Here is a 72,089-nt window from a genome sequence, read left to right on the forward strand (position 1 = left end):
AGTAGAGTCCTTTCTCTCTTTTGTGGAGTGTAAAGTTTTATGGTTAGCGGGGACATCTCTCATCCTCCTTTCCCATATGTGTATTTTCTAAGCAATTATCAGCTTTCCAGTATAGTGATTTGCACGACTTTATTCGCAGTTAATCAAATTGTTTGGAAAAATTCGGCAACGTCAATGAGTTTGAATTTCAAAAGATCTGCTCCTCTCTGCTTCTGAGTTGAATCGTTTTACAGTATTTGCTTAAGACCCATAGTAGTCAAACAGTTAAATTCTCTATTTCCACATAAAATATAGACATTTTAAGTCAACTGACTCTAAAATCTGCATTGCAGATCAGCGAATAAAATGTAAAAGCAAATCTCACCTAAATATGTAAATCTATAGAGAAATCAAAGAATAACCAATAACTTGCAGAAAATACTAAACTGTATCTGTCATAAAGGTTTAATAGGAAATGTTCTCACCCCAGGACTCTAAATATGTGGAAAATGGGAATCCAAAACCTGCTTAACAGTTTCCATATCATGGAATTGTAGAGGGCTTTGCCCATTTAACATCCTCCCCTCCATATTTCTCCTCTTGCATAAGAGTAAGACAATCCACTTTGCCTTGCAGATGGAGGGAAAAGGGTCCCTCCAGGGGGAGGTCTATCAGCCCAAAGAGAGCATATTAATAGTGGTTATGATATAGGGGTTAAAGGGGTTGTCCACTACTCAGACATCACCTCTCAATTTCTATAAAATAAAAACCGCCTATACTCACCTCTGGTGCTGGTACAGTTACAGTGAGATCAGCGTCGGCTGTCCTGGGGCTTGCATGATGTTGTTATGTCATGCGAGCCTTGAAGCCAATCAGCAGCTGCTAATAAGTCACATCTGGAAGAAGTTTCGCCAGAAATGCTACTTCAGTCAGGGAGTAGCATTCCTCGCATAAAAAAATCCAGCATTTTTGTTCAATTTAATGAGTGGGTGCCCCATCTCACCCATGCACCTCCCTAGGTCTATCCAGATTTGTTGCTTCAATCTGGCATAAACCCTTTGTTGAAGAGACCCCATAGTTTTGACATGTCTTAATATTGCATAGCAGTAATTTTAAATTTTATACATTTCATAATAATAAACATATTTTTTAGAGAGAACCCATACGTCCAATAAAAAGTACGATCTCTTTACATCCAAATGCCTTCCTGGGTTTTTTTTTCTATCAATGCTTGTCTATTATGGTAGTATCTATCTACCTCGTAAAGCAAATAGATCAAATAGATGAAGCTGCGACTCAAGGAGAAGTCATTATTATGGGGGACTTCAACCCTGAAATAGATTGGGGAACAGAAACCTGAAGTTCCAGCAAAGGTAATCGGTTTTTGACAACTATGAGAGACAATTACCTTTCACAACTGGTTCAGGACCCAACAAGAAGGGGGGCACTGCTAGACCTAATATTAACCAACAGGCCAGACTGCATATCAAATATAAGGGTTGGGGGTCACTTGGGGAATAGTGATCACAAAATAATAAGTTTTCATGTATCCTTTAACAAGATGTGTAGTAGGGGCGTTACAAGGACACTAAACTTCAGGAGGGCAAATTTCCAACGGATGAGAGAGGATCTTGGTGCAATTAACTGGGACGATATCCTGAGACATAAAAATACACAAAGAAAATGGGAGATGTTTATTAGCATCCTGGATAGGACCTGTGCACAGTATATACCGTATGGGAATAAACATACTAGAAATAGGAGGAAACCAATATGGCTAAATAGAGCTGTAAGGGGCGCAATAAGTGACACAAAGAAAGCATTTAGAGAATTAAAGGAAGTAAGTAGTGAGGAGGCATTAAATAAATACAGAAAATTAAATGAATTCTGTAAAAAGCAAATCAAGGCAGCAAAGATTGAGACAGAGAGACTCATTGCCAGAGAGAGCAAAAATAATCCCAAAATATTCTTTAACTACATAAATAGTAAGAAACTAAAAAATGATAGTGTTGGCCCCCTTAACCCCTTCATGACCTTGCCGTTTTTTGCAATTCTGACCAGTGTCCCTTTATGAGGTAATAACTCAGGAACGCTTCAACGGATCCTAGCGATTCTGAGAATGTTTTTTCGTGACATATTGGGCTTCATGTTAGTGGTAAATTTAGGTCGATAATTTCTGAGTTTATTTGTGAAAAAAACGGAAATTTGGCAAAAATTTTGAAAATTTCGCAATTTTCACATTTTGAATTTTTATTCTGTTAAACCAGAGAGTTATGTGACACAAAATTGTTAATAAATAACATTTCCCACATGTCTACTTTACATCAGCACAATTTTGGAAACAAATTTTTTTTTTGCTAGGAAGTTATAAGGGTTAAAATTTGACCAGTGATTTCTCATTTTTACAACAAAATTTACAAAACCATTTTTTTTAGGGACCACCTCACATTTGAAGTCAGTTTGAGGGTTCTATATGGCTGAAAATACCCAAAAGTGACACCATTCTAAAAACTGCACCCCTCAAGGTGCTCAAAACCACATTCAAGAAGTTTATTAACCCTTCAGGTGTTTCACAGCAGCAGAAGCAACATGGAAGTAAAAAATGAACATTTAACTTTTTAGTCACAAAAATAAATGATCTTTTAGCAACAATTTTTTATTTTCCCAAGGGTAAAAGGAGAAACTGGACCACGAACGTTGTTGTCCAATTTGTCCTGAGTACGCTGGTACCTCATATGTGGGGGTAAACCACTGTTTCGGCGCACGGCAGGGCTCGGAAGGGAAGGAGCGCCATTTGACTTTTTGAATGAAAAATTGGCTCCAATCTTTAGCGGACACCATGTCGCGTTTGGAGAGCCCCCGTGTGCCTAAACATTGGAGCTCCCCCACAAGTGACCACATTTTGGAAACTAGACCCCCCAAGGAACTTATCTAGAAGCATAGTGAGCACTTTAAACCCCCAGGTGCTTCACAAATTGATCCGTAAAAATGAAAAAGTACTTTTTTTTCACAAAAAAATTATTTTAGCCTCAATTTTTTCATTTTCACATGGGCAAAAGGATAAAATGGATCCTAAATTTTGTTGGGCAATTTCTCCTGAGTACACCGATACCTCACATGTGGGGGTAAACCACTGTTTGGGCACATGGTAAGGCTCGGAAGGGAAGGAGCGCCATTTGACTTTTTGAATGAAAAATTATCTCCATCGTTAGCGGACACCATGTCGCGTTTGGAAAGCCCCTGTGTGCCTAAACATTGGAGCTCCTCCACAAGTGACCCCATTTTGGAAACTAGACCCCCCAAGGAACTCATCTAGAGGCATAGTGAGCACTTTAAACCCCCAGGTGCTTCACAAATTGATCCGCAAAAATGAAAAAGTACTTTTTTTTCACACAAAATTTCTTTTAGCCTCAATTCTTTCATTTTCACATCGGCAACAGGATAAAATGGATCCTAAAATTTGTTGGGCAATTTCTCCTGAGTATGCCGATACCTCATATGTGGGGGTAAACCACTGTTTGGGTGCACGGCAAGGCTCGGAAGGGGAGGCGTGCCATTTGACTTTTTGAATGGAAAATTAGCTCCAATCGTTAGCGGACACCATGTCGCGTTTGGAGAGCCCCTGTGTGCCTAAACATTGGAGCTCCCCTACAAGTGACCCCATTTTGGAAACTAGACCCTTCAAGGAACTTATCTAGATGCATAGTGAGCACTTATAACCCCCAGGTGCTTCACAGAAGTTTATAACGCAGAGCCGTGAAAATAAAAAAATAATTTTTCTTTCCTCAAAAATGATTTTTAGCCCAGAATTTTTTATTTTCCCAAGGGTAATAGGAGAAATTGGACCCCAAATGTTGTTGTCCAGTTTGTCCTGAGTACGATGATACCCCATATGTGGGGGTAAACCACTGTTTGGGCGCACGGCAGGGCTCGGAAGGGAAGGCACGCCATTTGGCTTTTTGAATGGAAAATTAGCTCCAATCATTAGCGGACACCATGTCGCGTTTGGAGAGCCCCTGTGTGCCTAAACATTGGAGCTCCCGCACAAGTGACCCCATTTTGGAAACTAGACCTCCCAAGGAACTAATCTAGATGTGTGGTGAGCACTTTGAACCCCCAAGTGCTTCACAGAAGTTTATAACGCAGAGCCATGAAAATAAAAAATAATTTTTCTTTTCTCAAAAATGATTTTTTAGCCCACAATTTTTTATTTTCCCAAAGGTAATAGGAGAAATTGGACCCCAAAAGTTGTTGTCCAGTTTCTCCTGAGTACGCTGATACCCCATATGTGGGGGTAAACCACTGTTTTGGCACACGTCGGGGTTCGGAAGGGAAGTAGTGACGTTTTGAAATGCAGACTTTGATGGAATGCTCTGCGGGCATCAGGTTGCGTTTGCAGAGTCCCTGATGTGCCTAAACAGTAGGAACTCCCCACAAGTGACTCCAATTTGGAAACTAGACCCCCAAGGGAACTTATCTAGATGTGTGGTGAGCACTTTGAACCCCCAAGTGCTTCACAGAAGTTTATAACGCAGAGCCGTGAAAATAATAAATGTGTTTCCTTTCCTCAAAAATATTTTTTTAGCCCAGAATTTTTTATTTTTGCAAGAGTAACAGGAGAAATTGGACACCAAAAGTTGTTGTCCAGTTTCTCCTGAGTACGCTGATACCCCATATGTGGGGGTAAACCACTGTTTGGGCACATGCCGGGGCTCGGAAGGGAAGTAGTGACGTTTTGGAATGCAGACTTTGATGGAATGGTCTGCGGGCATCATGTTACGTTTGCAGAGCCCCTGATATGCCTAAACAGTAGAAACCCCCCACAAGTGACCCCATTTTGGAAACTAGACCCCCCAAGGAACTTATCTAGATGTGTGGTGAGCACGTTCAACCCCCAAGTGCTTCACAGAAGTTTACAACGCAGAGCCGTGAAAATAAAAAATCATTTTTCTTTCCTCAAAAAAGATGTTTTAGCAAGCAATTTTTTATTTTCACAAGGGTAACAGGAGAATTTGGACTCCAATATTTGTTGCCCAGTTTGTTGTGAGTACGCTGATACCCCATATGTGGGGGTAAACCACTGTTTAGGCACACGTCAGGGCTCGGAAGGGAAGTAGTGACATTTGAAATGCAGACTTTGATGGAATGGTCTGCGGGTGTCACATTGCATTTGCAGAGCCCCTGATGTGCCTAAACAGTAGAAACACCCCACAAGTGACCCCATTTTGGAAACTAGACCCCCGAAGGAACTTATCTAGATGTGTGGTGAGCACTTTCAACCCCCAGGTGCTTCACAGAAGTTTATAACGCAGAGCCGTGAAAATAAAAAATAATTGTTCTTTCCTCAAAAATTATGTTTTAGCAAGTAATTTTTTATTTTTGCAAGGGTAACAGGAGAAATTGGACCCCAACAGTTGTTGCCCAGTTTGTCCTGAGTACACTGGTACCCCAAATGTGGGGGTAAACCACTGTTTGGGCGCACGTCGGGGCTTGGAAGGGCGGGAGCACCATTTGACTTTTTGAACGCAAGATTGGCTGGAATCAATGGTGGCGCCATGTTGCGTTTGGAGACCCCTGATGTGCCTAAACAGTGGAAACCCCTCAATTCTAACTTCAACACTAACCCCAACACACCCCTAATCCTAATCCCAACTGTAGCCATAACCCTAATCACAACCCTAACCCCAACACAACCGTAACCCTAATTCCAACCCTAATCCTAACCCTAATCCCAACCGTAACCCTAATCCCAACCCTAACCACAACTGTAACCCCAACACACCCCTAACCCTGTCCGTAACCCTAACCACAAGCCTAATCTTAACCCTATTTCAAACCCTAGCCCTAATTCCAACCCTAACTCTAATTCCAACCCTAACCCTAAGGCTATGTGCCCACGTTGCGGATTCGTGTGAGATTTTTCCGCACGATTTTTGAAAAATCTGCAGGTAAAAGGCACTGCGTTTTGCCTGCAGATTTACAGCAGATTTCCAGTGTTTTTTTGTGCGGATTTCACCTGCCGATTCCTATTGAGGAACAGGTGTAAAACACTGCGGAATCCGCACAAAGAATTGACATGCTGCGGAAAATACAATGCAGCATTTCTGCACGGAATTTTCCGCACCATGGGCACAGCGGATTTGGTTTTCCTTAGGTGTACATGGTACTGTAAACCTGATGGAAAACTGCTTCGAATTCGCAGCGGCCAATCCGCTGCGGATCCGCGGCCAATCCGCTGCCAATCCGCTGCGGATCCGCGGCCAATCCGCTGCCAATCCGCTGCAGATCCGCGGCCAATCCGCTGCGGATCCGCGGCCAATCCGCTGCCAATCCGCTGCAGATCCGCTGCCGATCCGCTGCGGATCCGCGGACGATCCACTGCGGATCCGCGGCCGATCCGCTGCGGATCCGCGGACGATCCGCTGGGGATCCGCGGCCGATCCGCGGCCGATCCGCTGCGGATCCGCGGCCGATCCGCTGCGGATCCGCTCTGTGTGCACATGCCATAACCCTACCCCTAACCCTAACCCTACCCGTAACCCTAACCCTACCCCTAACCCTACCCCTAGTTCTAACCCTAGTTCTAACCCTAACCCTAGTGGAAAAAGAAAAAAAAATATTTTCTTTATTTTATTATTGTCCCTACCTATGGGGGTGATAAAGGGGGGAGTTTATTTATAATTTTTTTATTTTGATCGCTGTGGTAGAACCTACCACAGCGATCAAAATGTACTTGTAATGAATCTGCCAGCCTGCAGATTCGGCGGGCGCACTGAGCATGCGCCCGCCATCTTGGAAGATGGCGGCGCCCAGGGAGAAGACGGACCGACTTCGGCAGGATCGGTAAGTATGAGGGGGTGGTGGGGGGGTGGATCGGAGCACAGGGGGGGGGATCGGAGGACGGGGGGAGCGGACAGGAGCACGGGGGAGCGGACAGGAGCACGGGGGAGCGAACAGGGGGACGGAGGGGGGTACCGGACAGAACGGAGGACTGGGGAGGAGATCGGGGGTGGCGGGGGGGGCCAGAACATGATTTCCAGCCATGGCAGATGCTATTGCAGCATCGGCCATGGCTGGATTGCAATATTTCACCATTTTCATAGGTGAAATATTGCAAATTGCTCTGATTGTCTGTTGCACTTTCAACAGCCAATCAGAGCGATCGTAGCCACGTGGGGGCAAAGCCACCCCCCCTAGGCTGAAGTTCAACTCCCCCTCTCCCTGCAGATCGGGTAAAATAGGAATTAACCCTTTCACCCGATCTGCAGGGATGTGATCATTCCATGACGCCGCATAGGCGTCATGGGTCGGGAAGGGGTTTAAAATAGTCTGGGTGAAATGGTGGATGAGGATGAGGAAAAAGCCAATATGCTAAATGACTTTTTTTCATCAGTATTTACACAAGAAAATCCCATGGCAGACAAAATGATCAGTGATAACAAAAATTCCTCATTAAGTGTCACCTGCTTAACCCAGCAGGAAGTACGGCGGCGTCTAAAAATCACTAAAATTTACAAATCTCCGGGCCCAGATGGGATACACCCCCGAGTACTGCAGGAATTAAGTACAGTCATTGATAGACCATTATTTTTAATCTTTAAAGACTCCATAATATCAGGGTCTGTACCACAGGACTGGCGTATAGCAAATGTGGTGCCAATATTCAAAAAGGTGACAAAAACTGAGCTCGGTAATTATAGGCCAGTAAGCTTAACCTTTACTGTGGTTAAAATCCTGGAGGGCTTTCTAAGGGATGCTGTGCTGGAGTTTCTGAAGAGGAATAACCTCATGACCCAGTATCAGCACGGGTTTACTAGGGACCGGTCCTGTCAGACTAATTTGATCAGCTTCTATGAAGAGGTAAGTTCTGGACTGGACTAAGGGAACGCAGTAGATGTAGTTTATATGGACTTTTCAAAAGCTTTTGATACGGTGCCACACAAAAGGTTGATACATAAAATGAGAATAATGGGGATAGGGGAAAATATATGTAAGTGGGTTAAGAGCTGGCTGAGGGATAGGAAACAAAGAGTGGTTATTAATGGAGCACACTCGGACTGGGTCGCGGTTAGCAGTGGGGTACCACAGAGGTCAGTATTGGGCCCTCTTCTTTTTAACATATTTATTAATGACCTTGTAGGGGGCATTCAGAGCAGAATTTCAATATTTGCAGATGACACTAAACTCTGCAGGGTAATCAATACAGAGGAGGACAATTTTATATTACAGGATGATTTATGTAAACTAGAAGCTTGGGCTGATAAATGGCAAATGAGCTTTAATGGGCATAAATGTAAGGTCATGCACTTGGGTAGAAGTAATAAGATGAATAACTATGTGCTTAATTCTAAAACTCTGGGCAAAACCGTCAATGAAAAAGACCTGGGTGTATGGATGGATGACAAACTCATATTCAGTGGCCAGTGTCAGGCAGCTGCTACAAAGGCAAATAAGATAATGGGATGTATTAAAAGAGGCATAGATGCACATGAGAACATAATTTTACCTCTATTCAAGTCAATAGTTCGACCACACTTAGAATACTGTGTACAGTTCTGGTCTCCGGTGTATAAGAAAGATATAGCTGAACTGGAGCGGGTGCAGAGAAGAGCGACCAAGGTTATTAGAGGACTGGGGGGTCTGCAATACCAAGATAGGTTATTACACTTGAGGCTATTTAGTTTGGAAAAACGAAGACTAAGGGGTGATCTTATTTTAATGTATAAATATATGAGGGGACAGTACAAAGAGCTTTCTGATGATCTTTTTAATCATAGACCTGAGACAGGGACAAGGAGGCATCCTCTACGTCTGGAGGAAAGAAGGTTTAAGCATAATAACAGACGCGGGTTCTTTACTGTAAGAGCAGTGAGACTATGGAACTCTCTGCCATATGATGTTGTAATGAGTGAGTCATTACTTAAAATTAAGAGGGGACTGGATACCTTTCTGGAAAAGTATAATGTTACAGGGTATATATACTAGATTCCTTGATAGGGCGTTGATCCAGGGAACTAGTCTGACTGCCGTATATGGAGTCGGGAAGGAATTTTTTTCACCAATATGGAGCTTACTGTTTGCCACATGGTTTTTTTTGTCTTCCTCTGGATCAACATGTTAGGGCATGTTAGGTTAGGCTATGGGTTGAACTAGATGGACTTAAAGTCTTCCTTCAACCTTAATAACTATGTTACTATGTTACTATCTATCTATCTATCTATCTATCTATCTATCTATCTATCTATCTATCTATCTATCCCATAGCTATCTATCTATCTATCTATCTATCTATCTATCTATCTATCTATCTGTCTATCTATCTATATCTATCATACCTACAATATCTACCTATTATCTATTTATCTACTATCTATTATCAAACATTTAATTAGTAGTTATACTTTATACCAGTTTGATGTTTGTGTCCAAAACTCTAATTTTGATTATTATCGTTGGAACATTTTTAAAATTCTGTAGAAATTAATTTAGCAGCTCCTCATTCAAAGGTTAAAGACTACGCACTGTCTGAAAAATGACATTAAAATTTTAGTATTGCTTTTTAAATGTCAAAAGAAGATGAATGAAGGATGCCACCAACATCCGTCTTTAGTGGGTGTGGGGAAAACTGTCACCGAGTTTCAGAATTATGATCCCAGAAACCAGTTACGGCTCATAGCTTAGCAATTTAACACCTACATTGCTATATGGGATTGGAACATCTCCTTATGCAATGCTGAAGAAAGTAGTGTCTAAGTGTAGTTTGTGAAAAAAACAAAAACAAAACAAAGTTCTCAAATACATACCTGCCAAAAATTGCTTCTGGAAAATCCAACGGAAAGTGGATCACAAACCTAATACAGTGTAGTCATACAAAGATGAAAACAAACCACATAGGTTCCTGTACACTCAACTGTTTTTGGAAAAGTCAAGGAGCATGCAACTGAGTATATATGCTTGTGGTGGAGTCTGGAAAAATAGTTACCGTATTCAGGCAGGTTATTTAATGGGTATAGCCACTTTGGCTGTGTCATGGGAAACCATTTCTCCTTTCCTGAAGGGCCAGATATAGTACCTTCTAGGCACAGGAACATAGATTATTATAGGGTTTTCTGCAAAATAGGACACATGGGACATTCCCATAGCCCTGAACTGATCTACGCATCTTATTTATTCAAAAGGAGGATCAATGGTACAAAGCAGAGAGAAGCATTTCCTATGGAGATGTTGGAGTATGCTTACCCTTTCTTATGCGAAATATATTTTAAAGATGTCTGTGATTGTGAAGATTGTGTTCTTATTTGGGTTTCTTGGAGGATTAAATTACTTTTCATGGCAAGAACAGGACAACATGCAGTGCAATACTTGCTGCAAAGGAAATGTTAACATCATAGGAGCCCCAATATGCCTCATTATTAGTCATTGGGATCTGTCCATTTGGTGTATCCAACTCAGCTTCATGACTATACTTATTAATAGAAGCCATAATGCCAGCGGGAAAGCCTTGTGATTGTCATCTGTCAGCATGTAACCGTTCACAATAAATTATTAAAATAATCTGTATTTCTTTATCATTGAGCTTGTAACAATGTTGGCTAATTTTTGGGTAAGTTGACCAAAGAAACAAGTTGACAACCAACCCTTGCCATATCGAGACCAAACTGCTGCTGACAACAGTTTTGTAAAAGGTCCCTTTTACCTTTAGAAATAAGATTGTGGTCTTTGAGAAAAATGATGATGACCAATATTGCCCAGTAAAGAGTTATTTGCCTACAAACACAATGTTACTTATCCTGGTAAAACTGGTGAGCATGTCAGGTGTCGCTAGCTTTAAAACAGAAGAATTTCGAGTATATACTGTATAATGAATCTAAATAATATTTCTTCTAATAGAACAGTATTTCACACCATAAAGTGGCCACCCAGACGTTAATGACCCCGTTGATGTTATTAGGAACTTCGTCCATTTCAGTTTTTTGTGGGTGTCGTTACTGAAGCTTTAAATCTGACTTCATGTTTCCTATATTCATAAGCTTTAGTTTGGTCTATGGATGGTAAATGAAGATTTACTGAGCACTAACATTCTGTGAAATTTGGGGTGAAATATTAAAAGCTCTGCCTATTTTCATTGTGATGGCCTCTTCTATTTGATTGCAGATTGTTTCATTGTTATCGTTGAATGTTCATTTTGTCTCCTTCACTGGACAACACCCTTATATGCTAGTGTAATATGAAGAGGATAATAATGATGGTTATCTGGCTATTTCCTAGCAGTACATTGGTAAAGAGCAGAAACAATAATTACAGTAATAGTGCATACATATCCCTAGTAACACATATTTTCTGCACGGAAAAGTATATTAGGCAGTTGAATGAGACCTCCTTCTGTTCTACTCACGGCAGAAAATATTTGCTGGAAAGACTCCTGTGGGTGGGTGCATATAGGAATAGATTGGTTGCTGTTTGCAAGCAGCAGGAATTGCTAATGATAAGGGTATCAGCATTTTACCATTGTGGCCATAATATCTGAATGTACAATATTTCCTTTTTTAAATACTTAGTTACATTAACCCAATGAATACTGCAAAAGTGAATGCATGATTCAAGGAGATCTATACTCAAAATATACTGGACACATTGTGGATACTGGATGAGCTTTTTCAATAACGCTCTTCTTCAGGCATGCTTACCTGTAGTTTGGCATATTGCATACTTTACCAATGATATCCTATATGTCTATACACATACAACTATTTTTTATACTACTTTGTATAAATTAGTAGCACAAAATGCTTTATTAAGAATAATATATAACAATATATATTTAGTGTGTGTGAGAGGACAGGGCTAAAGCAATCATAAGCAGCATGGAGAGGCAATTTATTGTACAGCAGATAGAACTTCTACACGGTGCAGTGCGTTTTGTTACCTAGTTCATATGGTATATTGACACACTGTATGTGCTGCAAACAACCTTACCAGCAATATCTAACTAGAAATGCTCCAGAGATGCCTAAGAACAGTACCAAACTGCAATGTACTTTTCCTGGGACGCTGCTGTGTGGTCACTTCTCAGCAGCAGGAGCCACCAGACTTCTGCCGTACTGCGCGTGGTTGCACCGTCAATTATTTGTAATTAGCCAATCTGAGCGCTAATCAGATGCACATGACTGTAACAATTAGTTTAACGAACTTATTTCTGTGCCGTGTATTAAGTGTTGCTAATTAGCCGTGACCCAGCTATCTTTATTTGTAAGGGAATCTGTCAGTCAGTTCATGCTGCTCACGCCACAATCAGCATGAATCAGAGCCTGGCTGCATGATTACAGTCAGGTATTTTTTTCTCTGAATTGCTCAGAAAGTATAGTTTGATGAGCCGGCCGGGGACCATGGCCAGAAATGAGATGAGTCAGGCTAGACTAGTCCCAACACAATGTGATTGACAGGTCTGTAGTTAAGTTCACACATGGGAGAGACCTGCCAATCACCTGGAGCAGTGCAGGGAGAAGATGGCTGTGGGTAGTGCCCAACTAGTGTTATCTCTCCCTATAGTCTACTGCCAGGTCTTCAACTATCTTGATTCATATACATGGCTCCAATCATACAACCAGGCGTTGGTTCATGCTCTCAATGGTTCAAAATGGGATGTTCTCCAGCACCAAAGTAAAATAATAAAAAATGTAGCCTTTAATCATATAAAATAAAAAAGTAGCTATATTTAAGATTTTTTGTACCCAAAATGCGTAAGCATTATAGGTTTTCTTTTTTAATATGTGCATATTCTCCCAATTTTTATCTTACATGATTAAAGGCTAAGTATTAATTATTTCCCTTTGGTGCTGGGGAACATCCCCTTTTGGACCAATAAGAGCTATTTGACCTGGACATGCGACCAGTGCATACTCCGTGCACCACACCCAGACCACAGACTGTCAGCGCTGGAAGTCTCCTGTGATACTTATCTCCACTACATAAATGGTGAGCTGAACTGACACTTTTTCTATTTTCTGCTGCCTGCTGCCTGTGGTTTGGGCAGCATGATAGATTGACAGGTTCTCTTTATGATAAACGTGAAAGTAAAGATTCATGTTTCTTGAAAACCATGGGTGCCAGGCCATCTAAAACACCCCCTTTAACTGAGGTCGTTAACCTCATAGGTTTCACATCACTAAGGTCAGCCCTGAGAGTATCTAACAACACGGTCAATAAAACAGTATTCTTACCATAGCTTTAATGCATATGGACAAATTTGGGGATTCTTTAACCTCTTCAGTGCCAGGTTCCTTAGCATAAAAATTCCAACCCTCCAAAATCCCATTTTGTTTTCTGCTAGAGACTGATACCAATGTATTTTTACCTTTGTACGCACTATAATATTTCATTTGCACTTAGACCTAGAGAATTTATTTCAGCAGCTTGAAGCTATCAAAATGACACAACCTTCTAAAATTCTGTGTTTAGCCAGGATTCAGATTCTTGTTACTTTTCTTTCTATTTTTTTTTCTAAACAAAGGGCTATTTTCCCAGCTAGTGGACAATATCTGTCTGTTCTTATTAAGTGATATATGTTTCTTGCTTTCTCTCTCACTGTGTTCTTCTTAGCCTAGTATCCTAAAGTCCAAGTAAGCGCAGGGCTCAGGCAGGGTGTTCCAGATGGGTTACCAAAATAGGATGTAGGAGTGAGAGGATTTGGCTTCTTGAATGAGCCAAATGAGGTTTTTAGGGAGCAAAGTTCGTTGGTTGTGCCCGAAAGGCGTAGAAGTCAAATCGTGTTCAGAGCTCCCACGTCTTAACACAGCAGGAGAAGAATCGTCCTGTCTTTTCAGCTGTAACATGTACAAGAAGCAGCATGCCTGGAAGACACTTGAGTGTGATAACAGCTATACGGCAAACAGGATATACTTAAAGGCATTGAAAAGCTGAACGCAGCTCTGTGTGTTCATCTTCCGTCCTCCAGATTCAGAGTGACAACTCCTTATTCCCTTCATGTTATGGATAACCTGAGAATAAAATCACTCTGAAACCAACAAACACTATCTAGTAATAAACTGGCATTCTAGATTGTATGAGGAATATTATATGATTGCTTATTTTGTAATATTAATAACATTTTATCTTTAAAATCACATAAAAATCACATATAAAAGCCTATGCTCTATGTTACAACAGCAAGAAATTCTACAGAGAATTTTTTCACATACCAGTATTTGGTTTACACAAACATAAACATTGTTTTGAGAAAGCATCACCGTTCATTTTATGAATATATATAGTCTTTATAAGTTAAATAACCATTCAATGTCTGCATGTACAGTATCTTAGCGCTTAGTGTGCTGCTATTTTCCTTTGTATCTATTTATTTACCGTATCTATTATCTATCTATCTATATTATCTATATATGTATTATTTATCTACCCGTATTTTTCGGCATATAAGACGCACCGGACCATAAGACGCACCCCAAATTTGGGGTGAAAATTGCAGAAAAAAAGATTTTTTATAAGATGGGGGTCCGTCTTATTGTCCGAATTTACAGTATCTTACCTGTGGGCTGATGGTGGCAGAGCAGGGTCACAGGAGGCATGGTGTCGGCAGAGGTGGGGTGAGGCGGTACGGCGTGCACCTGAGCAGGGTCCCTTCCTGCTTAGGTGGGCGACGCCACGGCCTGGTGTCCATGGGAGGGTGGCAGCAGTGGTTACCGGCAGAGGTGTTGGGATGAGGAGGCACAGTGAGAGGTATGGCGTGAGAGGGGTCCCTTTCCCCGGTGAGGTGATGCAGCAGCCCGGTAATGCAGCAGAGCCGGGTGAATCCTGTTGTTACCGTGGTGGCAGAGGTGTGGAGACGAGGAGGCGCAGTGAGCGGGGTCCCTTTCCCTGGTGAGGTGATGCAGCAGCCCCGGTAATGCAGCAGAGCCGGGTGAATCCTGTTGTTACCGTGGTGGCAGAGGTGTGGAGATGAGGAGGCGCAGTGAGCGGGGTCCCTTTCCCCGGTGAGGTGATGCAGCAGCCGGTAATGCAGCAGAGCCGGGTGAATCCTGTTGTTACCGTGGTGGCAGAGGTGTGGAGACGAGGAGGCGCAGTGAGCGGGGTCCCTTTCCCTGGTGAGGTGATGCAGCAGCCCCGGTAATGCAGCAGAGCCGGGTGAATCCTGTTGTTACCGTGGTGGCAGAGGTGTGGAGATGAGGAGGTGCAGTGAGCGGGGTCCCTTTCCCCGGTGAGGTGATGCAGCAGCCCCGGTAAGGCAGCAGGGCCGGGTGAATCCTGTTGTTATCGGTGCGCGCGGCCATCTTCCTGAGGCCGCGCGTTCGCAGATGGAGCTCTGCTGCCCGGGGCTTCAGGAAAATGGCCGCCGCGATCCCCATCTGCGCACGCGCGGCATCCCGCGGCCATTTTCCTGAAGCCCCGGGCAGCAGAGCTCCATCTGCGAACGCGCGGCCTCAGGAAGATGGCCGCGCGCACCGATAACAACAGGATTCACCCGGCTCTGCTGCATTACCGGGGCTGCTGCATCACCTCACCAGGGAAAGGGACCCCGCTCACTGCGCCTCCTCATCTCCACACCTCTGCCGCCACACCTCTGCCGCCGCACCTCTGCCGCCACGGTCCACGGTAAGCCTGTATTGCGAATATAAGACGCACCCCCCATTTTCCCCCCTTTTTTTGGGGGGAAAAAGTGCGTCTTATATGCCAAAAAATACGGTATATTTTCTAGCTATGTATTATCTATCTATCAATTTATCTTTTATCTACCTATCTTATCTAGCTATTATCTATCTATCTATACAAAGAAACCTGACCAGCACCTCCCAAGTGTGAATAGGTGCAAGCTGCACTCTGTGAATGCCAAGATATATAGTGCCAATGGAAGTAACAACTTCCAACCGCATTGTCCCTCAGCAAGATGTATTTACAAAAAAGCAAAGGTTTTTAGCTCATAACTTGGCCAATTCAAACCTACAATTTGAATGGTCAAGTAGAATTGGTTGATAACTTTACAAACCACTCCTATATTGCAGCCTGCTGGCATATTTTGCTTTCTGTACATGTACCTACCTTTCTTGTATTTCTCTGGTTTCATATCACTGACGCCATTAAGCGCCGTGACACATATCTCCCTGCTATTACTTTACCATTGACTTTGTCACATATCCCCCCCTCTTCCCAAAGCCAGGGGTTTTGGCACCTTCACTCGCTAAACAGGGGAGTCTGGACAGGGCATCTGCGTTCCCATGCTACTTTCCTGGCCTATTCTCGACATGAAATGTGAAATCTTGGAGGCCTAAGAACCATCTAGATACCCGAGCATTTTTACCCTTCTTTTCCCTCAACCACCTCAGAGAGTCATGGTCAGATACCAGCTTAAAGCTATTGCCTAGCTAGTAGTACCTCAGGGTATCTACGGCCCATTTTATGGCCAAGAACTCTTTCTCAATGATGGCATAATTTCTCTCGCATGAAGAGAGCTTCCGGCTCAGATACAGGATGGTATGCTCTTCCCCATTCACTATCTAATACAGCATGGCTCCCAAGCCGACTTCTGATGCATCCGTCTGGAACACAAACTCTTTTCTGAAGTCTGGTGCGACCAGACACAGAGCCTGCTTCAGCTTTTGGAAAGCCATCTCAGACTCAGCAGACCATTTAATCAATGACGATCTTGGGCCTTGAAGGAGGTCCGTCAAAAGTGCGGCAATCATGGCGAATCTTGGGATAAACCACGGTAGTAACCCAAAATTCCAAGAAACGCCTTCACTTGCTTCTTGGAAAGCAGTTGTGTCCATTTTTGGATTGCCTCAATCTTGTTTATCTTGTTTATCGGAGACTTAGCCTAGTGTTATGACCCCAATGGCGAGGGTCTCAGAGGAACGTGGAAGTCTGCAGAATACAAAAATCCAGCTCATAGGGCAGTGGTAGCTGGGTTGACCATATATCTACTCCTAACGCCAACACTAGAAGTAGCCGGGGATCATTCCTACGTTGATTCTAGATGACACGCTCCAGCCGGAGAATCTAGCTACCCCTAGTAGAGGAAAACAAAAGACCTTTCTTGCCTCCAGAGAAGGGGACCCCAAAGCTGGATAGAAGCACCCCACAAATAATAACGGTGAGGTAAGAGGAAATGACAAACACAGAAATGAACCAGGTTTAGCACAGAGAGGCCCGCTTACTGATAGCAGAATAAAGAAAGGTAACTTATATGGTCAACAAAAACCCTATCAAAATCCACACTGGAAATTCAAGAACCCCCGAACCGTCTAACGGTCCGGGGGGAGAACACCAGCCCCCTAGAGCTTCCAGCAAAGGTCAGGATGTATATTTGGAACAAGCTGGACAAAAATACAAAACCAAAACAAAATAGCAAAAAGCAAAAAGCGGACTTAGCTGATATAACTGGAACCAGGATCAGTAGACAAGAGCACAGCAGACTAGCTCTGATAACTACGTTGCCAGGCATTGAACTGAAGGTCCAGGGAGCTTAAATAGCAACACCCTTAACTAACGACCCAGGTGCGGATAAAAGGAATGACAGAAAAACCAGAGTCAAAAAACTAGTAACCACTAGAGGGAGCAAAAAGTAAATTCACAACAGTACCCCCCCCTTAGTGAGGGGTCACCGAACCCTCACCACGACCACCAGGGCGATCAGGATGAGCGGCATGAAAGGCACGAACTAAATCGGCCGCATGAACATCAGAGGCGACCACCCAGGAATTATCCTCCTGACCATAGCCCTTCCACTTGACCAGGTACTGAAGCCTCCGCCTGGAGAGGCGAGAATCCAAGATCTTCTCCACCACGTACTCCAACTCGCCCTCAACCAACACCGGAGCAGGAGGCTCAGCAGAAGGAACTATAGGCACAATGTACCGCCGCAACAAGGACCTATGAAATACATTGTGAATAGCAAACGACACAGGAAGATCCAGACGAAAAGATACAGGATTAAGGATTTCCAATATCTTGTAAGGCCCAATAAAACGAGGTTTAAATTTGGGAGAGGAGACCTTCATAGGAACAAAGCGGGAAGAAAGCCATACCAAATCCCCAACGCGTAGTCGGGGACCCACACCGCGGCGGCGGTTGGCAAAGCGCTGAGCCCTCTCCTGTGACAACTTCAAGTTGTCCACCACATGATTCCAGATCCGCTGCAACCTATCCACCACAGAATCCACCCCAGGACAGTCAGAAGGCTCCACATGACCCGAAGAAAAGCGAGGATGGAAACCAGAGTTGCAGAAAAAAGGCGAAACCAAGGTGGCGGAACTAGCCCGATTATTAAGGGCAAACTCAGCCAACGGCAAGAATGTCACCCAATCGTCCTGATCAGCAGAGACAAAACACCTCAAATAAGCCTCCAAAGTCTGATTGGTTCGCTCCGTCTGTCCATTAGTCTGAGGATGGAAAGCAGACGAAAACGACAAATCAATGCCCATCCTACTACAAAAGGATCGCCAGAATCTGGAAACGAACTGGGATCCTCTGTCTGACACAATATTCTCAGGGATGCCGTGCAAACGAACCACGTTCTGGAAAAACACAGGAACCAGATCGGAAGAGGAAGGCAGCTTAGGCAAAGGAACCAAATGGACCATCTTTGAGAAGCGATCACATATCACCCAGATAACGGACATGCCCTGGGATAGCGGAAGATCAGAAATGAAATCCATGGAGATATGTGTCCAAGGTCTCTTCGGGACAGGCAAGGGCAAGAGCAAACCGCTGGCACGAGAACAGCAAGGCTTAGCTCGAGCACAAGTCCCACAGGACTGCACAAATGACCGCACATCCCTTGACAAGGAAGGCCACCAAAAGGACCTGGCCACCAGATCTCTGGTGCCAAAAATTCCCGGGTGACCTGCCAACACCGAGGAATGAACCTCGGAAATGACTCTGCTGGTCCACTTATCCGGGACAAACAGTCTGTCAGGTGGACAAGACTCAGGCCTATCAGCCTGAAATCTCTGCAACACACGTCGCAGATCCGGAGAAATAGCTGACAAGATAACTCCATCTTTAAGAATACCAACAGGATCAGCGACTCCAGGAGCATCAGGCACAAAGCTCCTAGAAAGAGCATCGGCCTTCACATTCTTTGAACCTGGTAAATACGAGACAACAAAATCAAAGCGGGAGAAAAACAATGACCAGCGGGCCTGTCTCGGATTAAGGCGTTTAGCAGACTCGAGATACATCAGATTTTTGTGATCAGTCAAGACCACCACACGATGCTTAGCACCCTCGAGCCAATGACGCCACTCCTCAAATGCCCTGCACACGAGTAGCCAGCTGGTCCACACTTCTAATCAAGGTCTGGACATTCATGTCTGCAGCAAGCATAGCCACTCTGAGGTAAAGGGGAAGAAGAAAAAAAAAAAAAAAAAAAACTCAGAATCTTCTTTCTTATAATCCCTCTTCTGCAATGCATTAAACATTTAATACTGGCCTGGCAAACTGTTATGACCCCAATGGCGAGGGTCTCAGAGGAACGTGGAAGTCTGCAGAATACAAAAATCCAGCTCATAGGGCAGTGGTAGCTGGGTTGACCATATATCTACTCCTAACGCCAACACTAGAAGTAGCCGGGGATCATTCCTACGTTGATTCTAGATGACACGCTCCAGCCGGAGAATCTAGCTACCCCTAGTAGAGGAAAACAAAAGACCTTTCTTGCCTCCAGAGAAGGGGACCCCAAAGCTGGATAGAAGCCCCCCACAAATAATAACGGTGAGGTAAGAGGAAATGACAAACACAGAAATGAACCAGGTTTAGCACAGAGAGGCCCGCTTACTGATAGCAGAATAAAGAAAGGTAACTTATATGGTCAACAAAAACCCTATCAAAATCCACACTGGAAATTCAAGAACCCCCGAACCGTCTAACGGTCCGGGGGGAGAACACCAGCCCCCTAGAGCTTCCAGCAAAGGTCAGGATGTATATTTGGAACAAGCTGGACAAAAATACAAAACCAAAACAAAATAGCAAAAAGCAAAAAGCGGACTTAGCTGATATAACTGGAACCAGGATCAGTAGACAAGAGCACAGCAGACTAGCTCTGATAACTACGTTGCCAGGCATTGAACTGAAGGTCCAGGGAGCTTAAATAGCAACACCCTTAACTAACGACCCAGGTGCGGATAAAAGGAATGACAGAAAAACCAGAGTCAAAAAACTAGTAACCACTAGAGGGAGCAAAAAGTAAATTCACAACAGCCTAGGTATTTGGCCTCTTCCTTCCCTATGGCACTTTTTTGGGTTTATGGTGAACCCCACATTGCTCAACACATCCAGGACTGTCTGCACATTTGTTAGATGACTACCCCAGTCAGAGCTGAAGACCACAATGTCATCTAGGTAGGCGGCGATATACTTCTTATGCAGAGCCAGGACTCAATCCATAGCCCTCTGGAAGGTTGCTGGAGCCCCCTGCAGTCCGAAGGGTATTCTGGTGTATTGAAAACACCCATCAGGCATCGAGAAGGCTGTCTTCTCCTTAGCACTCTGGACATGGGGATCTGCCAGTAGCCCTTCGTTAGGTCGATGGTTGTGATATACCTCGCGGTTCCCAGTGTCTCAATGAGTTCATCCACCCAGGGCATTGGATATACACTACCTTTCAAAGTTTAGGGTCAGTTAGAAATCTCCTTATTTTTGAAAGAAAAGCACAGTTTTTTTCCAATGAAGCTAACATTAAATGATTCAGAAACACGCTCTATACAATGTTAATGTGGTAGATCACAACCATCACTCCAATGTTCTTATGGTAATTTGTGTTTGCTAACTGTGTAAGAAGGCTAATGGATGGTTAGAATACCCTTGAAAGCCCTTGTGCAAGTATGTTAGCACAGCTGAAAATAGTTTGGCTGATTATAGAACCTATAAACCTGACCTTCCTTTAAGCTAGTTGAGAATCTGGAGCATTAAATTTATTGGTTCCATTAAACTCTCAAAATGGCCAGAAAAAAGAACTTTCATGTGAAACTCAACAGTCTATTCTTGTTATTAGAAATGAAGGATATTCCACGTGAGAAATTGCCAAGAAACTGAATATTTCCTACAACGGTGTACTACTCCCTTCAGAGGAGAGCACAAACAGGCTCTAACCAGAGTAGAAAGAGAAGTGGGAGGCCCCGCTGCACAACTGAGCAACAAGACAAGTACATTAGAGCAGAGGTGTCAAACTGCATTCCTCGAGGGCCGCCAACAGGTCATGTTTTCAGGATTTCCTTGTATTGCACAGGTGATAATTTAATCACCTGCACAGAATGATTCCAGCACCTTGTGGAATGCTAAGGAAATCCTGAAAACATGACCTGTTGGCGGCCCTCGAGGAATGCAGTTTGACACCTCTGCATTAGAGTCTGTAGTTTGAGAAATCGACGCCTCACAGGTCCTCAACTGGCAGCTTCATTAAATAGTACATGCAAAACGCCAGTGTCAACGTCTACAGTGAAGAGACAACTCCGGGATGCTGGCCTTCAGAGCAGAGTGGCAAAGAAAAAGTCATATCTGAGACTTGATAATAAAAGGAATAGATTAATATGGCAAAAGAACGCAGACATTGGACAGAGGAAGATTGGAAAAAAGTGTTATGGAAAGACGAATCCACGTTTGAGGTGTTTGGATCACACAGAAGAACATTTGTGAGACGCAGAACAACTGAAAAGATGCTGGAAGAGTGCTTGACATCATCTGTCAAGCATGGTGGAGGTAATGTGCTGATTTGGGTTTTCTTTGTTGCTGGTAAAGTGGGAGATTTGTACAAGGTAAAAGGGATTTTTAATAAGGAAGGCTATCGCTCTATCACCCTGTGGACAGATGTTGATTGGAGCCAATTTCATCCTACAACAGGACAAAGACCCAAAGCAGAGCTCCAAATAATGCAAGAAATATTTAGGGAAGAAGCAGGCAGCTGGTATTCTATCTATAATGGAGTGGCCAGCGCAGTCACCAGATCTCAACCCCATTGAGAAGTTGTGGGAGCAGCTTGACTGTATGGTACGCAAAAAGTGCCCATCAAGCCAAACCAACTTGTGGGAGGGACTTTATTAAGCATGGGGTGAAATTTCTCCAGATTACCTCAGCAAATTAACTGCTAGAATGCCAAAGGTCTGCAATGCTGTTATTGCTGCAAAGGGAGCATTCTTTGACGAAAGCAAAGTTTGAAGGAGAAAATTATTATTTCAAATAAAAATCTTTTTTTCGAACTTTGGCCATGTCTGGACTAGATTTTCAATTCATTTGGCAACTTATTTGATTAATAAAAGAATGAGGTTTCATGGAGAACACAAAATTGTCTGGGTGACCCTAAACTTTTGAACGGTAGTGTACATCACATTTGGAGACCTCATTGTTGTGATTCGGTTATTTGGCTCCCCCAGTGGTCGCTTGTGGTACTGGTGTCTTGTGAGCTTTTCACCTGTTTCTATCAGGATGTGGGAGTTTCCTATTTAGCCTTGTTCCTCAGTCATTCCAATGCCGGCGATCAATGTAACCAGAGTCTTTCTGTTGCACGTACCTGCTCCCAGTCTGCTGACTAGCTAAGTTGGACATTTCTGTCCTTAGTCTATTTTTGTATGTTTTGTCCAGTTTGCAGTTATGTGATTCTCTGCAGCTGGAAGCTCTTGTGGGCTGAAATTGCCACTCCGGTGCCATGAGTTGGCACGTGAGTTTAAGGTAATTTCAGGATGGTTTTTGATAGGGTTTTGTAGCTGACTGCGAAGTCCACTATTGTATCCTTTTGCTATCTAGTTAGTGGGCCTCGCTGTGCTAAATCTGTTTTCATACTATGTTTGTCTTTTCACCTTAATTCACCGTTATTATATGTGGGGGCTACTATCTCCTGTGGGGAATTTTCCTCTGGAGGCAAGCCAGGACTGTGTTTCATCTATTAGGGGTAGTTAGTCCTCCGGCTGGTGCGAGACGTCTAGCGAAAACGTAGGCACGTTCCCTGGCTACTATTAGTTGTGTGTATAGGTTTAGCATCGCGGTCAGCTCTAGTTTCCATCACCCGAGAGCTTGTCCGTTTTTCTATGTTTCTGATGTTCCCCTGCCATTGGGAACCATAACACCTCATTCAGCTTGTGGCAATCATTGCAAAACCACCACTCACCGTTGGGCTTTGGCACGAGAACGATGGGACTTGACCATCCACTTTTCGACTCAATCACCCCGAGGTCTAACATCTTCTTCACCTCATTTGCCATTACATCACGGCATGCCTCGGGAATTCTATAGGGTCTGAGGCTCACCCTTACATGTGGCTCTGTCAACACATCATGCTCAACCACCTGCGTATGTCCTGGCAACTCTGAGAAGTCACGGTTCTGCTGCAATAGTTCCCGACACTGTTGTCTTTGGGCCGGTGTTAGAGACTCTGCAATGGTGATATCATCCACTGTGGCTTTGAGACTGGCTCCCAGGCAAGGGGTTTCCAGCGACTCCCTATCTCGCCTTGACTTGAGCAAGTCTACATGGTATATTTGGTGTGGCTTCCTTTGGCCTGGCTAGTGTACCTTGTAATTCACCTCACTCAGTTTTTCCACCACTTCATATGGGCCTTGCCACCTGGCTAGGAACTTGCTTTCCACTGTGGGGATAAGCATTAGCACGCGGTCCCGGGGTTGGAACTGCCTGACTCTTGCTGAGCAGTTATACACCCTTGCCTGTGCCTCCTGTGCTTGGAGAAGATGCTCCTTCATGATGAGTATCACTTTCTCCATCCTTTCCTGTAACTGAGCGACATGCTCTATGACGCTCTGGTGTGGCGTGATCTTGGCTTCCCAGGTTTCCTTGGCGATGTCCAGGAGCCCTCGCGGATGTAGACCATATAGGATGTTGAACGGCAGCAGAGGTTTGTGGAACTTCTCTGATTGAGAAGAGCAGAAACAGAAGCAGATAGTCCTAGTCTCGACAGTCTTTCTCAATGACTTTCTGGAGCATCACCTTCAAGGTCTTATTGATGCGCTCTACTGTATTAGGCCATCTGTCTGGGGATGGTAGACTGAGGTTCGCAGCTGTGCAATCAGAAGGACCTTACACAACTCCCTCATTACCTTACTCATAAAAGGGGTACCGTGGTCTGTCAAAATCTCCTTTGGCAGACCAGTCCATGCAAAAATATGAACAAGTTCCCGGGTGATACTCTTGGCCGAGGAGAATCACGCGACATGATTGTGGCCCATCTCCAGGCTGATGGTCCACATTGCAAGTGGAATAAACATAATATGAGCAGTGCCTGCCTAGGCTACAATCCATCTGCTCATAAGACAAAGGACAGTGGGTCGTTATGTGTCCAGGACCGTGACACTGACAGCAGATCAAGTCTTTACCAGCAGTGTTTTGCAACCCCTCATCGGCTCCTTGGAACCTCAGACTTCCCCCTGTGCTGGCTTTGCTACCTCTCTTTTGGGACTCTGGCTCCCTCTGAGTACCCCAGTATGGAGATGCACCCCCCCACTTACTTAGGGAACTCTCGACCACCTGGCACCTTTCTACGAAGCCCACCAGGTCATCCTCATTCCTGGGGTCCCCCTGGGCAAGCCATGACTGTACAGGCCTTGGTAGGGAGTAGATAAATCTGTCCATTACAACCCACTCCACCATTTGGGCTGGGGTGGAGGACTCTTGCTGCAACCATTTCTGCACCAGAAGCAGCAAGTTGAACATTTGGGAGCGAGGAGGTTTAACACTGCAATAGGCCCAGTGATGAACCATTTGTGCTCGGACAGACATAGTCACCCCTGAGCGTGCCAGTAACTCAGTTTTTAGTTAGGCATATTCCCGGGCATCTTGTAAGGCCAGGTCATAATAAACCTTCTGGGGCTTGCCATTTAGATAGAGGGTCAGCACCTCCACCCACTGGTCTGGCAGCAGTCTCTCTCGCTCCGCTACCCTCTCAAAAACAGTCAGAAATGCCTCTTTATAATCACCCGGGGTCATTTTCTGCATCGTTCATCTTACCACCTTCCGGACGTCATCACCTGGACTTGTGGGCTGGGTTTCTGGTCTCCCATGAACTGCCTTGGTAAGCAACTTGATCTGCTGCTGCTGTAGTCTGAACTAGTCCTGATGCTGTTGCTGCTGCTGCTGTTGCATCTGCTGGGTAAGCAACTTACTCGTCTCTTCATATGCCAGCTGTTGCTGCTGCTGCACACTCACCATATGCTTGAAAAAGTCCTCCATTTTGCCTGACGTCATCCGCTGGCTTGTGGACTCCTTTACCCAGAACATGCGATTTGACCACGGCTGCTGTTGTGAACTCCGTTTTCAGGCTCCCTCTTGTGGTCACAGATGGTATTGTGTGACTTTGGTTTTTTTGCTCCCCCTGGTGGTTTGGTTTATTATCCTGCGGGTCTGCTGGATCAGCTGCCTCGTTATTCACCAGGGAGGCTCCTATTTAGCTCTGCTTCACTTCCACTTGTTGCCGGCTGTCAATGTATTCAGTGCTATTCTGATTACTCCTGATTATCTCGTTTTCTGCCTCTTCAGGATAAGCTAAGTTCTGTTTGAATATTTTTTGCTCATCTGCCTGCAATATGATTTCTGTGTATGATGAGTCTAGTCCAGCTTGCTAATATGTGATTTATTTTTGCTGGTAAGCTCTGGGGTACGGAGTTGCTTCCCCCGCACCGTTAGTTGGTGTGGGGGCTCGAGCAATCTCTGCGTGGATATTTTGAATAGGATTTTTAGGTAACGTTCCACGGCTGCCTATAGTTGTTTGCGGATAGGATCAGGTTGCGGTCAATCTAGTTACCACTTCCCCAGAGCTAGTAGTCTGTTCAGTTACTTAGCTAGTCCGACCTGCGATCCTTGCCACTAGGATCATAACAGTACAGCCGGCCTATAAAGTGTTAATTGCATGGCAGAAGCAGGAGAAAAGAAGCTTGGAGATATTTTTTTTTTTTGCTGCCGTGTGTCTAGCTGCTGTGTGTCTGGCTTCTCTCCTCCTCTTAATCTTGGTGTGGCTCTGAGTTCAGCTGCTGATATGGATATCCAGAGTTTAGCCTCCAGTGTGGATCATCTTGCTGCAAGGGTACAAAGTATTCAGGATTTTGTTGTGCACAGTCCTATGTCAGAGCCTAGAATACCTATTCCGGAGTTGTTTTCTGGAGATAGATCTAGGTTCCTGAATTTTAAGAACAATTGCAAGTTGTTTCTTTCTTTGAAACCTCGTTCCTCTGGGGATTCTGTTCAGCAAGTTAAGATTATTATTTCTTTCTTGCGTGGCGATCCTCAAGATTGGGCTTTCGCATTGGCTCCAGGGGATCCTGCATTGCTCAGTGTGGATGCGTTTTTTCTGGCCCTTGGATTGCTCTATGAGGAACCTAATCTGGAGAACCAGGCTGAAAAAGCGTTGTTGGCCCTCTCTCAGGGGCAAGATGATGCAGAGGTGTACTGCCAGAAATTTCGGAAATGGTCGGTGCTTACTCAATGGAATGAGTGTGCCCTGGCTGCAAATTTCAGAAAAGGTCTTTCTGAAGCCATTAAGAATGTCATGGTGGGGTTCCCTACGCCTACAGGTCTTAATGAGTCAATGACTCTGGCCATTCAGATTGATCGGCGTTTGCGGGAGCGCAAACCTGCGCACCATTTGGCGGTGTCTTCTGAACAGACACCTGAGTCTATGCAATGTGATAGAATTCTGACCAGAAGTGAACGGCAAAATTATAGACGGCAAAATGGGTTGTGCTTTTACTGTGGTGACTCAGCTCATGTTATCTCAGCATGCTCTAAGCACACAAAAAAGATTGATAAATCTGTCACCATCGGTACTTTACAGCCTAAGTTTATTTTGTCTTTTACCCTGATTTGTTCCCTGTCATCTTACCCGGTTATGGCTTTTGTGGATTCAGGTGCTGCCCTGAGTCTGATGGATTTGTCATTTGCCAGGCGCTGTGGTTTTGTTTTGGAGCCTTTAAAATTCCCTATTCCACTAAGGGGAATTGATACTACACCATTGGCTACGAATAAACCTCAGTACTGGACACAAGTGACCATGTGCATGACTCCTGTTCATCAGGAGGTGATTCGCTTTCTTGTATTGCATAATTTGCATAATGTTGTCGTGTTGGGCCTGCCATGGTTGCAGACTCATAATCCAGTCCTGGATTGGAAAGCAATGTCTGTGTCAAGTTGGGGTTGTCAGGGAATTCATGGCGACGCTCCTGTGGTGTCAATTGCTTCATCCACTCCTTCTGAGGTCCCTGCATTTTTGTCAGATTACCAGGATGTATTTGATGAGCCCAAACTCAGTTCTCTACCTCCTCATAGGGATTGTGATTGTGCTATAAATTTGATTCCTGGTAGTAAGTTTCCTAAGGGACGACTTTTCAATTTGTCAGTGCCGGAGCATGCTGCTATGCGGAGTTATATAAAGGAGTCTTTGGAGAAAGGACTTATTCGCCCCTCCTCCTCCCCTCTTGGTGCGGGGTTCTTTTTTGTGGCTAAGAAGGTTGGTTCCTTGAGACCTTGTATTGATTATCGCCTTCTAAACAAAATCACGGTCAAATTTCAGTATCCTTTGCCATTGTTATCTGTTCTGTTTGCTCGCATTAGGGGGTCTAGTTGGTTCACCAAGATAGATCTTCGTGGTGCGTATAACCTTGTGCGTATTAAGCAGGGTGATGAATGGAAAACTGCATTTAATACGCCCGAAGGCCATTTTGAGTACTTGGTGATGCCTTTTGGACTTTCTAACGCTCCTTCTGTCTTTCAGTCCTTTATGCACGACATCTTCCGCGAATATCTGGATAAATTTATGATTGTGTATCTGGATGATATTCTGGTTTTTTTGGATGATTGGGAGTCCCATGTTAAGCAGGTCAGGATGGTGTTTCAGGTCCTGCGTGCCAATGCTTTATTTGTGAAGGGCTCAAAATGTCTTTTTGGAGTCCAGAAGGTCTCTTTTTTGGGTTTCATTTTTTCTCCTTCTGCTATTGAGATGGACCCAGTCAAGGTTCAGGCTATTCATGACTGGACTCAGCCTACATCTGTTAAGAGTCTTCAGAAGTTCTTGGGTTTTGCTAATTTTTACCGTCGCTTCATCGCTAATTTTTCTGGTGTTGTTAAGCCATTGACGGATTTGACCAAGAAGGGTTCTGATGTTACTAATTGGTCTCCTGCGGCTGTGGAGGCCTTTCAGGAGCTGAAGCGCCGGTTTTCTTCGTCTCCTATCTTATGTCAGCCAGACGTCTCCCTTCCTTTCCAGGTCGAGGTTGATGCTTCTGAGATTTGAGCGGGGGCTATTTTGTCGCAAAGAAGCTCTGATGGCTCTGTGATGAAGCCATGTGCTTTCTTTTCAAGAAAGTTTTCGCCTGCCGAGCGGAATTATGATGTTGGTAATCGGGAGTTGTTGGCTATGAAGTGGGCATTTGAGGAGTGGCGACATTGGCTCGAGGGAGCTAAGCATCGTGTGGTGGTCTTGACTGATCACAAGAATTTGATTTATCTCGAGTCGGCCAAGCGGCTGAATCCTAGACAGGCTCGTTGGTCGTTGTTTTTCTCTCGTTTTGATTTCGTGGTCTCATACCTGCCTGGTTCGAAGAATGTGAAGGCTGATGCTCTTTCTAGGAGTTTTGTGCCTGACTCTCCTGGTGATTCAGAGCCAGCTGGTATCCTCAGAGAAGGGGTGATTTTGTCTGCCATCTCCCCAGATTTGCGACGAGTGCTGCAGGAGTTTCAGGCGGATAGACCTGACCGTTGTCCACCGGAGAGACTGTTTGTCCCGGATAGATGGACCAGCAGAGTTATTTCCGAGGTTCATTCTTCGGTGTTGGCAGGCCATCCTGGGATTTTTGGTACCAGAGATTTGGTGGCTAGGTCCTTCTGGTGGCCTTCCTTGTCACGGGATGTGCGTTCCTTTGTGCAGTCTTGTGGAATTTGTGCTCAGGCTAAGCCTTGCTGTTCTCGTGCCAGTGGCTTGTTGTTGCCTTTGCCTGTCCCGAAGAGGCCTTGGACGCACATTTCCATGGATTTTATTTCAGATCTCCCGGTCTCTCAGAGAATGTCGGTCATTTGGGTGGTGTGTGATCGTTTTTCTAAAATGGTCCATTTGGTGCCCTTGCCTAAGTTGCCTTCCTCCTCCGAGTTGGTTCCTCTGTTTTTTCAAAATGTGGTTCGTTTGCACGGGATCCCTGAAAATATTGTTTCCGACAGAGGATCCCAGTTTGTGTCTAGATTTTGGCGGACCTTTTGTGCTAAGATGGGCATTAATTTGTCTTTTTCGTCGGCCTTCCATCCTCAGACGAATGGCCAAACCGAGCGCACTAATCAGACTTTGGAAACCTATTTAAGATGTTTTGTTTCTGCTGATCAGGATGACTGGGTGACTTTTTTGCCATTGGCCGAGTTTGCCCTTAATAATCGGGCTAGTTCTGCTACTTTGGTTTCGCCTTTTTTTTGTAATTCAGGGTTTCATCCTCGTTTTTCCTCGGGTCAGGTGGAGTCTTCTGACTGTCCGGGAGTGGATGTTGTGGTGGATAGGTTGCATCAGATTTGAAATCATGTGGTGGACAATTTGAAGCTGTCACAAGAGAAGGCTCAGCGCTTTGCCAACCGCCGTCGCTGTGTGGGTCCCCGACTTCGCGTTGGGGATTTGGTGTGGTTGTCTTCTCACTTTGTTCCTATGAAGGTCTCCTCTCCTAAGTTTAAGCCTCGGTTTATCGGTCCTTATAAGATTTTGGAAGTCCTTAACCCTGTGTCATTTCGTTTGGACCTCCCGGCATCGTTTTCTATTCATAATGTGTTCCATCGGTCGTTGTTGCGGAGGTATGTGGTGCCTGTGGTTCCTTCGGTTGAGCCTCCTGCTCCTGTGCTGGTTGAGGGAGAATTGGAATACGTGGTGGAGAAGATCTTGGATTCTCGTATTTCTAGACGGAGGCTTCAGTATTTGGTTAAGTGGAAAGGCTATGGTCAGGAGGATAATTCCTGGGTTGTCGCCTCTGATGTTCATGCGGCCGATTTGGTTCGTGCCTTCCATGTGGCTCACCCTGATCGCCCTGGGGGTTTTGATGAGGGTTTGGTGACCCCTCCTTAAGGGGGGGTACTGTTGTGAACTCTGTTTTCAGGCTCCCTCTTGTGGTCACAGATGGTATTGTGTGACTTTGGTTTTTTGGCTCCCCCTGGTGGTTTGGTTTATTATCCTGCGGGTCTGCTGGATCAGCTGCCTCATTATTCACCAGGGAGGCTCCTATTTAGCTCTGCTTCACTTCCACTTGTTGCCGGCTGTCAATGTATTCAGTGCTATTCTGATTACTCCTGATTATCTCGTTTTCTGCCTCTTCAGGATAAGCTAAGTTCTGTTTGAATATTTTTTGCTCATCTGCCTGCAATATGATTTCTGTGTATGATGAGTCTAGTCCAGCTTGCTAATATGTGATTTCTTTTTGCTGGTAAGCTCTGGGGTACGGAGTTGCTTCCCCTGCACCGTTAGTTGGTGCGGGGGCTCGAGCAATCTCTGCGTGGATATTTTGAATAGGATTTTTAGGTAATGTTCCACGGCTGCCTATAGTTGTTTGCGGATAGGATCAGGTTGCGGTCAATCTAGTTACCACTTCCCCAGAGCTAGTAGTCTGTTCAGTTACTTAGCTAGTCCGACCTGCGATCCTTGCCACTAGGATCATAACAGGCTGCTATTGGTGTTCCCGGAACACTTCCCACATTCGAAACACCACTTATGGTAGTTTAACTCATGTGGCAGTATATTGATGTGGAAAATAGGAACTTTGTCTTTTTAAATCCTTGGTTAGTTTATTATTATGCAGCATAAACCAACAAGAGGGGAAAATAAACACAGGCTTTCCGGCTAAAGCAGGAAAATAATAAAAAAAAACAAAAATGCTGCAACACAGTCCATACTTATGCGGGTAACATCTTGCTCTGGAGCAACACGGATTCAGTCTTTCTTTCACAAGACACAAAACCGCTCGAGTATCCAAAACCCAAAGACCATGTGACTTTTTCCATCATGTGACTAACCACATGATTATGACATCACACAGGTCATGTCGGCTCTGCAGGTGGAGATAAAGTGGACCTCCTCTCTCCCGCTCTATGAAGGTCCACTAAAACCAGCCCATTATGCAACTTTAACTTAACCCTCACAACACATAGTGTACTGGAGGAAAAATAGTCTGGTTTCATATCACTCATGCCATTAAGTGCAGTGACACATATCTCCCCTCTATTACCTTACCAGTAACTTTGTCACAGTACAAAAGAAAATTCCTCAAAACAAGACATTTAACTGTGACTGTCTGCCTTAAAAAGTCGTGTGTGCATGTAAAGCAACATTTTTTGAACACTTGTTTTACTATTCAAACTGTACATGCGGCACTAGTACAGCTCCCTTTTTCAGCTGCTGGATTTTTGGTTGTGTACTTACCTAGCATTTTTCAGTTTTCATTATTGGGAAGGGAGTTGACTTTGGTTGAGAAAATAGTAAATAGGGAAATGTAGACATTTACCAGTACATGTCTATTATTAACAAACCTGTGTTACTACTAGTTCAATTTGATAACTATACACACACCACACCGACATTGCAGCCTGCTGGCATATTTTGCTTTCTATACATGTACCTACCTACTTGGCATTTCTTACTTTGTGAAGGATTGAATAATTGGAGTTGAAAAAATTTTCATAAGTTAAATGTAGTGTTGCACAAAATGTATGGTAAGAGAAAAGGTAGCAATGGCTGTGGACTAGGCTAGTTTAAATGACAATAAACCTCATACTATGGCTAAGAATTTGGGAGCCGCTAGCAGCAACACAAAGACCATCACCACAATCACTAGTATAAGCTGGTCCGACAGAGGAATTACCAAACGCAGATCACAATAGGCCTCCTTTGTCTCTGGCAAGCGTTTTAGTTTGGAGGAAGCGGAGAGCATCATGGATGGCATTTGGCACATCACTCTTCTCAGTCACAATCCATTTTCTATTGTGAGGTCACTTTGAGATTACTAAGTATGTGTTTGCATTAAAGAGCATGAAAAGAGTTGCATAAAGACCCAGTAGACCTCAGATTGATACAGGCATTATTTTGAGTATATTGGAGGCTTTGCAGTATTATGATTCGGGGAGAATCAATTTGCTGACCATCAAATTTTTTGGGTAAAATTAGTTGACCTTGGTGATCTAACTTCAAAAAATTTGATAATCACTAGGTATAAATAACTAAGTGTGAGCAACAGTGATGAGCGAGTGTACTCATTGCTCGGGTTTCCCCGTCCATGCTCGGGTGGTCTCCAAGTATTTGTTAGTGTTTCGAGATTTAGTTTTCATCACCGCAGTTGAATTTTTTACAGCTACTAGCCAGGCTGAGTACATGTGGGGGTTGCCTGGTTGCTAGGTAATCCCCACATGTAATCAAGCTGTCTAGTAGCTGTAAATCATTCAGCTGCAGCGATGAAAACTAAATCTCCGAGCAGTCATAAATACTCGGAGACCACCCGAGCGTGCTTGGGAAAACCCTGAGCAATGAGTGCACTCGCTCATCACTAGTGAGCAACACTTATGCACTGTGTTTCAGGACCATGGACAGTAGCAAATACTTCTGCATGTTATACAATGTACCACAAATAAAATGTATTAAAGGTAAATGTGTAATTCAAAAACAACCGTTTAAGGCTAGTTTCACACTAGCGTTCGGCAGGGCTGCGGATGGCAGCCTTCTTCCTCCATTAAGCCCCGCCCACTGCCGCTCCTCTTCCTTCCTGTATTGCAAAGAGGTGGTGTACCATATCTGGAAATCACTTTTGAATATTGATATCCACTGATTGATATAATATATATCTGGCTGTATATATATATATATATATATATATATATATATATATATATATATATATATATATACTGTATATACAGTATATGTTCCTGTGTATTAGCGCATACTGCTCCAGCTAACCTCCTTGTTTATATGTGTTCTATGGTTTGAAGCACTCTGTTTTTAAATTTATTTGTGTGTATTTTAGTATTATTGAAATAAAATGTATAATTTCTTGATCTCTAATCTATACAACACTTCTTGATCTATACGTGGCTTACTTGCTACGGGATCAGTATGCTCATGTATTATGTGAAGTGTTGCCCATTCCTTCTTTAAGGAAAATGGGCATGGGTAGTATGCTTATCATTACAATGCTCAGTAGCATCATACTGTGCTAATTTGGGACAGTCGTATTTCTTGTAACCAGAGGGTACCTGAAGAACAGGCAAGATACAAAGTACATTTTTATTATATATGACATCGTCCATGTTCCCTCCTTGCAGTCTGTGAAAGCATAGGGATTGCTGTGTAGAGGACCTTCCATGAAGGTTGCTTCATATTTGAGTTTTCAGAAGGCCAGAGAATTATTAAAGTACTGTTTTGTATAGTTTATTTTGTAAGATTATCATTTTAATATCTTTCATAACTTGAGTTTTTGCAGAGTTTTCTGAGTTTCATAGCTGGATGCAGTTTGCAAGGAAAGAGAACAAAAATGATATTAGGAAATAAAAAGAGTGTGTCACTCAGACAACATCCATTAGTGAATCAATGGTCATTTAGCGCAGAGCAGGCTCACACAGCAGGCTGCTAATGATCAGAGACAGATTATTACAGCGGATCTCCTGATGGGAAAGACAATCTGCTGCCAGGACATGATGTGAGGGCAGTATTACCCACCTCATACACCTGTATTATAGAAAACAGACTGTAATATCCACATACTTAAGATAGAAACACATGATATAAAATACAGTATAAACACAAACATAAGCATTTATATGCGCATACAAATATTTTTTGCATTTAGCTTATCTGCAAATAATCCTGGAGAAACTGTTCATCAAGGAGGGATTTTGATAAATTGTCTATTTTTATCTTCTCTTTTTTTTGCCATTGTTAGGAAATCTGAGCAAGGGATTAGTTATAGTAGTGAAGAACAGAGGTGTCAAACTGCATTCCTCGAGGGCCACCAACAGGTCATGTTTTCAGGATTTCCTTAGCATTCCACAAGGTGCTGGAATCATTCTGTGCAGGTGATTAAATTATCACCTGTGCAATACAAGGAAATCCTGAAAACATGACCTGTTGGCGGCCCTCGAGGAATGCAGTTTGACACCTCTGGTGAAGAAGATGCAGTTGCACACGTACTCTAGTTCCTGGTTTCCCTAGAACAGATCTGGGCAATCTGCAGCCTGCAGGCCACATCTAGCCCTTTGACTGTTGCCTCCTGTTGTTGGCCTGCAGGTTATTACAGGCAAAGGATTGGAAACAGTGGCATACTGGTCTTGAGTTGGCGGAGCCCGTTGTCAAATAACACCGCCCCACTTTCCATTGCGTCTCAATTTCAGTGGTATCTGCTTTCTCAGGATGCAAATACCATGAAATACAATAGTGAAACAGGAAGCTGTTGGCTCCATGTTGCACCATTCAGCATGTGCACTGTAGTGATGACATCACTAGATCACATCTGCCATGAGGAGCCTTAGCCTGCCTAGTACACAAGCTGGAGCAGCACACTGGAGAAATGCTGGCAAGGTCAGTAGTGCTAACCCATACTTTGTGTAGGAACTGAGGAGGTCATCATACTGTTTGGGGAACAGTGGGGACCATAATACTGAGCACAGAATCTGTGGAGGATCATACTGTATGGGAGACTGTGGGGCTCATACTATGGAGAGATGGTTATAGGGACCATCATACTGTGTGGTTGTGGCTTTGGGGGCCGTCACACTGTGTGTGGGGGGAATTGTGCGAGCCATCATATTGCATGTGAGGGCATCATACTATGTGGGAGGCTGTAGGGATCAAAGTGTATGAGGAGCCGTGGAGGCATCATACTGTGTGGGGGGCTGTGGTAGATGAAACTGTGTGGGGAATGCTTGGGATCATGCCTTGTGAGACACTGTGGTGTTCATCATACTCTCTGTCAGTGTATGTCAGTGATCATATTGTGTGGAGGTCTGTGGGATATTATACTGGATAGTGAGCTTTGGGCGATCATACTGTGTGTGGGCTCTATAGGGGCCCACCATACTGTTTGCTTGAGTATGTGCTTGATCATACTGTGTGTGTGAGGGCTGTGTTGGCCAACATACTGTGTAGAGAGCTGTGGGGACAGCACACTGTATGGGAAGCTGTGGGAACTGTGTGGAGAGTAGTGGGGGATCACACTGTATTTGGGGAACTGCGGGGATCACTTAGTGTGGGGTGCTGTAGTTGTCTACCATATGGTGTGTGGGACTGTAAGGAATCAAACTGTGTTTGGGCTTTGAATAATCATACTATGTGGGAGTCTGTGAGGTCCATCATACTGTTTGTTGAGGCTCTGAGAATCATACTATGTGTGAGAGGTCTGTAGCACCCATCATATTGTGTGGGTGTTGTGGGGAATCAAATTTTCTTGGGGTCCTGGATGTGGGGACCATCATATTGTGTGAGGTGTTTTGTGGATCATACTAAGTTGACGGGTTTGAAGACATAATTAGTTAGAGAATGTGGGGGATCAGACTGTGCATATGGGGGCCTGTGGGGGAAATCATAATTTGTCAAGAACTGAGGGAGTCATAGCTTGTAAAGTGGGCGAGGGGACCATCATATTGTGTGTGAGGGCTGTGGTGGCTATCATACTGTGTATGTGGGATTATAGGGGCAATCATACTGTGTGTATGAGGTATATGGGGAACATCATACTGTGTGTGGAGTCTCATAATGAGTGGGGATCTGTGAGATATCATACTGTGGGAGCTGCGTGTATGGGATATTCTTGTGTGGGAAGCTGTGAGGGCGTAATACTGTGTAGTTGGCTGTGTGGGATCATGTATGGGGAGCTATGGGAGCACATCATATTGTGTTGGGAATTGTAGTGGAACAAAATGTTATGGACTGTGGACTGTGGGGGCCATCATACTGTATGGCTGGGGCTGTAGGGGATCATACTATTTAGGGGACATCTTATGGAGCTCCTACTATGTGGGAGGCTGTGGGCCTTCATAAGATCTGTGTGAGGGGCAGTGGAGCCCATCATACTGTGTTTGGGGGCAATACCTTGTGGGAAACTGGTGGTATCATACTGTGTGAGGCTGTGGATGATCATACTGTATGGTGAGCTGTGAGGGCTTAACACTGTGTGTGGGGGGGGCTGTGTGGTCTATCATACTTTATGTGCAGCTATGATGGGTCAACATTTATGGGGGAGCTGTGGGGATTATACTGTGTGGGGAGATGAGCAGTCTATCATACTGTATGTCATAGGCTGCTGTGGGGGAGCATACTTTGCGTGGTGTGAGGCTGTAGGGGAAATCATAGTGTTGAGGATAGTAGGGGGTCATACTGTTTGGATGGAGCACTGGGGGCCATCATACTGTTTGTTTTGGGACTTTTGTGGGCCATTGTACTGTGTGTGGGAGGCTGTGGGGCCATTAAACTGTGTGGGGGGGCTATGGAGAAAACTTCACAGGGCGATTCACTCTCTAATTTACGCAGAATAATTGCTGCAACTTCTAGAAGAGATGGTTGACTATGCTGAATTGTGGACTGTACATAGCTTGGTTCATGAGAAGTGAGAGTGCAATGAACCTCAGTGACAGCGACAAGAAACATACTCGTGCCGAGTGGTCTCACCAACTTGTCACCCTGCCGGTCATCTCCAGTACAAGATAGACTTGCTGCACTCCTTTCTGTTCATTGGTAGTTTGTGTCGTGTGCTGCCATATGACTCCTGATGAACCAACGTATGTACAGTACACGTTTCAGTGGGAAAGATTGTCTCTTTTAAAAGTTGCAGCAATTTTTCTGGTTAGAGTGAATCACCCTGTAGTGTGTGTGTGGTAATGTGTGGCCATCCTACTGTGTGTATAGGAGATCTGTGCTGGCCATCATACTGTGTGGGGGCTGTGATGACCATCATAGTTTAGGTGTGAGGGATTTGGGGCCATCATACTGTTAGTAAGAGGTCTTTGGGAGCCATTATACTGTGTGTGGGGCCTGATAATTTGAATGGGTCTGTGGGGGAATCATACTGTGTAGGGAGCTGTAGGGGCATTATACTCTGTGGGGGCTGAGGGGTTCACCATATTGTGTAGTGGATTGGGGAGGATGGAACTGTTGAGGGCTGTGGAGCATCATACTCTATGTGGGGAAGACTGTTTGGGCCATCATACTCTGTGACTGGGACTGTAGAGGAACATACTATGTGGGGTGGTGTGGGGGCCATCATACAATGTATGTGGGGATCAGTACGGTTATCATACTGTGTGTGGGGGGTGTGGGGTCATCATGCTGAGGGTTGTGTAAGGCTTTGGTGGATCAAAGTTTTTTTGAGCTATGGGGATCATGCTAAGTGGGAAACCGTGGAGTGCACCATACTGTGTCGGGGGCTGGTGGATCATATTTGCCTGGGGGAAAGCTGTAGGTGCCATCAATATAGTGTATGTGTGTGTGTGTAGGGGAGTTCAGCTCTCCATAAGGCCGGGGTCACACTACAGCGTAATACGGATGAGTGTTCAGCGATAAAAGATCGCATAACACTCGGCCCAATGTTAATCTATGGGGCAGCTCCCATCATCCGTTTTTTTCTCATCCATATTACACTTGCGAGTGAAATCGCAGCATGCTGCGATTGTCCGCGTATCTCAGCTGAGAAATGCCAATGCAAGTCTATGGGGGCGAGAAAAATATGGATTACACACAGATCATGCGTGTGACTTGCGAGAAATTCTCAGGCATTGGCCAGGTGACAGGAAATTGCCTCAGCCATTATTCAGGAAGCTTTAACATGCTAAATAGCCTGGGAAGTTCCACAACAAGCCACCTGCACGCCTCCACAGAGTACAGCAAGATGTCAAGGCAAATTAAGGTGGATCTTCTGATAGATTTGGTGCAAGAGAGGCCTGAAATATGGGATGTACGTGATGCACATTATGCCGACCATGCCCTCAAGGACGCCTCATGGAAGCGTATATGCCGGCAAATGTTTGCTACATATGAAGAAAGTACACCTCAGGTGCAGCATGAAATGAGTAAGTACTACCCTTAATTTTATTAAAAAATAAGTGGCTTAAAAGGAAGCAACAAATACAAAAAACATCATCATTGTTTTCACTTGAATATAACTCATCATTCTCCCCTGCTCATGCTGATCGCTGGCAGAGCAGTTAGAATGATGAGAGCCGTCTTCAGCACCTGGAGCCTGGGAACAGCGCTTACTGTAGCGCTTCTTTCCTGGCACTGGTGCATGTCACACGGATGACATCCATGTGTGTGGGATGTTTTGTGGTCCATGCTGATGGTAAAAACAGACATGTCTACATGTTGGTCATACAGACGTATGGTCTGTGGAAACACACTGACATGTGCGCAGACCCATTCACTTGAATAGATCTATCTGTGTGTCTCTGGTATGTGTGAAAACTGTCACCACACATATCAGAGACACTGACGTGTGAAAGAGCTCCCAACCATCCCAGAATAAGCAGGGCTGTCCTGAATTCAGGACTCAGTCCCGGCTTCTAATACTCAGATCTCTGTGAGATGGTCATCGTTTGATAGCTCCTCAGGTGGATGGAACCTTGCATCTATGATCAGTGCTTAAATTATTCACTTGTAGCAGTTCTAGCAATGAGCCATGTCACACAATGATGCAATTAGGAGAATTTGATAATCTTGAGCTGCATTGCAGTCAGTGAACCCAGAAGCAGATTATACTATTATACATAGAAACACATGGTATATAGCAGTGTATTTCTATGTATTTGTATTCTACAGGTGAATAAAAAGGCAGATATTTTTGTTTATTTAATACTTCTACTAAAAATAATGAAAATCAATTACAAAAATAGTCATTTTCTCATATAGTTACCCCAGGAATTGAACCGACAACCTCTCTAATTGCAGGAGCTAAGGCTATTCAGCCATAGGCTCTGGTGATGTTGGTGAGAGAATTTTGTTTACATTATCTGTATTATAGCCACTAACCCCACAGGCAGATTACACTGAGACATAAACAGACATTGTATATAACTGTGTTTTATATGTCTCTATATTACAAAAGGTAAAAAGTCGCTGCTGAACTGTGCTGTTTCAGTGCTTTTTTTCAATATAGCCATCTATATGAAGCCTGAAAACTATGCATAAAAAAAACCTCCATTGCATTTTTAAGTGCAGCATCAAAGCAATCTGTATTTTTTAAAAAGTGCTAAAAATGCGGATTCACATTTGTTATTGCGTCGTGTGTAAAGATGAGCAAATATTTCAATGTTCGGTTTGGATTATGATCGCCGAATTTGCAATATTCGCTGATTTATTTGTCGAATATTTGCTGAACATAGCCCAATGCCATTCAAGTCAATGGGAGGCAAAAACAAACACATGCACAACACCTTCTAACAGCTCCAAAAGCTGCCAAAACACATCAAATGAGAGACAGGCACCAGGAAAGTGTCCTCAATTCACCCACAGTGCAAATTGTAGCATGACATGGCAGCAATCAGCCATGCATGAGATATCGTGGTCTGGGCCAGCATTTACAGTTTTCAATTGAACATCAAAGTAAGATGAGGTGGGTGAGGGATAGGTGTAGGCCTGCTGTGCTGGAAGCCCTGATACTACATGCAACAGCTCAACCTGCTTTCATGCTCAGCCACACTCAGTTGGCACAAATATCAGTTTCATAGACTACCATTGTCAGAAAAATCTAAGGCTAGTAGTAACATGGGTAGTTATAATGAAGTGGAAGCCTGATGGTCTCGGTGGCCTACTGCTGCAGGCAACACACATGAAGGAGATCCAACCAGTAGTCTACGCATTTTCAAAAATTAGTGGCAGACACCAACAAAGTGCCATCAATTTCCCCACAGTAGAAATAGTATAATACAGACTGATAGGTTTTCTATTGTGCCCAATCTAGCAAATGGACACCCAACCAGGAGTGTTCACATTTCCAAAAAATTATTGGCAGACACTGCCAAAGTGGCATCAATTGCACCACAGTAGAAATAGTATAATAGGGATCAACAGGTCTTCCACTACACCTAACCCAACAGATGGACCCCCAAACTGGAGTGTTCCCTTTTCCAAAAATTATTGGCAGACACTATCAAAGTGGCATCAATTTCACCACTGTAGAAATAGTATAATAGCGATCGACAGGTCTTTCACTCCGCCCAATCAAGCAGATGGACACCCAACCAGGAGTTTTCAAATTTAATAAAATGAGGTCCTGACATCACAGAAGTGGCATAAATTTCACAAGAGTAGAACTAGCATAATTGTGAAAGACAGGTCTTCCACTACACCCAACCCAGCAGATGGACATCCAACCAGGAGTTTTCACATTTAACAAAATGAGGGTCTGACACCACCGAAGTGGCATAAATTTCACGAGAGTAGAAATAGTATAATTGGGACCAACACATATTCCACTACAGCCAACCCAGCAGATGTAGACCAACCATGACTGTTCACATTTCCACAAATTTGTGTTAACATCAGCAGCAGCAGAAAGAGCAGGCACAGAAGCCACACTAAAGATATCACAGAGTACAGATATGCGACATTAATGCAACATACTAAAACATGCAATATCACCTAGTCTGTACAGTCTGCGATTGGGGTGCAAAAGTCCATGGAGATCCATGATTTATTAATCTTGATGAAAGTTAGATGGTCTACACTTTCCGGGGACAACCGACTGCGCTTACCCATCAGGATACCACCAGCAATGCTGAAGACACGTTCTGAGAGAAAGTTGGCTGCCGGGCACGATAAAACCTTCAAGGCATGTGAGGCGAACTTAGGCCACTCATGCATTTTTGAAGACCAAAATGTGAAAGGGTCCAAACCCTTCCTGATGGAATTGATATTCAGTTCGAAATACTCCTGCACCATCCTCTCCATTCGTTCACCACGTGCAAGACTTGGACTCTGTTGTGCTGGTGCATGAGCTTGTCTAAAAAAAAGTTTCAAAGGACTCACAAAAATTGCTTCTTCCACTTACACTACTACTGCTGCTGCTGTTGCTAATGTTTTAGTGCTGACGAATTGATGTGCTAGGGATTGGAGGTCTAGAGCTGCAAAGCAAACTGTGTGCTTCACTGCTGTCTTGGGGAAAAGCTCTCCTAAGGTTGTATAAAAGTTTGTTTCGTTACTCCAGCATTCGAGGGCGGGAAGCATCTGGCAAAATTTGGTTTTATAATATAGATCTAACAGAGTGGCAATCCGTTAGTCACCACTAGTGTTGAGCATTCCGATACTGCAAGTATCGGGTATCGGCCGATACTTGCTGTATCGGAATTCCGATACCGAGATCCGATATTTTTGTGATATCGGGTATCGGTATCGAAACAACATTAATGTAAAAATGTGTAAAAGAGAGAATTAAAATAAAAAATATTGCTATACTCACCTCTCCGACGCAGCCTGCACCTTACCGAAGGAAGCGGCAGCGTTCTTTGTTTAAAATTCGCGCTTTTCTTTCCTTTACGTGAGTCCCGGCTTGTGATTGGTTGCGTGCCGCCCATGTGACCGGGACGCAACCAATCACAGCAAGCCGTGACGTAATTTCAGGTCCTTCAGGATTTTAAAATTACGTTCCGGCGTTGTGATTGGTTGCGTCGCAGTCACATGGGAGACGCAACCAATCACAGCAAGCCGTGACGTAATTTCAGGTCCTTAAGGATTTTAAAATTACGTCCCGGCTTTGTGATTGGTTGCGTCGCAGTCACATGGGAGACGCAACCAATCACAAGCCGTGACGTCACGGGAGGCTGGACACGCGCATTTTAAAATGGGCGCGTGTCCAGCCTCCCGTGACGTCCCGGCTTGTGATTGGTTGCGCCGCGATCAACCAATCACAAGCCGGGAGGCTGGACACGCGCCCATTTTAAAATTTTAAAATGCGCGCGTGTCCAGCCTCCCGGCTTGTGATTGGTTGACCGCGGCGCAACCAATCACAAGCCGGGACGTCACGGGAGGCTGGACACGCGCCCATTTTAAAAAGCGCGCGTGTCCAGCCTCCCGTGACGTCACGGCTTGTGATTGGTTAATGGCGGCCATGTTGCCGGGATGCGGACCAATCACAGCAAGCCGTGACGTAATTTCGTCACGGCTTGCTGTGATTGGTCCGCGTCCCGGCAACATGGGCGCCGTGACCAATCATAAGCCGGGACGTCACTGGAGGCTGGACACGCGCGCTTTTTAAAATAGGCGCGTGTCCAGCCTCCCGTGACGTCCCGGCTTGTGATTGGTTAATGGCGGCCATGTTGCCGGGACGCGGACCAATCACAGCAAGCCGTGACGTAATTTTGTCACGGCTTGCTGTGATTGGTCCGCGTCCCGGCAACATGGCCGCCCTGACCAATCACAAGCCGGGACTTCACGTAACCAAGTAAAAGCGCGAATTTTAAACAAACAACGCTGCCGGTTCCCTCGCTGAGGTCCAGGCTGCGTCGGAGAGGTGAGTATAGCGATATTTTTTATTTTAATTCTTTCTTTTACACATTTATATGGATCCCAGGGCCTGAAGGAGAGTTTCCTCTCCTTCAGACCATGGGAACCATCAGGAATACCGTCCGATACTTGAGTCCCATTGACTTGTATTGGTATCGGGTATCGGTATCGGATTGGATCCGATACTTTGCCGGTATCGGCCGATACTTTCCGATACCGATACTTTCAAGTATCGGACGGTATCGCTCAACACTAGTCACCACTATTTCTAATCATATCTATATGGGGATCATGTTGCAGATAGTGCAGCAAGAAGGCACTCATATGTTAGTCTCTACTATGCCATGCTGTGTTGGTGGCTGTGTAACACTGATGCTTGTTTCCTCTGTCCCCTCCCGCCAACCATGATCAACACAGAGGGGAGGATTATCCTCTTCATCTCCTTACAGCTGCTCGTCCATCACCTTTTCCTCCATTTGTTCCTCGGATCTTGTACTTTCATCAACAGTTTGTTATCACCAGCCTTCCTTGATCCCAGTAATCCACCCTCCCTTGGCATCCACCTGTGTGATGACAGTCTGGAACTTTGAGACAATATTATCCCTTCCGCATCCTCCTCTGATTCCTCCTCTTCTGGGACCACCAACTCCTCCCGCAGGCTATTCAATGTCTGCTCCAGCATATTGATTACCATAATAGTTATGCTGATGAGGGCTAACCATCTTAGCATCCATTTAGAAACTGTGCAGAAGGGTGCACAGGTCCTTCATCTGCGCTCACTCTGTAAATGTGATATGCGCCACATTTGTACTGCGTTTTCCCAGGCTATACGACATGACATACTGCGTCATGGCTCGTTGCTGGTGCCACAGTCGCTGCAACATGTGCGGAGTGGAATACTATCATGTTGGCACATCATATATCTACCTGTTAACTGGTGTTATGGAAATTTGGTTTGGATAAATCTATCCCTGTGTGTGCTGCGGCTGTTCCCAATAAGACTGAGTATTTTGAGCGCTCAACAAGAATGAGACTGTACACCATGGTGACAGAATAACATTCTACGAATACTGCCGGTTTATTGTACATACATGGTTTTATAATTGCATATAGAAAGGGGGTGGTTAGGGGTGGTTAATTAATTACCATATTGCCAAGCTCCTCTGTTATTGGTTGTCTAAGTATATATGGAATATTGTGATTAATGCACATATAAATGCTGATTAAGCAACTAAAGTGTAGCTGTCTTCATTTTCTGCATCTAGGACAAAGATGTGACATCTGATCATCACTTAGTACATCTGGCGCTATTCCACTTTTGCCTGGAAAGCCTCAAACAGTCTGTGTGGCTTATATCAGTTTATGTCAGACATTTTAAGCAATTGACTATAGTGTATATATTAGCTGTGAGTATATATGAGTTCATATGCAAGTGAGAGCTATATGAAATATATATATTTCCATCACAATGGCATGGACATAGACCTCTGTATCGATGCAAGTCGATTACCTGAGGGGTGCAAACGGCGAAAGAGAGCACACAGCTCCCATGCTTTCTGCAGCAGCTCACCCAGGCCAGGATAGTGGTGGAGAAAAAGCTCTACCACCAGGTTGAGGAAGTGAGCCATGCAAGGCATGTGTGTGAGCTTGCCCCACTCTAGGGCTGCCACCAGGTCCACACCATTATCAGATATGGATTTCCGTGGATGCTGGTTTAGCGGAGACAACTATTGGTCAAATTCAGCTTGGAGAGCTGTCCACAACTCTTCAGTTGTATGATTGCGATCTCCAAGCCATATTAATTTTTACACTGCCTGATTGCGGTGAGCCCTGGCTGTGTAGTACAGAGGTGGTGAGGATTCGCTCTGCACTGTTGGAATGCGTGTCTCATTAAGGCAGAGGTTGCGGGCCCAGGTAGAGGCCCCAGAGGAGATAGAGGAGGAAGCAGAAGCAGTGGAGGAAGTTTTAAATGTAGATCTTTTGTCCTGCATGAAGATGCATTGTTCGTCGTAGCTGCATTATTACATGTCTACGCCGTATGGCACAACATAACCTCCTTGTTTTCCTCCTCAGATGACCTTCCCAGCTATGTGCCTCTGGGATCTACCACCTCATTATCATCATCCCCTGTGTTATCACATTCCTCACCCTTGGAGTCGCCCTCCTCCTCTTTCTGCCCTGACAGTACAGTCCACTTGAGCCTCAGATATATGAGTCTCACCAGGTTCACCTCTATCCCCCTATCCCCGGGGGTTAGCGCCTAATGATGAGGGTCAGGATGCTGCTTGGACCCTACTTCGTCCTGCCCTGGATCCAGGCTAAAACAATTTTGGGCATAGGTGCTGATTTCCTTCTCTTGACTCTGTGAAGCTTTTGAGTACACTTCTTTTTTTAAATAAGATCATTTTTATTGATTATTTGATTTTATAAACAATTACATATATTATACATTATAGCACAAACACAATAAACTTAATAAACAAGTTTAACCCTTAAAGTTTATATAGTCCTGTACCTGCCAAGGTAGTCTATGCCAAACAAAGTTATCAATTTTGTCCAAATGAAGATTTTCCCAAATACTGGTGACATGTTATTAAATACAGTGATTATACCAAAACTAGTATTGGTTGTATGTTCATTAACAACATGTTTACAAACAGAAAATAGTTGGTATCTATATGTCCTCAACATACAAAATTTACAAAGCTAAAATAGCCAACTGGTCTAGTACAGTTATTCTGAGTAGGTCCACAGATACCACCCACGGGTGACCAGCCACCATTCCCATATATTTATAAACTTTTTATTGAATTCCTTTTAATGTAAGTACCTCTCTCCAGGCATATGGTAATATTAATTTTAGCTTTCAATTACTCCAATATTGAGAGATAACAGTCTAATCTGTACAATGTTAACAATTTCCTGGCCAGAAACAGTATTCTCAGAATGGCGGTAGTCACAGGGGATGTTAAATCTACCCCCACCCCCAGATGTCCCAGTATGCACACCCTAGGATCAAGTTCCATGTGTATCCTGAATTCTCGTTTAATCAGGGAGGTCACCCCCACCTTGTAATGGCCTATATCAACACATTTACATAGCATTTGCATCAGATGGGCCCCATTCATTCAGCATCTCGAACATGAGTGTTCAGTCCGAGCGCCAATTTTAAACAATATACTAGGTGTCTTACATACCCTGTGGATAAGGACAATTTGGAACATTCTTTTGGGACTCAAGATAAAGATAGTATAGGTGTTGCTTCTAGTTTTTCATTCCATTGTTCTTCAGATAAGGAGCCAACATCCTCTTCCCACTTTGATATGACCAACATGGGATTCTTATCTAGATATAAGGATAATAATATACTGTAAATAGAGTAAATAAGGCCCTTCATATTAGATGCTGCAACGATTAAATCTAAGATATAGTGATTAGTGATATCTACCTTAGTAGTCCTAATTGGTGTCTGGAAGGCATAAAGAAGCTGCAAATACTGATAGAAGGCTTTAGGTGGAATGCTAAACCCAGAGCGAATCTAATCAAAACTTTGGATTGATCGGTCACGTATTATTTGGGTCAATAGCAAAATCCCTCTGCGTTTCCATTCACCAAAGCCCTCTAGTTTAGTTTTTCACTTAATTTAGAATTGTGACACAATGTGGAATAGTTTGTGAATCCCTTTATATGGAGAATGTCCTTGCCCCTATCCCAGATTTTATAGATCAGATTTAGAGTGTGAACCGTTGACTCATTTTCCTTGAGAAAACCAGCCTCAATAGCTAATAGTGGTATCTCCCATTTAGTGCCCTCCTTTATTAGCTAACTCGAAGCTCCACAGTGGTCAGTTGTACCCCAGCCCTGAAACTGTTGTACCTGCGAGGCTATGTAGTATAACCAAGCATTTAGAACTGATAGGCTCCCATTATCATTTCCCCTTTACAGGGTTTCAAGTTTGATTCTGGGTTGCTGTTTTTTTCAGACGAGTTCCCGAAACAGCCCATGTATTTTATGAAAGAAAGACATAGGAATCCAAATCAGAGTATTATGAAGAAAATACAGGAGTTGTGGCATTAGGATCATTTTCAAAAGATTGCTTCTTCCCACTGGAGACATCAGGAGGTGACACCATGTATCCACCTTAGACCTAAATTTTAACAGCAGGGGGACTAAATTACGTGAATGAAAGTCCTGAAGGTTAGCAGAGACTATTACCCCCAAATATTTAAAAGAGTTTTGTAGAAGGGAAGTGACCCACAATGTATATCTTTACATAGAGATGTGTATAGTGATATATATATATCTATATACAATTCCCCCACATGTGCTCAGTAGCCCCTCCTCCACCTTGCTGTAATCTGCCATGTGCTGGTAAGACAGGTTTATTGAGGGGATGTACCTTTGCCAGTGGACAATAGACTTATGACATCATTCCCCACACGTGGGGCTGGACACTCTTCTTTTAGCTGGACACATAAAATAGACAAGACATGTGCTTGGGCTCTCTCTTGCTTCTCTTGCTTCCTGGGATGATGATGGACACACATGGTCTCTGAGTATAATCTGTACCCTCTTAGTCCTTAGGGATAGTAAGGCATAGGTGGGAGGGCTGATATTGCATGTGTGAATTGGGAAATTTGGGCAGTTAATTGTGGGTTTTTACTGTGTGATATTGTTGTGATATTACTGTATACTGTAGTGATATTACTGTATTACTGTTGTAATATCAGCATATATGTGTGTGTATATATATATATATATATATATATATATATATATATATATATATTTATAGTCGCTGGCTTGGGTAAAAATATATATGTATGTAATAGACTGCACACTTGTGTGTGTAATAAATATCCTTTATTGATACATGGTTTTGTCTCAGTTAGCATGTGATATAAGGAAAAGATAGCGTTGAGGCATATTAAGTGGATATTAATTATTAATAGCTAAGTTCGGCAATAAGTTAATATCGGACCTCAAAAGAGGTGCAGGGAGAGTTCCTTTGATAACTATTTTTAGGGGGAAACTCAGCCTTTTACAAGTTTTCTATTTGAATTTGTATATGTTCCAACGAGTGTTCCTCTGTAAGAGGATCAACAGGCATAAGGACTGATTTGGTCCAGTTGATTAGAAGGCCAGACCATTTCCTGTATGTTTTAATTATAACCATCACTAGTCCTATAGGAGTGCCTAGGTCCCCACAACAAAGAAGCATATCATCCGTGTATAGAGAGATTTTCATCTCTATTGACCCACACCGAAAGCCAGAGATTGCAGGATTATTTTGTATCAAACAGGCAAGTGGCTCTATGGCTATTGCAAAAAGAAGGGGTGACAGGGGACAACCCTGCCTTGTTCCCCTTCCCAGGTCAAACGATCCCGATATATGACCGTTAACCCAGAGTTTTGCCCTAGGAGAACTACCGGTATATAATAACTGGATCATTGAAATAAGTGTATCCCCGAATCTCATGCCCTTTAACACAGCTAACAAAAAGTTCCATTCAACGCTGTCAAATGCCTTGGCGGCATCTAAGGAAAGGATCCCCCTTGTTTCCATGGATTTTGAACTAAGCTACATCACCCATATATAACCGCCTTATATTATTTGAGGTGGACTTGTTTGGTATAAATCCAGTTTGATCATCGGTTATTAACCTTGTAATCACCTTAGATAATCTATTTGCAAGAATCTTAGCCAGCGGTTTGATGTCGGTTTGAAGGAGGGAGATGGGTCTATAAGAATCAGGCAGGGATGGATCCTTTCCAGGTTTCAATATCAAAACCACCACAGCCTCTTTCATACATTCTGGGAGGTTACCAATTCTAATACTTTCTTAAAAAACTGCCAGTAAATTTGGAAGCAATATTTTTTTATATGTTTTGAAGAATTCCCCTGGTAACCCATCTGAGCCTGGGGCCTTCTCATTTTGGGACTCTTGAATGGCCTCCTCCAATTCCTCAAGTTCAATTGTTTTGCCTAGTATATCCCTCTCTAGATTTGATAATTGCAATTATGAAATGGTTGCTAAAAAGTTCTCTATTTCTTCTGAATTGGTGATGCTTCTAGAAGAATAAATACTAGAAAAGTAATTATGCAGCGTGTGGAGAATATCTCCATCCTCTGTAACCATGACCCCAGTGTCAGAGACTAGTCTAGAAATGTACGGGAACCCATTTAGAGCTTTAACAATAGTTGCTAGCAAGTGGCCCGCACTTTCACCCTTCGTAAAATATGTTTGTTTTGCAAAAAAATATTTTTGTACAGCTAGTCTCAATAGGTGATTTTTCATTAGTTTTTGAGATTCTTTCATATTTTTTGCAATGCTAGCTGAGGGGTTTGATATAAATTCTGATTCTGCTAGGCCGACCCGCTCTTGTAACTTTTGGGTGTATTCTCCACTTTTAGTTTTTCATTTACTAATTTCACCAATATAGAGCCCTCTAACAAATGCTTTCTTAGCATCCCATACTATTAACCTCGAAGTGGAGTCCATATCAATGTTAAAGTATTCCCGCAATCTGTCGTGTAGAGAATCCTCAACAGTCTGAATCATAAATGGGTTTAACCGCCATATGTTTTTGGTGACCAAGCCCTCTGTACTCAACCTCAGTTGTACCCTAAGGGGGAATGATCCGACACAGTTCTTGGTAAATATTCAACCTCCTTTACCAGAGACATTATATTCACATTTCCAACCGCCAAGTCAACCTGGATAATGAATGGTAAGACGTTGAATAACAAGAGTATTGTTTGATATTGGGGTGCTTAGTGCGCCAAATATCTATCAACTCCAGCTCCGACAGAACTCTGGATAGAGAGGTCTGTGAGGCTGACTCAGATATGGTTCCTGTATGAAATTGATCTCAATCCGGGGCTAATACATATTGAAATCCCCTATCATGAGCAAAGGCACGTGTGAAAGTGTGGAGGAGAGAGTGAGAATTTTTTTCAGCACCTCACTAGAGTATGGTTGAGGGATATAAATGGCTACTATAAGGATTGGGGTGTTATGTATAGTACAAAATATAGAGACAAAGTGACCTTCTGTGTCTACCATGACTTTGATGCACATGAGCGGGATGGCCCTATGAACCAGAAGACTCACTGCTCTTCAGTGCGTCCTATAGACCGAATGATATTCAAATGACATCCATGACTTATGCAATAGATGCGTCTTTTCCTTCACCATATGTGTTTCCATTGAGCATATTATTGCTGGTTGTTAAGTACGCAACCACGAAAATACTGCACATCACTTGGATGGGTCACCCAGTCCTCTGCTATTCCATGCTATAAAATTTATGTTTTTGGACATTTTGGACAAAAAGCAAAGTATCTAGTATATGATATCACTGTTATTTCCACTTGCAGAGAGAGCATAATGGCAGGTAGCTGGTCACGCATACAGTAGTTCCCTAACCCAACTGTATATAAAAAACTAATAAACCATATAAACAACTTAATAGATAGTCCTCTTATAAAAAGAGGATTGAGGCTTTGTATGTTCCTGGAGCCGTGTGATGGCTGCCTCTATTGTTGTTATATAACACACTGTCCATTTGAATTCCAGCCACTCCGCTTATCTAAACAGGTATTAAGTGGCTACCTTCAACAGAACAGACTGACATAAATTGAAAAATATTATATGCAGGGAAGGGGTAAAGAAGAAATCACATCTCTCCTCTTGTGTCAGAACTAGTGTTGAGCATTCCGATACTGCAAATATCGGGTATTGGCCGATATTCGCTGTATCGGAATTCCGATATGGAGTTCCGATATTTTTGCAATATCGGATACCAGAATCGGAAGCTTCCACAGTGCAATTATGCACTATAATGGAGTGTGGGTGGTGCGTGGGCGGAGACTGTGTGTGTGTGCAGGTGGGGTCTGTACGTGCCTGCCGGGGCTCTGTGCGGTGTCCCGGGGCTCTGTGCAGGGCTCTGTGCGGGCGTGCCAGGGCTCTGTGTGGGCATGCCGGGGTTCTGTGCGGTGTGCCGGGGCTCTGTCCGGGGCTTTGTGCGGTGTCCCGGTGCTCTGTGCGGCGTGCCGGGGCTCTGTGCGGCGTGCCGGGGCTCTGTGTGGTGTGCCGGGGCTCTGTGCGGCGTGCCGGGGCTCTGTGCGGCGTGCCGGGGCTCTGTGCGGCATGCCGGGGGTCTGTGCGTGTGTGCAGGCATCGTTCCATCAGACGATGCCTGCAACAGTTACAGTGATTGACACATTAGCCAATGATGGGACAGTAGTAGTCCCATCATCCGGCTAATGTGTTGAATCTAAAAAAAAAAATACTACATACATACAACATACATACTACATACATACTTGTTGTGAATTTGGATTCTGGGCTCCCCCGGTGGCTACTGGTGGAATTGAACTTGTGACATCATCTTCCCTGTTCACCTGTTCTGATTAGATCTGGGTGTCGCTATATAACCTGGCTTCTCTGTTAGATGCTTGCCGGTCAACAATGTTATCAGAAGCCTCTCTGTGCTTGTTCCTGCTCCCAGACATCTACTAGATAAGTTGGACATTCGTCCATGTTTTGTTTTTGTATTTTGGTTCCAGTTCACAGCTGCAGTTTCGTTACTGTGTCTGGAAAGCTCTTGTTGATCAGGAATTGCCACTCTGGTATTATGAGTTAATGCCAGAGTCCTAAAGTAATTTCTGGATGTGTTTTGTTAGGGTTTTCTACTGACCATGAAAGTATGCTTTCTGTCTTCTGCTATCTAGAAAGCGGACCTCAAATTTGCTAAAACTATTTTCCTGCTGCGTTTGTTGTTTCATCTCATATCACCGCCAATATATGTGGGGGGCTTCTGTCTCCTTTTTTTTGGGCATTTCTCTAGAGGTGAGTCAGGTCTTATATTTCCCTCTGCTAGCATTATTTAGTTCTCCGGCCGGCGCTGGGCATATAGGGATAAAAAGTAGGACATGCTACCTGGCTACTTCTAGATGATGCGGTAGGTTTAGTTCATGGTCAGTATAGTTACATCTTCCAAGAGCTTGTTCCTATAGAGGCTTATGCTAGTTCTCTGGCCATGGAGATCATGACAGTTTGACCGGCCCACTAAAGGGTTAAAATCCTTGGCTGAGAAAGGAGAGAAATAAGAAGTCTGCTGAGAGTTTTTTTTTTTTTTTTTTTTTTTTCTGTGCTCTTAATTGGATCACTTGCCAGTCTGTCTATGCTGCAGTCTTTCTTTTTTTTCTCTCTCCTTATAATCTTTGAATGGCTTTGTGTTCACCTGTTAATAATGGATCTTCAGAGTGTAACTGCAGGTTTGAATAATCTCACCACGAAAGTACAAAATTTGCAAGATTTTATTATTCATGCTCCGGTATCTGAGCCGAGAATTCCTTTGCCGGAATTCTTCTCAGGGAATAGATCTAGCTTTCAGAATTTTAGAAATAATTGTAAGCTATTTTTGTCCCTGAAATCTCGTTCTGCTGGAGACCCTGCACAGCAGGTTGGGATTGTGATTTCCTTGCTCCGCGGCGACCCTCAAGACTGGGCTTTTGCATTGGCACCAGGGGATCCTGCGTTGCGCAATGTGGATGCGTTTTTTTTGGCCTTGGGCTTGCTGTATGAGGAACCTCATTTGGAACTTCAGGCAGAAAAAACTTTGATGTCCCTATCGCAGGGGCAAGATGAAGCTGAAATTTACTGCCAAAGATTCCGTAAATGGTCTGTGCTTACTCAGTGGAATGAGTGTGCCTTGGCGGCTACTTTCAGAGAGGGTCTCTCTGATGCCATTAAGGATGTTATGGTGGGGTTCCCTGTGCCTGCGGGTCTGAATGAGTCCATGACAATGGCCATTCAGATCGATAGGCGTCTGCGGGAGCGCAAACCAGTGCACCATCTGGCGGTGTCCACTGAGAAGACGCCAGAAAGCATGCAGTGTGATAGAATTCTGTCCAGAAGCGAGCGGCAGAATTTTAGACGGAAAAATGGGTTGTGTTTCTATTGTGGGGATTCTACTCATGTTATATCAGCATGCTCTAAACGTACTAAAAAGCTTGATAAATCTGTTTCCATTGGCACTTTACAGTCTAAATTTATTTTGTCTGTGACCCTGATTTGCTCTTTGTCATCTATTACTACTGACGCCTATATCGACTCTGGCGCCGCTTTGAGTCTTATGGATTGGTCCTTTGCCAATCGTTGTGGGTATGATTTAGAGCCTTTGGAAACTCTTATTCCTCTGAAGGGGATTGACTCCACCCCATTGGCTAATAATAAACCACAATACTGGACACAAGTGACTATGTGTATTAATCCGGATCACCAGGAGACTATTCGTTTTCTAGTGCTGTATAATCTACATGAGGATTTGGTGCTGGGATTGCCATGGCTGCAGTCTCACAACCCAGTCCTTGACTGGAGAGCTATGTCTGTGTTGAGTTGGGGATGTAAGGGGACTCATGGGGACGTACCTTTGGTGTCCATTTCATCATCTATCCCCTCTGAAATCCCTGAGTTCCTGTCTGACTATCGTGACGTCTTTGAAGAACCCAAGCTTGGTTCACTACCTCCGCACCGTGAGTGCGATTGTGCTATAGATTTAATTCCGGGTAGTAAATACCCAAAGGGTCGTTTATTTAATCTGTCTGTGCCTGAACATACTGCTATGCGAGAATATATAAAGGAGTCCTTGGAAAAGGGACATATTCGTCCATCGTCATCTCCCTTAGGAGCCGGTTTTTTCTTTGTGTCAAAAAAAGACGGCTCTTTGAGACCATGTATTGATTATCGGCTTTTGAATAAAATCACGGTTAAATATCAATACCCATTGCCGTTGCTGACTGATTTGTTTGCTCGCATAAAGGGGGCCAAGTGGTTCTCTAAGATTGATCTCCGTGGGGCGTATAATTTGGTGCGGATCAGGCAGGGGGATGAGTGGAAAACCGCATTTAATACGCCCGAGGGCCACTTTGAGTATTTGGTGATGCCTTTTGGTCTTTCTAATGCCCCTTCAGTCTTCCAGTCCTTTATGCATGATATTTTCCGCGATTTTTTGGATAAATTTATGATAGTGTATCTGGATGATATTCTGATTTTTTCGGATGACTGGGACTCTCATGTCCGGCAAGTTAAGAGGGTTTTTCAGGTTTTGCGGTCTAATTCTCTGTGTGTCAAGGGTTCTAAGTGCGTTTTTGGGGTTCAGAGAATTTCCTTTTTGGGATATATTTTTTCTCCCTCTTCCATTGAGATGGATCCTGTCAAGGTTCAAGCTATTTGTGATTGGACGCAGCCCTCTTCTCTTAAAAGTCTTCAGAAATTTTTGGGCTTTGCCAACTTTTATCGTCGATTTATTTCTGGTTTTTCGGATGTCGTTAAGCCATTGACCGATTTGACTAGACAGGGTGCTGATGTTGCTAATTGGTCCCCTGATGCTGTGGAGGCCTTTCAGGAGCTTAAGCGCTGTTTTTCTTCTGCCCCTGTGTTGCGTCAGCCTGATGTGACTCTTCCTTTTCAGGTTGAGGTCGACGCTTCTGAGATCGGAGCTGGGGCAGTGTTGTCGCAGAAAAGTTCTGACTGCGCCGTGATGAGGCCTTGTGCCTTCTTTTCCCGTAAATTTTCGCCCGCTGAGCGGAATTATGATGTTGGGAATCGGGAGCTTTTGGCCATGAAGTGGGCGTTTGAGGAGTGGCGCCATTGGCTCGAGGGGGCCAGACATCAGGTGGTGGTATTGACTGACCACAAAAATTTGATTTATCTTGAGACCGCCAGGCGCCTGAATCCTAGACAGGCGCGCTGGTCATTATTTTTTTCTCGGTTTAATTTTGTGGTATCGTACCTACCAGGTTCTAAGAATGTTAAGGCGGATGCCCTTTCTAGGAGTTTTGAGCCTGATTCACCTGGCAACTCTGACCCCACAGGTATTCTTAAGGAGGGAGTTATCTTGTCAGCCGTTTCTCCAGACCTGCGGCGGGCCTTGCAGGAGTTTCAGGCGGATAGACCGGATCGTTGTCCGCCTGATAGGCTGTTTGTTCCTGATGATTGGACCAGTAAAGTCATCTCTGAGGTGCATTCTTCTGCGTTGGCAGGTCATCCTGGAATTTTTGGTACCAGGGATTTGGTGGCAAGATCCTTCTGGTGGCCTTCCCTGTCACGAGATGTGCGAGGCTTTGTGCAGTCTTGTGACGTTTGTGCTCGGGCCAAGCCTTGTTGTTCTCGGGCTAGTGGATTATTGTTGCCCTTGCCTATTCCTAAGAGGCCTTGGACACACATCTCGATGGATTTTATTTCAGATCTGCCTGTTTCTCAGAAGATGTCTGTCATCTGGGTGGTGTGTGACCGTTTTTCTAAGATGGTTCATTTGGTTCCCCTGCCCAAATTGCCTTCTTCTTCCGAGTTGGTGCCCCTGTTTTTTCAAAATGTTGTTCGTTTGCATGGTATTCCTGAGAATATCGTTTCTGACAGAGGAACCCAATTTGTGTCTAGATTTTGGCGGGCATTTTGTGCTAGGATGGGCATAGATTTGTCTTTTTCGTCTGCTTTTCACCCTCAGACTAATGGCCAGACCGAGCGGACTAATCAGACCCTGGAGACATATCTGAGGTGTTTTGTGTCTGCTGACCAGGATGATTGGGTTGCTTTTTTGCCATTGGCGGAGTTCGCCCTCAATAATCGGGCCAGCTCTGCCACCTTGGTTTCCCCGTTTTTCTGTAATTCGGGGTTCCATCCTCGATTTTCCTCCGGTCAGATGGAATCCTCGGATTGTCCTGGAGTGGATGCGGTGGTGGAGAGATTGCATCATATCTGGGGGCAGGTGATGGACAATTTAAAGTTGTCCCAGGAGAAGACTCAGCTTTTTGCCAACCGTCACCGTCGTGTTGGTCCTCGGCTTTGTGTTGGAGATTTGGTGTGGTTGTCTTCTCGTTTTGTCCCTATGAGGGTCTCATCTCCTAAGTTTAAGCCTCGGTTCATCGGTCCGTATAAAATATTGGAGATTCTTAACCCTGTTTCCTTCCGTTTGGACCTCCCTGCATCCTTTTCTATTCATAACGTTTTTCATCGGTCGTTATTGCGCAGGTATGAGGCACCGGTTGTGCCTTCCGTTGAGCCTCCTGCTCCGGTGTTGGTTGAGGGTGAGTTGGAGTACGTTGTGGAAAAAATCCTAGACTCCCGTGTTTCCAGACGGAGACTCCAGTATCTGGTCAAGTGGAAGGGATATGGCCAGGAGGATAATTCTTGGGTCACTGCATCTGATGTTCATGCCTCTGATCTGGTTCGTGCCTTTCATAGGGCCCATCCTGATCGCCCTGGTGGTTCTGGTGAGGGTTCGGTGCCCCCTCCTTGAGGGGGGGGTACTGTTGTGAATTTGGATTCTGGGCTCCCCCGGTGGCTACTGGTGGAATTGAACTTGTGACATCATCTTCCCTGTTCACCTGTTCTGATTAGATCTGGGTGTCGCTATATAACCTGGCTTCTCTGTTAGATGCTTGCCGGTCAACAATGTTATCAGAAGCCTCTCTGTGCTTGTTCCTGCTCCCAGACATCTACTAGATAAGTTGGACATTCGTCCATGTTTTGTTTTTGTATTTTGGTTCCAGTTCACAGCTGCAGTTTCGTTACTGTGTCTGGAAAGCTCTTGTTGATCAGGAATTGCCACTCTGGTATTATGAGTTAATGCCAGAGTCCTAAAGTAATTTCTGGATGTGTTTTGTTAGGGTTTTCTACTGACCATGAAAGTATGCTTTCTGTCTTCTGCTATCTAGAAAGCGGACCTCAAATTTGCTAAAACTATTTTCCTGCTGCGTTTGTTGTTTCATCTCATATCACCGCCAATATATGTGGGGGGCTTCTGTCTCCTTTTTTTTGGGCATTTCTCTAGAGGTGAGTCAGGTCTTATATTTCCCTCTGCTAGCATTATTTAGTTCTCCGGCCGGCGCTGGGCATATAGGGATAAAAAGTAGGACATGCTACCTGGCTACTTCTAGATGATGCGGTAGGTTTAGTTCATGGTCAGTATAGTTACATCTTCCAAGAGCTTGTTCCTATAGAGGCTTATGCTAGTTCTCTGGCCATGGAGATCATGACACATACTACATACAACATACATACAATATACATACTACATGCATAATATATACATACTACATACATACTACATACAACATACATACTACAAACATGCATACTACATACATACTACATACATACATACATACATACTACATACATACTACATACTATATACATACTACATACATACTACATACATGCTACACACATACTACATACATACTACATACATACAACATACATACTACATACATACTACATGCATACTACATGCATACTACATGCATACTACATACATACAACATGCATACTACATACATACTACATACAGTACATTCATACATTACATACAATACATACATACAGACATACAGTACATTAAACATAGATTTCATACTCACCATTACTTGTCACTTTGGTCCCCGAAGCCAGTGTCATCTGTAAAAAAGATTAAAATAACAAACAACCAATATACTCCCTGTCCGCAGAAATCCACGAGTGTCCCATGACACTCTCCCTTGGAGAACGGCAGCATCAGCTGATGCGACCGCTCACCAGGGGCTCCAGGAACACAATGATGGGAGGAAGGTATCCTTCCGCACTGTATTCCTCCGCCGCTGTAAAAATAGTCCCTAGTCTCACTTTTGGCATTGCTGTATGAGAAATTTTCCCACGCAGCAATTGCCATAAAGTAAGACTTTTTCCTAAGGTAATCTCTCAGTGATGCACTGCAGGAGCCATTGTCTCCTGTCAGTGTGTCACTGAGGGTCCTATAGAGCAGTGACATCACCCGATGTCACTGTTCTATAGGGGAGATCGTCGTGGGACACTTGATATTAATTGGACTATGGCGAACAGGTAGTATACGGTTTATTATATTACGTTTTTTGCAGGCGCTGAAGTATGGTTAAATGAAGAATATTGAAATACTTTTTTCTAATGTGTGTGTGTTTTATTAACCCTTTATTACTATTGGATTAATAATGGATAGGCATCTTATTGACGCCTCTCAGTTATTAACCCGGGTTAATGTCACCTTGCAATAGCAAGGTGACATTAACCCCTTATTACCCCATATCCCACCGCTACACGGGAGTGGGAAGAGAGGGGCTAAGTGCCGGAATTGGCGCATCTTACAGATGCGCCATTTCTGGTGTGGCTGCGGACTGGTATTTGTAGCCGGGGGGGGGGCAATATCCATGGCCCCTCTCTAGGCTATGAATATCAGCCAGCAGCTGTCTACGTAGCCTTTCTGGCTATAAAATATAGGGGGACCCAACATCATTTTTTGGGGGGGTATTTTTTTTTTGGGGGTAGTAGGTAAGGTAATAAGTAAGGTAATAAGGGGTCAATGTCACCTTGCTATTGTAAGGTGACATTAAGCCAGGTTAATAACGGAGAGGCGTCAATAAGACGCCTATCCATTATTAATCCAATAGTAATAAAGGGTTAATAAAACACACAAATTAGGAAAAAAGTATTTCAATATTCTTCATTTAACCATACTTACCATACTTCAGCACCTGCAAAAAGCGTAAAGTAATAAACCGTATACTACCTGTCCGCCGTAGTCCAATTAATAATGAGTGTCCCACGACGATCTCCCCTATAGAACAGTGACATTGGGTGATGTCACTGCTCTATAGGACCTTCAGTGACACACTGACAGGAGACAATGGCTCCTGCAGTGCATCACTGAGAGGTTATCTTAGGACAAAGTCTTACTTTATGGCAATTGCTGCGTGGGAACATTTCTCACACAGCAATGCATAAAGTGAGACTAGGGACTATTTTTTTTCAGCGGCGGAGGAATACAGTGCGGAAGGATACCTTCCTCCCATCATTGTGTTCCTGGAGCCACTAGAGAGTGGTCGCATCAGCTGATGCTGCCGTTCTCCACGGGAGATCGTCGTGGGACACTCGTGGATTTCTGCTGACAGGGAGTATATTGGTTGTTTGTTATTTTAATCTTTTTTACAGATGACACTGGCTTCGGGGACCAAAGTGACAAGTAATGGTGAGTATGAAATCTATGTTTAATGTACTGTATGTCAATATGTATGTATTGTATGAATGTATTGTATGTAGTATGCATGTAGTATGTATGTAGTATGTATGGTTTGTTTGTTTTTTTACATTCAAGACATTAGCCGGATGATGGGACTACTATTGTCCCATCATTGGCTAATGTGTCAATCACTGTCACTGTTGCAGGCATCGTCCGATGGGACTTGTAGTCCCCATCGGACGATGCCTGCACACAGGCACAGACCCCCGGCAGCCCGAACAGAGCCCCGGCAGGCCGCACAGAGCCCCGGCACGCTGCACAGAGCCCTGCACAGAGCCCTGGCACGCCACACAGAGCCCTGCACAGAGCCCCAGCACGCCGCACAGAGCCCCAGCATGCCGCACAGAGCCCCGGCACACCGCACAGAGCCCCGGCACGCCACACAGAGCCCCGGCACGCCGCACAAAGCCCCGCACAGAGCCACAGCATGCCGCACAGAGCCCCGGCACACCGCACAGAACCCCGCACAGAGCCCTGGCACGCCGCACAGAGCCCCGGCACGCCGCACAGAGCTCCAGCACGCTGCACAGAGCCCCACACAGAGCCCCGCACATAGCCCCGGAACACCGCACAGAGCCCCGGCACACCGCAGAGGCCAACACAGAGCCCCGGCACACCACACAGAGCCCCGGCAGGCCCGCACAGAGCCCCAGCAGGCCGCACAGAGCCCCCGGCAGGCACGTACAGACCCCCAGCAGCCCATACAGACCCCAGTACAGATCTCCGGCAGGCCCGCACAGACCCCGCCCGCACACACAGACACGCACAGTGTCCGCCCACGCACCGCCCACACTCTTCCCCCCTCTGGAACAGTATGTAGAAGCACAGAAAGGGTTTATTTACATTCCAATATTTGTGTCCCATTGACTTGCATTGGTATCGGGTATCGGTATCGGCGATATCCGATATTTTTTGGATGTCGGCCGATCCAATCCTATACCGATACTTATGGATATCGGAAGGTATCGCTCAACACTAGTCAGAACCATACAACTCTCAGAGGTGCCTGTTCGGTAGGTCTTTTTCATTTTTGTCCAGTGACACCAAAGCATTATGCAGGGTCTCAAAGATATGTATCTGTCCTTTTGCAGCTGCTCGAAGTTTAGAAGGATAAAGCATGGAGAAGGGCATTTGACTATCTCTCAGTCTTTTTTAACATCAAAAAGTTTTGCTCGCCTTTTTTGTATTTCTGCAGAAAAGTTCGGGGAAAAGGAAGTTTTATATCCATTAATAGAGAGATCTTTAAGTTCCCTGGCTTTTTTTTAGAATAGTGTAGTTACGGTAGTGCAGCATGTGGATAAGACAGGACGTGGGAGAGCACCTGGTTGGAGGGGTCTGCTGGGCACCCTGTGCTCTCATTCAATTGCAAAAAATGACGATAGCACTTCCTTTCCTATGGTGTTATACAGCCACTTTTCAAAAAATCCCATAGGATCCTTTCCTTCCACTTTTTCTTGGACCGCCACCAGCCTTATATTATTTCTGCGCATCCCATTTTCTAAATCGTCTGTTTTATCCAACAGTAGGGAAATTTTCTGCAGTTTTCTTAATATCTCTAATGGTTTGAGGTATTTTATCCTCCATGCCCTCTCCTCCAGCTCCCCCACTCTGTCATTTACTGAGGTCCTGTTTAATACAGTGAATATCCTCCTTCATGCTACCCATTTGTTCACTAATTGTTGCTAGAGTAGTGTTAAACAATGAGACTACTGCAAATTCATCTCTCATAGTTGGTTCAGGAGCATTATCCTGTCTACAGGGGTGATCTTTCCTCACATGATGTGAGTGTCTGCACTATGTTCCTATCTTGTGTCTCTTATTTCATCCCCATTTGATGCTCAGTGCTATTGTGAGCATTCTCCATGCCTGATTGTGCCTCATACTGCAGATGAGTCACAGAGACTCTTGCAAAACGTTCTAGTCTTGCAGCAGCATCTGCTGATCTGTCTCGGGCTGGAGTACCTTGTCTAGGAACCATTTTAGAAGATTCATCTTCCCTCGGCCGGGTCTCCTCTCCCACTTTCCTGCTGCGTATCATTATTTATCTCTTCAGCGATGTCCCTGGAGCACAGACCACAGTTAGAGGTGTCAGTTCTGGGCTGCAGGATTGAGTTTAAAGCCCGGTAACCAAGCATCTTTCAGGATGGAAAACAGGAGCTGTGTAAAAACACTTTTTCACATGCTGTCCAGGCCACGCCCCCATTTTGAGTACACTTCTGATGATCTTGGCATCTGTGGTTCCGTACAGTCAGTTGTACGGTTGTAGAGTTGGGACCCGGGGGAAGCAAGGGTAATTTGGGTGCCACCTGTGTGGACTGTACTGGGTGTGATGTTGAGGTGGAGGAAGAGGAGAGGCCACTTGAAGCTGCGCTTGCCATCTACTCCGGCACATGCTCTTTTTGGGCCTCATCAACAAGGCATACAGCCGTGAGTTTGCCTAAGAAAGGTAGTGAAGTAGCCCGTCCAGTCACAGAAGTTGTCAGTTGTCTTTGCATAGGACGTGACATTGTTGGTTCACTAGTGCTTTCACAACATTACCACCTACCCCACATACACCTTAAACACCAAGCCAAATCCCCCTTCCACCACGGCCTCACTTTTTCCCAGTCATGTTGCTCAGATAGTGTGGTAGGAGCACAGTATAGGGAACAAACAATTAGATTTTAAACTCTGCATCAGCTCTGCAAACAGCTGAATTTCAGTGGCAGTAAATTACAAGGTCAAATATGGTGTGCTGTATCGTGTTAGTCACTCAAAAAAGAATTGTTTGAGTGTGGATGAGTCCTGTATGACAAATAAGATATGCTACAAACAATTTGAAAGTGAAATGTCCCCTACTGTACGACGTTAGTAACAGAAGAATTTTTTTGAGGCCTGTGGATTAGACCTCTATAACAGACTGGATGCTACAAACAATTTCAAAGTGACATGTCCTCTACTGTGCAATGTTTGTAACAGAAGAATTTTTTTGAGGCCTGTGGATTAGGCCTCTATTACAGACTAGATGCTGCAAACAATGTCAAAATGAGATGTCCCGTAGTGTACGGCGTTAGTAATAGAATCATTTTTTTTTTTAGTATGGGTGATGCCTGTATAAACTAGAAGACACATTCAAATTCAGATTTAGACTGCTGTATCACATTTGTAAACCCCAAAAATGTTTTTTTTTTTACTATGTGCAACAGCGCTGCACACACAATTTAACCACCACAAAAATACAATGTGGGAAGTAGCAGCCTGTATCACGTCTAGTGACAGAAATTTTTTTTGTTATGTGCGTGAGGTCTGTAGACAGCTAAATTTCAACCCAACAAAATTACAATGTCGGATATGACGGGCTGTATCACATTTTGCAACAGAAAAATCATAATTTTTTTTAATGTGCATGAGCTATGCACACTGTGGAATTTCACCGCCACTAAATAACAAGTTGGGATATGGCATAGTGAATCACCCTAGCAACTGCCCCCCAAAAATATTTCTTTATTGTCAACAGCTCAAATCACAGAGCTATGTCACCCCAGCACTAAATGACAAAATGGGATATGGCATGCTGTTTCACATTTATCTAGTGAAAAAATAAGATTTAGACAGCTATACTCGTGCATGGAGCACAATAAAAGCAGTGCACAACATACTTGTATGACATGTGCACTGCTGTCTTCGTCTGTGGCCCTCAGTAATGGCAAAAAAAAAATTGCTGGAAAGTCGATTTCACAGCCACACAGGACTCTGCCTAGCTAAACTATCTGAGTAAGAAGCAACCGCCTAGCTAACTAGCTAAAATCTAGCTTCTATCACTGCCAGCATCTCAGGAGCAGCCTCTCTGTGCTGTTACAGAGCCAAAATGGCGCTAAAACAAGATGTCCGCTCTTTATATGGAGAGCGACATGTGATTTCAGCAGACAATGACACAAGCCGTTGTATGAGGACGTTGTGGATGTTTCCTGCACCCTGATTGGCTAGCCACTATGTGCACACATAACACAGTTTACAAGAACACCACTCCTCTGAGCTCTGAAAATGTACTCCCTTCATCAAACACATGCCGAACGCTCATGATACACCACCATTATCGTTGCAAAAGTGCTGAGAAAACTTGTGGTAATCCAAATATTTTCCCGCACTTTTTACCAAATTTTACCGATTTTTCCCGATTTTATAAAATTTTGCTTGGGTTTCCAATCAGGAATTTGAAAATGCCACATTTGTGCTGAATTTATATTTAGCGATCGTTTTCCAAACAAATTCACTCATCACTAGCAGTGTGGTCCTTTCTAGTCAAGACGGTTGAAGGAAGCTCTACTGCTCCTTGAATACATTGCATTCCACACCGATGGGACATCATCCTGAACATAGTTGCCCCCATAAAGGAGTGAATCCTCAGTCAGGAAAGATAAGGTGGGACAAGTGCTCTCCTGCATATTGGTTTTTCCTATGTGTTTCCAGCTGGAAACAAGATCCAAACTTTGTCCAACCTACCCCCTGCAAGAGGGAAAGTTGGGGCCAAAATCGTGAGTACTTCCACACTACTAGTGTGTCGCTACAGGGAGCCAATCCGTGAAGATCACTCCATAAGTGTAGCACTAACTGGACTGTGCATAATATTTCTTACAATAGCAAGTGAAAAGAACTGTGCTCCAGCCGCCCTGAGAGGCCCAAAGCTTGCTTGTTTCATAAGGAGAAGACACCTCCCTTTCTTACGCACAGTGTAACCTATACTGTGATCTACCACCACTTTGCCTTTAAGTAAGTGAGATTGTACCATTTTTTCTCTTTCAGTAAAGTGCTACGATAAAAGTTCACAGGTGTGTCTGGCTGCTTCAAATTGCAAAAATTAAAAGATTGGTTTGGTCTCACCAACGCAATTTCTCACTTCTCCTCTCCGTTGTAGATTCACCATTGAAGAGAAAAGGGATGATTGCAGTCTGTCTGAGTAATGGGGGATAGAAAAAAGGGGTGGGTATGTCGTGCCCCTGCATTACTCTTGCCCTGACAAGGGCAGTACCCAAGTATAGACCTGTTCTCCAGTTACCCATAATAAAGGTGTAGCCTTCCAACGCGTTTCTCCCTCTGTTTAGGAGGTTCATCAGTGGGGGAAAAAGAAAGGGATATCTGGGATGGGCATTTGCAGTGGCAAGTAATGCACAGCAGACTGACTAGTTGTGTCAGTGCCCCTATCTGGGGAAAGTGGTTTCACACCATCATACCATCTGCTGTCCTTTTATAGGAACGGTGGGCTGTCCCCGTACTCATACACCGTCTGAAGTCATAACCGAGTTTCTATTGATTGGTCCCAAACATTTTGAAAGTGTGCACTATAATTCATACCGCATATGGACCTCCGGCGTATCACCTGATCCTCTCAGTGGACATTTCCTGGTGCAGCGTCTTGCATCCCTTCTCCATCGCGTCACTTCCAGCCGCTGCAAAAACAGTATACAGCACAACTTGGCATTTTATTGAATTTATTCACTTATATCAAATATTTTGGAAAAAGGGAGAATATAGGGCTAATTTTAAAATAACAACAACTATGTAACTGCTTGATTAGGAATGATTGTTATGATTTTCATTTTTCCTTTTTAACATAAAAGCTGGGGTACACTATAGGCATTTTTGCATACTTTAGTTGAGGTTCATATTGGGTCACTGTGCTGTATTAAATGCATGAGTATCAGATATTATGCTACACTCACTCACAGTTTCTCCATGAGTCGGCAGTATGGAGACTTGATGTGGTAGCATACTGATGTAGAAGCTCCATTGGGCTTCTCGTATGCAGAGATAATCTCCCCTATGAACAATACTTTCCGATACCTTTTTACATCTAGCATCTGATGGAATCTTCCATGATTTAGATAAATACGGATTAATTCTTCAGAAAAACTCTGCAGATGTAGCGCTACAGCTCTATAAAAGACCATTAATCGCTCCATGAAAAACAGATCTACAATACAGCCATGTGCAGATGAGCCCTAAATGTCATTGTGAATTTTTATTTCACAATTTACAAATCCCTTGTTTCGGAAGTCTGACCATTTATCACATAACATCCTCAGAGAGAAGTTTCTAATGATAACTGCTGTTTCTCTACATTAAAAATGTTTTTACAACACACATTTAACCATTGCAATGCTAGATTAATCTCATAATGTGAAATACTACCGAGTGAGACAAGCTCCAGACTGTAAAATGTCCATCAGAATAGAAATAAGTGGTCAGCAGAGTGCATATATTTTACAGAAGATTAAACAAGCCAACTCCAATTAAGCGTTGGAACTCCTAATATTTAATTGTGTCTTTACAGATCGTTTTTTTCCTGCAGGGTGTGTAAAGTTTTGATGCTAATGAAGCAGAGTAAAGATTTATCTCTATATAACTGATCTTTTAGGGAATATCTGGTTTTGCAGCACTTACTTAATGTGCGCAGAGCATCCCTACACATTGCATTAGTTTCAAGACCTCTTAACCCAAATCCTGCTGACAAAGCAAAAGATCATATTGCACTTTAGGAGCCAAGAAGAATATATATCTATGGCGGACAAACCACATTAGATGACAAATACTTTGCACAAACATGTGTTAAATGTTGGCTTGATATTGTTTTGTTTAAGACAATATCTGATCCTGACATAACTTTAGCTCCTATCACAGAACCAAACAACTATTACAAAATATGTTTAGGCCTACTTTAACTTTAGGTTGTAGGCAACCCATTGAGTGTATGCACCAGGGCCTGATGTGACTGCAAACCAGGAGCGGACACTGACAGCTTGGGGCCCCTGTGCAAGAAATGTATATGGGCCCCCTCCTTTTACAGCGACAAAGCTACAGATTATATATACAGCTCTGGAGAAAATTAAATGACCATCATCACATAATGTTCAGTTTGTCTGATTTTTCACCTCATAGGTATATTTTTGAGTAAAATGTAAATTGTTTTTTTATTCTATAAACTTCTGACAACATGTCTCCGAATTTCCAAGCAATAAATTTTGTATTTTTTTTCTGACAAAGAAAAATGGTCAAAATAAAAACAAACAGTGCTTTCAGACTTCAAATAATGCAAAGAAAACAAGTTGATAATCATTTAGAAACAACAATACTAATGTTTTAACTCAGAAAGAGTTCAGAAATCAATATTTTGTGGAATAACCATGATTTTTAATCACAGCTTTCATGCGTCTTGGCATGCTTTCCACCATTCTTTCACACTGCTTCTGGCGCAAAAATGTAAGCAGTTCTTCTTTGTTTGATGGCTTGTGACAATCCATCATCCTCTTGATTACATTCCAGAGGTTTTCAATGGGGTTCAGGTCTGGAGATTGGGCTGCCCATGACAGGGTTTTGATGTGGTGGTCTCTTAAATTTTGCCAGAGCTGTATATATATTTATATATACAGTATAGTCACACACATATATCTTAATATATACTTAGCCAGGTAATCTTAATTACAACTCGGGGACGCGCCCTAATAGTGGAGGAGAACCTCAGTAGATGACCGCGCTGTTACTGAAGATAATCTCTATATAAAGACCAATATGGATATTACTGCCATATGGTCAGTGGTAGATACCAGCCCTACAGAACACATAACAGATCACTGCACAGTTACAGATAATGTCTTACCGCTGACGTCCTTTCTGATGGTGCAAGTACCCTAGAAAACAGTGCCCATATTTTGCCCCTAGAAATTAATAATGCCCTCTGTGTGCCCCTTTGATAGCCACAGTAACCTTAGTTCCCCTATAACAATAAGTGCCCACTTTACATTTAATAAAGTCCGGAGTCTGCCTCCTGTACAGCTCTCCTTTACACAGCATGATGCTCTCTTATATTGGCTCCAACAATGTATACTGACCCCCACACTGTAATCTCCATACTGTATGCTGGCCCCTTAGATAGCCTAGCCCAAATAGTCCACAATATAGTATAATGCACTCCCCATAGGCAGACTCTATAGCATACGGCAGCCCCCATAGGCAGACCCTCTAATAAGGCAGCACCCCCATAGTCAGACCCTGTAATAAGGCAGCACCCCTATAGGCAGACCCTGTATTAAGGCAGCACCCCTATAGGCAGACCCAGTAATAAGGCAGCACCCCCATAGTCAGACCCTGTAATGAGGCAGCACCCCCATAGTCAGACCCTGTAATAAGGCAGCCCCCATAGTCAGACCCTGTAATTAGGCAACACCCCCATAGTCAGACCCTGTAAAAAGGCAGACCCTGTAATAAAGCAGCACCCCCATAGTCAGACCCTGTAATAAGGCCGCACCCCTATAGTCAGACCCTGTAATGAGGCAGCACCCCTATAGTCAGACCCTGTAATGAGGCAGCCCCCATAGGCAGACCCTGTAATAAGGCAGCACCCCCATAGTCAGCCCCTGTAGTAAGGCAGCACCCCTATAGTCAGACCCTGTAATAAGGCAGCACCCCCATAGGCAGACCCTGTAATAATGCAGCACCCCCATAGGCAGACCCTGTAATAAGGCAGCATCCCCATAGTCAGACCCTGTAATAAGACAGCACCCCTATAAGCAGACCCTGTAATAAGGCAGCACCCCTATAGGCAGACCCTGTAATAAGGCAGCACCCCTATAGTCAGACCCTGTAATGAGGCAGCACACCTATAGTCAGACTCTGTAATAAGGCAGCCCCCACAGTCAGACCCTGTAATAAGGCAGCCCCCCATAGGAAGCACCACTATAGGCAGACCCTGTAATAAGGCAGCACCCCTATAGGCAGACCCTGTAATAAGGCAGCACCCCTATAGGCAGAGCCTGTAATAAGGCAGCACCCCCATAGTCAGACCCTGTAATAAGGCAGCACCCCTATAGGCAGACCCTGTAATAAGGCAGCACCCCTATAGGCAGAGCCTGTAATGAGGCAGCACCCCCATAGTCAGACCCTGTAATGAGGCAGCACCCCCACAGTCAGACCCTGTAATAAGGCAGCCCCCTCATAGGCAGAACCCCTATAGGCAGACCCTGTATTAAGGCAGCACCCCTATAGGCAGTCCCTGTAATAAGGCAGCACCCCTATAGTCAGACCCTGTAATGAGGCAGCACCCCTATAGGCAGACCCTGTAATAAGGCAGCACCCCCATAGTCAGACTCTGTAATAAGGCAGCACCTCTATAGGCAGACCCTGTAATAAGGCAGCACCCCCATAGTCAGACCCTGTAATAAGGCAGCCCCCCAAAGGCAGACCCTGTAATAAGGCAGCACCCCCATAGTCAGACCCTGTAATAAGGCAGCCCCCATAGGCAGACTCTGCAATAAGGCAGCAGCACCCATTAAAAAATAAATAAATAAATGCTCACCTCTCTTCTTCCTGGTTCCTGCGCTGCTCTCCTGACAGCGGGCTCCGGGCAGTGACATCATCGCACCCGCTGTCATTGTTGGCGACATCAGACTCCAACACTGACAGGGGGATGATGGGAAAAGGAGCGCAGCACTCCTTCTCCCATCATTGCGATCAGCTGTATCGGCTTAATGCCGGTACAGCTGATCTTGTGATGAAGGCGGGGGGCCCACTGCTGGCCCACCACCTGCTCAGGGGCCCCATAGCGGCAAGGCAGGGAGATCGATTCTCCCTGCTCTGCCGCAGCATGTAACTGTATCGGCGCGCTGCGCGCCGATACTGTTACAGTAGCGTAGCTCCGGGTGGGCCCCCTCAGAGCACTGGGCCCGGGGTGCCCGCACCCTCTGCCCCCCCGGTAGGTACTGCTTACCTTGTAATGTGTTCACATCCTGTTCTGTCCAGATGTGTCCAGATCCCAGAATTCCAAGAGTTCACCGGAAGTTCACCGACCTCCAATATGGAAACCGCTTGAGTGGTACCACCAGTGGAACACCATCGCACCACACACACACACACACACACTGTATACGCCATACACACCACACACACAATCACACACAGTGTATGCTGTACGCACCACACACACACACTGTATAAGCTGTACGCAGCCTCTTGCACGGTACCACCTGCGGAACACAGCGGAGCTCTGTCGCGAACATGCCGCCGCTGAGATCAGCCGAATGATTCACTGACCGTCACCATCTTTGTACAGGAGGAGCGCATGTGCAGTTTTAATGTGACCGCCGCTATCTGTCTGCAAAAAGATGGCGGCGGTCTGATTTACTGCGCCTGCATGGAAGAACACATGTGAGATGAAGACAGCACAGTGGTAGAGATAGAGCAGACAAGGGGGAGAGCACATGGGGCACCCAGGTCAAAGAAGAGATGACATGAGAGGAGAAGACAGCAGATGGGAGAGAGAAAGCGCACAGGGGTGAGAGAGACAGCACATGAGAGGAGAGCACAGCACAGGAAGGAGAGAGAGAGACAGCAGACAAGGGGGATAGCACATGGAGTAGACAGGTCAATGAAGAAAGCACAGACGGGAGAAGTCAGCACATGGGGAAAGAGAGAGTGGATAGGTGAGTGAGCACATGGGGGAGAGATTCTCAACGCTGCAAAGTCTGCCCCTTCATGACATTATTGCCCTCCCAATGTGAAAACATCGAGCCTTCATCTAGTATCTTACATAATCTCCTTTATTATGCATATTGCCGTCCCTTATTAAACAGTGTCCTCTCCTGTTAGATATATAAAGCAATGATAGCTAATGGAGCATGGGAAAGCTTCTTTTGTAATGAAGGAGCTGATGGACAGGTCTTCTGGTCCGATGATACTACATCATAAGTCAATTTATATTTTAACAAGAGATGACTATGTAATAAAGAGAGGACTCTGTGATTAATAAAAATAGCAAGAACGCACTATGTAAGGGACAGTACCAGGGCCGGACTGGCCATCTGGAAATTCTGGCAAATACCAGAAGGGCCTGTCTGGTCATGGGCTGCCTTGTCTGCTACGTTGTTAACAGAATTGGTGTTCTCAAGACACCCATACTGTTAAGAGTTGTGACGGAGCACAAATTTGCTGACTCCGCCACTTACTCCAGTAGGCCATGGGTATCATTAGAAATATTAGTCTTGTAGTAAATCTTGCTTCCTCCATTCAGGGTAATATATCCCATCTGGTGCTTGGGACGGGGACAGCATGGGCCTGTGTGATTTCAAATGCCAGGGCTGAATTTCAACCCCAGTCCGTACCTGGACAGTACTGTACATAATAGCAGAGGATGCTATATAATAAGGGATGGCAGAGGCATATATGGGGGGAGGGTAGCCAGAGCATGTGCCCCAGGTGCAGTCGACAGGGGGCCACAGCCAAGCCACCTAATGCTGCTGCATTCTGCCACCCCCCAGACTGGGAGTTGGCCGTCCTTTGAGCTGGCTATAAAGCTGACAGCCGGCTCACAGAACACGGCTTCCAGAATCCAAGGATCACTTGTGTCTTTCTGTTGTCAGAGCAACGCCAGCAGCATGATCAGGTCATGTGATCATGCTGCTGATGCCACTCATCGGCGCCCAGAAGCATGAAGATCATCGGTGGTAAGTGCTCCATACTGGAGCTGAAGACACCGAAGATTAACTATAACGGGGGGAAGCAGAAGATTTTCTTTGTGTGTGTGGGTATATATTCTGTGTGTGTGGGGTACATACTCTGTGTGGGGGGTGTATACTCTATGTGGGGTGTATATTCTGTGTGTGGGTACATACTCTTTGTGGGGGGGTGTATACTATGTGTGTGGGGTATATATACTGTGTGTGGGGTACATACTCTGTGTGGGGGGTGTATACTCTATGTGGGGTGTATATTCTGTGTGTGGGGGTACATACTCTGTGGGGGGGGATACTCTGTGTGGGGTGTATATTCTGTGTGTGGGGGTACATACTCTGTGTGGGGGTATATACTCTGTGTGTGGGGTATATATTCTGTGTGTGGGGGTACATGCTCTTTGTGGGGGGGTGTATACTCTGTGTGTGGGGTATATATTCTGTGTGTGGGGGTACATACTCTGTGTGTGGGGTGTATACTCTGTGTGTGGGGTATATATTCTGTGTGTGGGGGTACATACTCTGTGAGGGGGGTGTTTACTCTGTGTGTGGGGAATATATTCTGTGTTTGGGAGTATATACTCTGTGTGGGGGGGTGTATACTCTATGAGGGGGGTATATGCTCTGTGTGTACGGATATATACTCTTACGGTCACGTGACAATGAGCTTTTCTTCCTGCTTCTCTGTTTTTCACTGAGCATTGCGAAAATTAGGAAGCACAGCTAGTCTGCATGTACTGGCATGAAAGTCGCATTTTTTGTGACGATTGAAAGTGTTTTACACAAAGGCACCGGTGTAATCCCCATCATGAATCACATCCTTAATATATAATTCACAACTCTTATTGGCTTTAATTTACGTATGAAGTTGAGCAACTTCCATTTCTTTGATTTATTTTCTGAGTTATGCTGACTACTGACCAATACTTTGCTTCCTTTTCTATATACATCCTATCAGAAAGCAAAATTCTGCTGTCAGCCAATTACTAAGAAACCCATAGATGTTCCCAACATCATGACAATCAAAGTCCCCCAATGTCTTAGAAACTGAACCCCACTGAGATTATGGCGCTGATGGAACCTAGTGCTGAAGGAGTTTTAATGACTGTTTGGCCAACAGAGAGAGTAAGTGGCCAGCTACCCATTGGGCTCTGGATTCAGTAGATGAAATACCTAAGCCAAGTGCGAGCTAAGTGCTGTGGCTCCTTTCCAATGTTTGCCTGAAATGCTTCCGCTCTACTGAACATGTTCTAGTACCTTGAGTTGGGCTGAAATCACAAACAGATCTCCCTCTCTGTTCACAGATTTTGGATCCTCACCGATTATGGCTGGAAAATCCTTTTAACCCCATAGGCAGAATGCCTCTTTATAATATATATTGATAATATAATGTATGGCATTTTGCACATCCACAGACATCACATAACTGACTGCTAACCATTCTGTATGTATCTACACTTAATAACACTAAAGTTATTTTTTTTTGTTTTGCATTTTATTTACTTCTCCGTTCTGTCTCTCTTTTGCCAGTCTATGCATAAACTCTGCCTTACCAATTACATTTGTTGAATACGAGTCCACTGTGGTCATACACTCTCTTGTAATCTTCAATTTTAATGGATTTTAGATATTCAGTAGCCTGCTTTGAGGATGTTTATTTACCCATGAGAAGCAACATTCTAACTAGTGATACTATTGCACAGGAAAGCTAAATAAAATGATGGTAAAATCTTGATGATCAAATATGCATTAATGTTTCTTATGCAATGGGATTTTTCTGCTTATTTTGCATAGTTATGTGGGATGCTATAAATAATGCATTAATTTTTAGTATTTCAAATACTGCTGAGCTACACTTGCCATTTCTTTGAGACAGCAAAATTGTGGGGGCACGGGGACAGGTTTATATAGATTCACAGCAAGATTGCAGGAGGGCAATTGTACAAATCGGATCTTATCTATCTACATCTTGGTTCTCCAGACATGGATAATTATCATCAAATAATTTTCAGATGAACCCTGATCACCCAGCGGAGATAGACAGTTGGGAGTGAAATGAGTTTTGATTAAGAGCCAGATATTAGCGGGAAATGTGATGGTCA

This window comes from Ranitomeya variabilis, chromosome 3 (genome assembly GCF_051348905.1).
Source record: "Ranitomeya variabilis isolate aRanVar5 chromosome 3, aRanVar5.hap1, whole genome shotgun sequence".
Classification (NCBI taxonomy): Eukaryota; Metazoa; Chordata; class Amphibia; order Anura; family Dendrobatidae; genus Ranitomeya; species Ranitomeya variabilis.